The sequence below is a fragment of the Hemiscyllium ocellatum genome, chromosome 33, assembly GCF_020745735.1.
Source record: "Hemiscyllium ocellatum isolate sHemOce1 chromosome 33, sHemOce1.pat.X.cur, whole genome shotgun sequence".
NCBI lineage: Eukaryota > Metazoa > Chordata > Chondrichthyes > Orectolobiformes > Hemiscylliidae > Hemiscyllium > Hemiscyllium ocellatum.
Genome location: NC_083433.1, coordinates 32,685,545 through 32,757,633, shown reverse-complemented (window position 1 = coordinate 32,757,633; position 72,089 = coordinate 32,685,545). Strand labels below are relative to the sequence as shown.

General features: G+C 43.9%; 1 protein-coding gene across 1 annotated transcript; it reads right to left on the bottom strand.

The window, feature by feature from the left end:
* Window positions 1-13,377: 13,377 nt before the first annotated feature.
* LOC132831448 (NACHT, LRR and PYD domains-containing protein 3-like) lies at window positions 13,378-59,255 on the bottom strand (the record flags this gene model as incomplete). Its single annotated transcript, XM_060849606.1, has 10 exons — window positions 59,135-59,255; window positions 57,149-57,232; window positions 51,072-51,238; window positions 49,625-49,796; window positions 49,459-49,524; window positions 41,494-43,231; window positions 38,543-38,629; window positions 22,087-22,254; window positions 19,132-19,218; window positions 13,378-13,465 (listed from the first exon to the last, which is right to left on the bottom strand). Coding segments are annotated over exons 1-10 (2,778 nt in total), but the record flags the coding sequence as incomplete, so codon positions are not given.
* Window positions 59,256-72,089: the final 12,834 nt, after the last annotated feature.

Genomic DNA, 72,089 nt, shown 5'->3' with positions numbered 1-72,089 from the left:
GCTTTCTTCCAGACGGCTGAGACCATACTGTTCCAGGTGGCATCCTTAGACCAGGCTCACAGAGTCTGGTGTTGTGGCCTACTCTGTCAGTTCTGGCAGAAGAAAAGGGCCCTGTTCTGCACAACCCCTTTCAATAGGGCCTCCAGTCATCTATCTGTAAGGCAGAGTGCCAAGTTCCTCTTATCTACCAAGTTTGGGCAAAATGTGAGTCTCCACAAAGGGCAGTTCTGAACTGGCACTGCTTGTCTGGGTGTGCAATTACCTTTCAAAGATACAGCAGGGATGTCAACCTAATCTATGATATGTGGGCAGTGACGGGTGGTGAAATCAGGTTAGCAACAGACAAGAGGGGCGTTGCAGGGGAGGCTAGGTAGTTAACGAAGCAAGATTGGGATGACAGCAGAAGAAAACTCAAGGTCTCAGAAACAGCAACCCTCGATGATACATGATAAAATTGACACTGAGCCAAAAGGAAGTAAAAATTTTAAAAAGTTAGCTCTTACAGATAGAAAAGCCATAAAATAATTCAATTCACCTTTCCCTTATCGACAACTATTATTTGATGCAAATAGAATATTACAGCATCAGATTTCAATATTAGGTGTTCCTATACCCACCAGTAATTTATCTTTTTTGCATTTTGTTTCATGTTCATTTTCATGCTTGATATTAATACTATTACAAATACCCATATTACAAAATATGACAGATAACATTATTCCTGATGACAATGATAATAAACAATGTCAGACATCCGGTGATTGTAAACAGTGTCTCCATCTGGTACTTACCCTAGTCTCTCTATTTTACAGTCTGGATTCTTCAGAGCCGCACTAAGTAATTTCACTCCAGAATCTCCCAATTTATTAACATAAAATCTGAACATAGAGAGAGAGTGAAAAATGCATTAATAGAACATAGCATGGTACAGCACAAGACAGGCTCTTCAGCCTTCAATGCTGTGCCTATCTTTTATTCTACTCTAAGATCAGGCTAACCTACATGTCCTTCATTGTACAATCTTCCATGTGTCCATGCAAGAATTGCTTAAATGTCCCTAAAGTATCTGATTCTACTACCACTGCTGGCAGTGTATTCCACACACCCACCTCTGTGTAAAGAAACTACCTCTGACATCTCCCCGAAACCTTCCTCCACTCACCCTAAAATTATGCATCCTCGTGATAGTTATTTCTGCCCTGGGCAAAAAGTCTTTGGCTATCTACTCTATCCATGCCTCTCATCATCTTATACATTCTAGCAAGTTACCTCTCATCCTGCTTTGCTCCAGTGAGAAACGCCTCAGCTCCCTCAGCCTTTCTTCATAAGACATGCCCTCCAGTCCAGGCAGCATCCTGGGAAATTTCCTCTGCCCCCTCTCTAAAGAGTTGAACTTTTTCAGGTTGAACTCCATCTGACACTTATCAGCCCAGTTCTGCATCCTGTCAATGTCCCGTTGCAACCTACAACAGCCCTCCACACTATCTACCACTCCATCAATGCTCACATCATCAGCAAACTTACTAATCCACCCTTCCACTTCCTCACCCAGGTCATTTATAAAAATCACAAAGAGCTGAGGTCCCAGAACTGATTCCTGTGTAACGCCACCAGTCATCAAGCTCCAGGCTGAATACCTTCCACCTACCACCACCCTCTGTCTTCAATGGGCCAGCCAATTCTGTACCCAGACAGCTGAGTTTCTCTGTATCCCATGCTTCCTGACTTTCTGAATGAATCTCCCATGAAGAAGCTTATCAAACACCTTGCTAAAATCCATGCCCACCACATCCACTACTCTACATTCATCAATGTGTTTCGTCACATTCTCAAGGAGTTCAATAAGATTTATGAGGCATGACCAAGCCCTCACAAAGCTATGCTGACTATCTCTATTCAAGCTAATGCTTTCCAATAAATCATTAATCCTGTCTCTCCAGTACTTCATCCACCACAGACATGAGACTGACTGGTCTGTAATTCTGAGGATCACCCTATTCCCTTTCTTGAACAAGGGAATAACATTTGCCACCCTGAAATCATCTAGCACTACTTCAGTGGACAGTGAGGATGCAAAGATCATCGCCAAAGGCACAGTAATCTCTTCCTTCACTTCTGTAGAAACCTTGGGTATATCCCATGTGGCCCAGGGGATTTATCTATCATGACTTTCAAAATTTTCAGCACATCCTCCTTCTTAACATCAACCTGTTCGAGCATATTAGTCTGTGTCACGCTGTCCTCAGAAACATCAAGGTCTCTCTCAGTAGTGAATACTGACACCAAGTATTCATTAATGACTTCCCGAACCTCCACCAATTCCAGGCACAAATACCCTCCACTAGCCCTGATCAGCCCTACCCTCACTCTGGGAATCCTCCTGTTCCTCACACAAGCGTAGAATGCTTTAGGGTTTTCCTTCATCATGTCTGCAAAAGCTTTTTCATGCCCCCTTCTCGCTCTCCTAAGTCCATTCTTCAGTTCCTTCCTGGCTAGGAAAAAGTGAGGACGGCAGACACTGGAGATCAGAGTCGAAAGATGTGGTGCTGGGAAAGCACAGCCAATCAAGCAGTATCCAAGGAACAGGGGAATCGACATTTTGAGCATGAGCTCTTCATCAGGAATTAAGGGAATGGAGGTTGGGAATGTGATAGGTAGATAAAGGTGGTGGTGATGGTGGGAAGGAAGATGGACAGGGAGTACACTTCAAGAGTGTCGTGCCGAGTTGGAAGGTTTGAGCTGGGATAATTTGGAGGGTGGGGAAATTAGGAAACTGTGAAGTCCACATTGATTGAGTGTGATTGGATAGCCCCAAGGCAGAAGATGAGGCATTTTTCCTCCAGGCATCAAGTGGCTAGAATTTGGCAGTGGAGGCCAGTAGAATATTCTCTGGGACATTCTACACCGGGGGGACAGGATGCCAACTTGTCGATTTCACAGTTTCCTCATTTGCCCTCCCCCCACCTTATCCCAGATCCAACATTCCAACTCAGCATTGCCCTCTTGAACTGTCCTACCTGTTCATTTTCTTTCCCACCTATCCGCTCCACCCTCTTCACCAACCTACCTATCACTATTGCAGTTACCTTGCCACCAGCCACACACCCCCTCATCCCCATTTATCTGTCAGCCCCCTTGAGCCACCCCCTCATTCCTGATGAAGAGCTCATGCTCAAAACCTTGGATACTGCCTGACCGGCTGTATTTTTCCAGCACCACACTTTTTAAGTTCCTTCCTGGCTACCTAGTAACCCTCTGGAGCCCTGTCTGATCCTTGCCTCTTAAACCTTAAGTAAGCTTTCTTCATCCTCTTGATTAATGGGCAGCACAGTGGCACAGTGGTTAGCGCTGCTGCCTCACAGCGCCAGACACCCAGGTTCAATTCCCGCCTCAGGCGGCTGACACATTCTCCCAGTGTCTGCGTGGGTTTCCTCCGGGTGCTCCGGTTTCCTCCCACAGTCCAAAAATGTGCAGGTCAGGTGAATTGGCCATGCTACATTGCCTGGAGTGTTAGGTGAAGGGATAATTGTAGGGAAATGGGTCTTGGTGGGTTCTACTTTGGCTGGTCGGTGTGGACTTGTTGGGCCGAAGGGCCTGTTTCCACACTGTAAGTAATCTAATCTTAACAAAAAAGATATCCCACATCTCTTATCACACAAGGTTCTTTCAACCTACCATTCCTTCCTTGCCTCAGTGGGATAAACCTGTCCAGCACTGTCAGCAAGTGTTTCCTAAACAATGTCCACATTTCTGTCATGCATTTCTGTGGGAAGGTCTATTCTCAATTTAGGCCCCAGTTCCTGCCTAATGGCATCATAAAGCCCCTCCCTCCCCAATTAAATATTTTCCCACACCATCTGTTCCTATTCTTCTCTGTGAGTATAGTAAAGGTCAGGATGTTGTGATCACTTTCACCAAAATGCTCTTCCACTGAGATCTGACACCTGGCATGGCTCATTGCCAAGCACCAAATCCAAAATGGCTTCCCCTCTAGTTCGGCCTATGTATCGAGTCTGGAACACTTCGCAACACACCTGACAAAAACTGCTTAGTTCAAATAGTTTGGATGGAGAAGTTTCCAATCAATATTGGGCAGTTAAAGTCACTCATGACAGCATCCTGTTACTTCTGCAACTTTCCAAAATCTGCCTCTCAATCTGCTCCTCAATGTCTCTGTTGCTATTTGGAAGTGGGGTCTGCAGAAAACTGCTAATAAAGTGACTGCTCTTTTCCTGTTTCTGACTTCCACCCACAGTGACTCTGTAGATAAAGGCTCTTCAATGACCTCCCTTTCTGTAGCTATGATACTATCCCTGATTAGCAATGCCATTCCTGCACCTCTTTTATCTGTCCCCCCTATTCCTTTTGAAACATCTAAACCTTGGAACATTCAACAACCATTCCTGCCCCTGAGATATCCAAGTTTCTGTAATGGTCACGTCATCATAGTTCCAAGGACTGACTCTTGCTCTAAGTTTATCACCCTTATTCCTGGTACTTCTTGCATTAAAATAAACACACTTCAACCCACCACACTGACTGCACTTTTACCCTATCAAGAGCCTCTCCCTCATCACAGACTCTTTGCATGTTATATCTGGCTGTTCACTATCTACTCCATCATCTGACTCATAGCTCCGGTTCCCACCACCCTGGCAATCTAGTTTACACTCTCCAGAAGATCTTTACCCAACCTCCCCCCCCAGGCTATTGGTGCCCTTCAGTTCAGGTGCAACCAGTCCTTCTTGTACAGCTCCCACCTCCCCCAGAAGACAGCCCAATGATCTACACATCTGAAGCCTTCCCTCCTACACCAGCCTTGCAGCCATGTGTTCAACTGCACTCATTCTCTGTTCCTAACCTCACTAGCATGTGACACGGGCAGCAATCCGGAGATTACTACTCTGCTCTTCCTGCCTTCTACCTTATAACTGAACTGCCATATATTCACTTTTTAGGTGCTCCTCCATTTCCCTACCTATGTCATTAATTAGAACATCGAATGTAGAAAAATACAGCACAGAACAGGCCCTTCGACCCACAATGTAATGTCAATGATTAACCCTAATCTAAAATAAAATAACCTAACCTGCACAGCCCTCAATTCACTGCTGTCCATGTGCATGCCCAGCAGTCACTTGAATGTCCCTAATGACTCTGTTTCCACCATCACTGCTCTGGCAATGCATTCCATGCGCTCACAACTCTCTGCATAAAGAACCAAAATCTGACGGAAAAGACTCTGGCTATCGACTTTATCCATGCTTCTCATTACCTTGTACATCTTCTCGATCAGGTCAGCTCTCTTCCTCCTTCTCTCCAGAGAGAAAAGTCCAAGCTTAGTCAACGTGGGGTCTTCCAAAAGGGCTGTGTGGGGTCTTCCAAAAGGGCAGCACGGTGGCACAGTGGTTAGCACTGCTGCCTCACAGCGCCAGACACCTGGGTTCAATTCCCGCCTCAGGCAACTGACCGTGTGGAGTTTGCACATTCTCCCTGTGCCTGCGTGGGTTTCCTCCGGGTGCTCCAGTTTCCTCCCACTGTCCAAAGATGTGCAGGTCAGGTGAATTGGCCATGCTAAATTGCCCATAGTGTTAGGTAAGGGTAGGGGTATGGGTGGGTTTCGCTTCGGCGGGTCGGTGTGGACTTGTTGGGCCGAAAGGCCTGTTTCCACACTGTAAGTAATCTAATCTAAACGTTTCTTCATAAGGCAAGCCCTCCAGTCCAGGCAGCATCCTGGGAAACCTTCTTTGCATCCTCTCCAAAGCCTCTGTATCTTTCCTATAGTAGGATGACCAGAACTGGACACAATATTCCAAATGTGGTCTCACAGGGTTTTGTAAATTTGCAGGAAAACCTCGTGGCTCTTAAACATGATCCCCCTGTTAATGAAAGTCAAAACACCATATGCTTTCTTAACTCTATCCACTGAGTTGGCAACTTTGAGGGATCTATGTATTTGAACCTGCTGTTCCTCCACACTGCCAAGAATCCTGTCTTTAATCCTATATTCAGTATTCAAGTTCTACGTTTCAAAATGCATCACTTCACATTTAGCCAGGTTGAACCCCATCTGCCATTTCTCAGCCCAGCTCTACATCCTGCCTATGTCACGCTGCAGCCTGCAATAGCCTTCTATACTATCGACAGCACCTCCAGCCTTTGTGTCATCTGCAAATTTACTAACCCACACCTCAACCTCCTCATCCAAGTCATTTATAAAAACTACAAAGAGCAAAGGCCCAAGAACACAGCCCTATGGGACGCCACCCAACACTGATCTCCAGGCAGAATACTTTCCATTTACAACCAATCTCTGCCTTCTGTCAGCCAACCAATTCTGACTCCAGAGAGTCAGATCTCCCTGTATCCCATACGTCCTGATTTTATTAATGAGCCTATCATGGGGAACCTTATCAAATGACTTGAAGTCCATATACACCACATCCACTGCCCAACCTTCGTCGACCTGTCTCATCACCTCCTCAAAGATCTCAGTAAGGTTTGTGAGGCATGACCTGCCCCTCACAAAGCCATGCTGACTGCTTTTAATCAGGCTATGCTTTTCCAAGTAGTCGTAAGTCCATTCCTCAGAATTCTTTCCAAAGCCTTGCTGACCACAGATGTATGACTGACTGGTCTGTAATTGCCAGGGACTTCCCCTATTACCCTTCTAGAAAAGAGGAACAATATTCACCTCCCTCCAATCCTCTGGTACAATTCCGGTGGAGAGTGCGGAAGCAAAGATCTTTGCCGGCAGCTTAGCAACTTCCTTTATCGCTTCCCGGAGCAACTGAGGACAAATCTGGTCTGGCTCAGGAGACTTATTAATCTTAATGTTTGCCAAAATTTCCAGCCCATCAACTTCCTTAATCTCGATCTGTTCAAGCCTGTTTCCCGGGTCCTCAAAGTTGTCATTCACACAAAGGTCCCTTTCCTTTGTGAAAACCGAAGCAAAAAACTCATTTAGGGCATCCTCTATCTGCTCAGACTCCACGCACAAGTTCCCTACGCTATCCCTGATCAGCCCTACCCACTCCCTGATCATTCTCTTATTCCTCACGTATGAGTAAAATGCCTTTGGGATCTCCTTAATCCTTTTTGCCAAGACTTTATCGTGCTCCCTCCTGGCTCACCTCAGTCCATTTTTCAGCTCCTTTCTAGCAAGTCTGTAATCCTCTAAAGCTGTGCTTGATCCTTGCTGCCTCCACCTTACGTAAGCTGCCTTCTTCTTTTTGAGGAGAACTCCTCTGTTCTCATTATCTAAGACTCCTTAATCTTACCCCTGCTTGCCTGTCTCAGAGAAACAAATTTATGCATCACTCATAATAACTGCTCCTTAACCAGTTTCCGCATGTCTGTTGTGCCCTTTCTGTGGAACAATTGCTCCCAGTCTGTACTTCCCAACTCATGTCTGATAGCATCATAATTTCCTTTTTCCCACTTAAATATCTTCCCTTGGTAACTGCTCCTTTCCCTCTCTAAGGCTATGTTAAATGTGAGGCAGTTGTGATCACTTTCACCAAAGTGTTCACCCACCATGAGATCTGACACTTGTCCTGGCTCATGGCCGAGCACCTAATCCAAAATGGCCTCTCCCCTCGTCGGTCTGTCTACACACTGAGTAAGGAAACCCTCCTGAACACACCTGACAAAAACGGCTCCATCCAAACCATTTGCACCAAAGAAGTTCCAGTCAATATTGGGAAAGTTGGAGTCACCCATAACAACAACTCTGCTACATCTGCATTTTTCCAAAACCTGCCAGCCGGAGTTCTTCGATCTTCTTACTGCCATTAGGGAGTCTGCAGAAAACTACCAACGATGTGGGCTGCTCCCTTACTGTTCCTAACTTTCACCCATACTCAGTAGACAAACCTTCCTCAACAAACTTCATTTCTGTAGCTGTGATGTACTCTGATTAGCAATACTACACCCCTTCCTCTCTTCCCCCCCCCAGCCCCCTTCCCTTTTTGAATGTTCTAAACCTTGGAATCTAGCAACCATTCCTGCCCCTGTGAAATCCACATCTCCGTTATGAGTACAACATCATAGTTACAAGTACTGATCCATGTTCTAAGTTTGTCACACTTATTTCTGACACTCCTTACATTAAAGCAGACATACTTTAATCAATCCCTTTGTTTCATCACGTGAAAAACCTCCCTGATAGATTCACTAAATCCTGTCTCTGCCCCACCTAAAGTACCCTTCTATCAGATATGTATTTCTGGTTCACACCCCTCCCTCACCAAACTAGTTTAAACCCTCCCATTAATATGGACTGAACTTTCACCAGGAGGCTGAGAAACAGGAGATAGTTTTGGTTTTGGGTTAGTATAAAAGCTCTATTTTTCACTGAGCTGAAATAGGAAAACAACAGTGTGAAATACAAGAATTGTGGAAGGTATTGCACCACTGTAAAGTAAGTTACCAAACGCTCATCATAAGTGACAATTACACTGCTGCTTTGTTCAATGAGCGAGAATGACTGGCTGTAGGCAGGCTGGTACCACAGGGTGTGTACAAAATGACATTTAGAGCTGAAAATGTGTTGCTGGTTAAAGCACAGCAGGTTAGGCAGCATCCAAGGAACAGGAGATTGGACGTTTCGGGCATAAGCCCTTCATCAGGCCTTCATGCCTGATGAAGGGCTTATGCCCGAAACGTCGAATCTCCTGTTCCTTGGATGTTGCCTAACCTGCTGTGCTTTAACCAGCAACACATTTTCAGCTCTGATCTCCAGCATCTGCAGACCTCATTTTTTACCCACAAAATGACATTTAGCCTGCCACAAGTAGTTCATTGGTTTGTGGCTGTGATCAGCAAATGAGAGATTGGCTCCTGGGGAGCTGAACAGCTTGTGGATGTGAACGACACTGTCAGAAGCCTTCAGATCTCTTGAAGAGGAGGTGGTATTTCTCACTGCAGTAGGAAATATTTGAAGCTTGAGGAAAGACAGCTTATTTATCGTCTACATTTGCTGAAAGGTGTTGCATTTAGTTAATAAGTCAGAGTCTGACTTACAAATCATAAACTCTGTGCCTCCTGCAAGACAGTGAACCTACAGAACAGCGATTGAAGAACAGCAAGTCCTGACAAGTAAAAATATCATTCCCAGTATGTCATAACTGCACATTTTAATCTTCATACTATTTCAGAGTGAGTAATATGAAATCAAATTAACTGCTGCTATAAAATCTATTCAAATGACTTTTATGCAAAGAAGAGATCTAGTTCTCTGTCATTAAACTGTTGAAGTATCACTGTTCTCTTGGTTTGGAAGGAAGGCAGTTCACCAGTCAACAGGCTACACATTTACTGGAGGTGGGTGGAGCTATTGTTAAATTTGAAGAGCATTTTCAGGAGTGCCCAACTCCTGGCAGATGCTCACATATGGGATTGTCTGTTAAAAAATCCAGTTGTTTAACATTGAGGACAATGAACGATTTGGGGTTATACAGATGTACAGCGTGGAAACAAACCCTTCAATCCAACTTGTCCATGCCAACCAGATATCCGAAATTAATCTGGTCCCATTTGCCAGCAATTGGCCAATATCCCTCTAAACCTTTTCTATTCATATAACCATCCAGATGTCTTTAAAATGCTGTAATTGTACCAACCAACACAGCTGGCAGTTCATTCCATACAAGTACTACACTCTGCGTGAAAAAGTTGCCCTTAGGTTCTGTACAATCCCTAAACAGGCCATTTGGCCCAACAAGTCTGCACCGACCCTCTGAAAAGTCCCACCCAGACCCATCCCCCATCCTATTACTTTTCCATTTTCCCCTGACTAATTTGCCTAAAAGACACATCCCTGAACACAATGGGCAATTTAGCATGGCCAATTCAACCCACATGCACATTTTTGGACTGTGGGAGGAGACTAGAGCACCTGGAGGAAACCCATGCAGACAGGGAGACAATGTACAAACTCCACACAGTCGCCCGAGGCTGGAATCGAACGCAGGTCCCTGACACTGTGAGGCAGTGCTAACCACTGAGCCACCAAGTCCCCCTTTAAATCTTGCCCCCTCGCTGTAAACCTTTGTCCTCTAGTTTTAGACTCCCCCACACCTGGGAAAAGATCTTGTCTATTTACCCAATCAATACCACTCATGATTTTATAAAGATCTATAAAAGGTCACCCCTCAGCTGCCAGGGAGAACAGCCCCAGCTTATTCAGCCACCCCCTATAACTCAAACCCTCCCACCCTGGCAACATCCTTGTAAACTTTTTCTGAAACCTTTCAAGTTTCATAACATTCTTCCGATAACAGGGAGACCAGAACTGCATGCAGTACTCCAAAAGTGGCCAAACCAATGCCCTGTACAGCTGCAACATGGTCTTTCAATTCCTATTCTCAGCGCAATAACCAATAAAGGCAAGCATACTAAATGCCTTTGTCACAATCCTATCTACTTGCTACTCCATAGTCAAGGAACTATGAACCTACACTCCAAGTTTCTTTGTTTAGTAATACTCCCCAGAACCTTAACATTAAGTGTGTAAGTCCTACCCTGACTTGCCTTACCAAAATGCAACACCTCACATTTATCTAAATTAAAGTCTTTTGCCACTCCTCAGCCCATTGGCCCATCTGATCAAGATCCCATTGTACCCTGGAGGTAAACCTCATCACTGTCCACTACACCTCCAATTTCAATGTGATCTGAAACTCACTGGTATGTTCACATCCAAAGTGCTTATATAAAACAATGAAAAAGTATGGATCTTACACTGATCCTTGTGGCACACCACTGGTGACAGGCCTCCAGTCTGAAAAGCAACCCTGCGCCACTTCTATCTTCCATCTTTGAGCCAGTTCTGTATCCAAATGGCTAGTTCTCTCCGTATTACGTGATCTAATCTTACTAACCAGGCTACCATGAGGAACATTGTCAAACACTTTGTTGATGTCCATATAGATCACATCCACTGCTCTGACCTCATCAATCCCTTTTGTTACTTCTTCAAAAAACTCAATCAAGTTTGTGAGACATGATTTCCCATGCACAAGCCGTGCTGACTATCCTTAATCAACCCTTGCCTTTCCAAATACATGCAAACCCTATCCCTCAGGATTTCCTCCAATAACTCGCCCAACAACATCAGGCTCACCGGTCTAAAGTTTCCTGGCTCTTCCTTATCACCTTTCTAAATAGTGGCATCATGATAGCCAACCTCCAGGTATTCTGGTACCTCACCTGTGGCTATCGATGACACAAATATCTCAGCAAGGGGCCTAGCAATCACTTCCATGGTTTCCCACAAAGTTCTCAGATACACCTGATCAGGTCCCAGTGATTTATCTGCATTTATGTATTTCAAGCTGTCCAGCACCCCCTTCTGTAATATGGACATTTTTCAAGATATCGTCATTTAATCCCCCACTTCTATATCTTGCATATCCTTTGCCACAGTAAATACTGATGCAGAATTCTCGTTTAGCATCTCCCACCATCTTCTGTGGTTCCACACGTAGGCTGCCTCGCTGACCTTTGAGTGGCCCTATTCGCTGCCTAGTTATCCTTTTATCACTATTGTATTCTAGAATCCCTTCGGATTTTCTTAACGATATTTGCCAAAGCTATCTCATGTCCCCCTTTTTGCCCTCCTAATTGCCCTCTTAAATATACTCCTATTGCGGTCATCCATTAAGGATTCATTCAATCTCTGCAGTCTCAACCTGACATATGCTTCCTTCTTTTTCTTGACCAAAACATCCACTTCTCTCATCATCCAGCATTCCCTACACCCACTAGCCTTGCCCTTCAGCCCAACAGGAACATGCTGTCTCTGGACTTCATTTTCTCATTCTCATTTCTGAAGACTTCCTATTTCCCAGCTGTCCTTTAGCTGCATACATCTACCCCAATCAACTTTTGGAAGTTCTTGCCAAATACCACCTCAATTGGCCTTTCTCCAATTTAGAACATTAACATTTTGATCTGGTCTATCCTTTTCCATCACTAACGCAAAACTAATAGAACCACGTTCACTGGCTAAGGTTTGCATGTTCCACATATTAGAACATAGAATGTTACAGCGCAGTACAGGCCCTTCGGCCCTCGATGTTGCTCCAACCTATGAAATTAATATGATGCCCATCTAACCTACACGGTTCAATTATTATTATATGTATGCCCAATGTCCATTTAAATTACTTTAATGTCGGCAAGTCTACTACTGCTGCAGGCAGGCAGTTACACACCCCTACTACTTTGAGTAAAGAAACTACCCCTGATATCTGCCTTAAATCTGTCAACCCTCAATTTAAAGCTATGTCCCCTCATGTTAGCCTTCACTATCCGAGAAAAAAGGCTCTCACTATTCACCCGATCTAACCATCTGATTATATGCCTCAATTAAGTCACATCTCAACCTTCTTCTCTCCAATGAAAACAGCTACAGTTTCCTCAGCCTTTCCTCATAAAACCTTCCTTTCATACCAGGCAACATCCTCGTCAATCTCCTTTGAATCCTTTCCAAAGCTTCCACATCCTTCCTCTAATGCGGTGACCAGAACTGTACACAATACTCCAGGTGTGGCCTTATCAGTGTCTTATACAGCTGAAGCATGACCGCATGGCTCCGGAACTCAGCTTCCCCCCCATCCATCAACACACCATATGCCTTCTTCACAACCATATCAACCTGGGTTGCAGCTCTCAGGGATATATCCACCTAGACACAGATCTCTCTGTTCGTCTACACTGTCAAGAACTTTACCATGAGCCCAGTACTCTGCTTTCCTGTTACTTCTTCTGAAGTGAGCTACCTCACACTTTTCTGCATTAAACTCCATTTGCCACTTCTCAGCCCAGCTCTACATCTTGTCTATGTCCCTTTGTAGCCCACATCATCCTTGGGCACTATCCACAACTGTGCCTACCTGAGTGTCACCTGCAAATTTACTAACCTGTCCTTCTATGTTCACATCCAGATAATTTATAAAAATAGCGAACAGCACTGGCTCCAAATTGAATCAGAAAATTTTCTTGTAATACTTAAATTCCTCTCCCCTTAACACGATGGCAGTCCCAGTCTATGCTTGGAAAGTTAAAATCCCCTACCACAACACCCTATTATTCTTGCTGAAAACTGAGATTTCCTTACAAATTTGTTTCTCATTGCCCCACTGACTATGGAGAGTCCATAGTACAACTCCAATAGGGTGATCATCATTTTCTTATTTCTCAGTTCCAACCAAATAATAAGCATTAAGCCTTAAATTCAATGAATCCAATTCATAATTTTTAATATAGCCAATGAAGTATTGTAACTACTCACTGAATATCCTGTAGACTCTTGCAGGTCTGTATGAGGTGGCAGAGAAAAGGAGCGGATTGTTCTGTGAAGGAGTTTGCCTCCAGATCCAAATGTGTCAACGACTGCTTTGAACTGAGAGCAGAGGCAAGATCCTCAGCACAAGAATCTGAGAGATCATTATCAGCCAGTCTAGGAATCAGAGAGAGTAAAATGAGAAATGAGGATAAATCCAATGTTCCCGATGACAATAATAATGTGAAGTGTGAAGTCGAAAATGTGTTGCTGGAAAAGCGCATCAAGTCAGGCAGCATCCAAAGAACAGGAGATTCGACGTTTCAGGGATAAGCCCTTCTTCAGGAATGAGGGAAGTGTGTCCAGCAGGCTAAGATAAAAGGTAGGGAGGAGGGACTTGGGGGAGTGGCATTGGTGATGCGATAGTTGGAAGGAGGTCAAGGTGAGGTGATAGGCTGGAGTGGGGTGGGGGCGGAGAGGTCAGGAAGAAGATTGCAGGTTAGGAAGGCGGTGCTGAGTTCGAGGGATTTGACTGAGACAAGATGGGGGGAGGAGAAATGAGGAAATTGGAGAAATCTGAGTTCATCCCTTGTGGTTGGAAGGTTCCTAGGCAGAAGATGAGGCGCTCTTCCTCCAACCGTCGTGTTGTTATGGTCTGGCGATGGAGGAGTCCTTGGTGGAGTGGGAGGGGGAGTTGAAGTGTTGAGCCAAGGGGTGGTTGGGTTGGTTGGTCCGGTTGTCCCAGAGGTGTTCTCTGAAACGTTCCGCAAGTTGCCGGCCTGTCTCCCCAATATAGAGGAGGCCACATTGGGTGCAGCAGATGCAATAGATGATACGTGTGGAGGTGCAGGTGAATTTGTGGCGGATATGGAAGGATCCCTTGGGGCCTTGGAGAGAAGTAAGGGAGGAGGTATGGGCGCAAGTTTTGCATTTCTTGCGGTTGCAGGGGAAGGTGCCGGGAGTGGAGGTTGGGTTGGTGGGGGGTGTGGACCTGACGAGGGAGTCACGGAGGGAATGGTCTTTTCGGAACCACTGATGGGGGAGGGGAGGGAAATATATCCCTGGTGGTGGGGTCCGTTTGGAGGTGGCGGAAATGTCGGCGGATGATACGCTGTATATGGAGGTTGGTGGGGTGGTAGGTGAGAACCAGTGGGGTTCTGTTGTGGTTGCGGTTGGAGGGGCTCAAGGGCGGAGGAGCGGGAAGTAGAGGAGATGCGGTGGAGGGCATCGTCGATCACGTCTGGGGGGAAATTGCTGTCTTTGAAAAAGGAGGCCATCTGGGTTGTACGGTATTGGAACTGGTCCTCCTGGGAGCAGATGCGACGGAGATGAAGGAATTGGGAATATGGAATGGCGTTTTTACAGGGGGTAGGGTGGGAGGAGGTGTAGTCTAGGTAGCTGTGGGAGTCAGTAAATGTCCGTGTTGATTCGGTCACCCGAGATAGAAATGGAAAGGTCTAGGAAGGGGAGGGAGGAGTCTGAGACGGTCCAGGTGAATTTGAGGTCGGGGTAGAAGGTGTTGGTAAAGTGGATGAACTGTTCAACCTCCTTGTGGGAGCACGAGGCAGCGCTGATACAGTCATCGATGTAGCAGAGGAAAAGTTGGGGGGTAGTGCCAGTGTAGTTGCGGAATATGGACCGTTCCACATATCCTACAAAGAGGCAGGCGTAGCTGGGGCCCAAGCGGGTGCCCATGGCTACTCCTTTAGTTTGGAGGAAGTGGGAGGATTGGAAAGAGAAGTTGTTCAGGGTGAGGACCAGTTCAGTCAGTCGAAGGAGGGTTTCAATGGAAGAGTACTGGTTGGTGCGGCGAGAAAGGAAGAAGTGGAGGGCTTTGAGTCCTTCGTGATGGGGGATGGAGGTGTACAGGGACTGGATGTCCATGGTGAAGTCCTCAAGATTTGATTGAGAACTTGCACTGATCCTGCAAAATTATCAGAGTCCCATCTGCTTTCATCAGAACTGGAAAAAGAACCAACTGAAAAGGATTTAGTGACATAGAAAGAGGGGGGGAAACAGAGGGGAAAAAAAGAACAGAACAGAAGTGCACTAGTGATTAAATGAGAAGAGAATAAGGGTGCAAAATAACCTCTGCATCCTTACGTTCTTGCTCAGAGATGCTCGGAAGGATAATGGGATAGGTCAGTGGAGCAGAAAAGGAGTTGGCGCTGGTGTCGAAGATAAGGGCCATGATATCACTGGAAACTATGAAATACTGTTAACAGGATTGAAGTCAGGAGTTGTGGCGGTGTGGGCAAGGTTTGCACTAAAAACCCTTCAATTTTGCACACCAGGGGATCTTCAAGAGTCTAGTGGCTCCTGCAAACACGGAGATGAGAAAGAAAGTGCCAAATGATATCAAAGTATTTCCAATTACTATGTTTCATATAATGAGGGGGATCCAAGAGATAGTAAAGAACATTCAAAGAACAGCACCAGGGCTAACAAAGGTAGAAAAGTCTATAAAGGAGTCAGAGACATACAGCAGGGAAACAGACTCTTCAGTCCAACTCGTCCATGCCGACCAGATATCCCAAGCCAATCTAATCCCACTTGCCAGTACCTGGCCAGTATCAGTATCGCCTCAAACCCTTCCTATTCAATATACCCATCCAGATGCCTTTTAAATGTTGCAATTGTACCAGCCTCCACCACTTCCTCTGGCAGCTCATTCCATACACTTACCACCCTCTGCATGAAAAAGTTGACCCTTAGGTCTCTTTTATATCATTCCCCTTTCACCCTAAACCTATGCCCTCTAGTTCTGGACTCCCCCATCCCAGGAAAAAAAACTTTTTCTGTTTATCCAATCCATACCCTTCATGATTTTATAAACTTCCATAAGGTCACCCCACAGCCTCCCACGCTCCAGGAAAACAGCCCTAGCCTATTCAACCTCTCCGTATAGCTCAAATCTTCCAACCCTGGAAACATCCTTGTACATCTTTTCTGAACCCTTTCAAGTTTCACAACATCTTTCCAATAGGAAGGAGATCAAAATTGCACACAATATCCCAACAGTGGCCTAACCAATGCAGTCGCAACAGGACCTCCCAACTCTTGTACTCAATACCCTGACCAATAAATTACATTGAATGGATGAGACAGTCATCCTGAGTTGACATTCACCTGCATTACTGAATCCAGAGCCTCACTTGCACACATTGGAGACTGCCTTGTGTGGTGCCTTAAGCTGTTCATATTATGTAGTCTCTGCTTAACATGAACTCCAGCTCTTGACTGTTCAAAGCAGCATAGAACTCAGGGCTTTTTTCATTGTTCAAAAAATTCTCCCACTGTAGCTCCAAGTTACGCAGAACCCAACACACCAGTGAGTGGTGCGTGTATGGAATGAGCTGCCAGAGGAAGTGGTGGAGGCTGGTACAATTGCAACTTTTAAAAGGCATCGGAATGGGTATATGAATAAGAGGGGTTTGGAAGGATATGGGCTGGGTGCTGGCAAGTGGGCTTAGATTAGGTTGGGATATCTGGTCGGCATGGATGGGTTGGACCGAAGCATCTGTTTCCCTTCTGTAAATTTCTATGATGATGACGACTTTATGACTGAACTGGTGCCAAAGCTCTTGAATTGGCTGGTGTTCTTAAAGAAAACACTAATGCCACGAAGAATTAACCTGAGGTACATAAATTCAGTGCCACAGTGACTGATAATACCAATGTCATGAGGCATTTGCCACTTCCCATAGGGCTCTGTTTATCCTCCATCTCATCACGCTGTTCAATGATGGCTTCTCTTGAGAGGCACCGACTGCAGCAACAAAGCTGCCCTAATACAAGCAGGAAGCCTCTGATGGTAAAACTGTTTAGCAGGTAATGCAGTCTATGCACAAAAAGGGTCACAGTGTTCCTTACTCTAGTTTTCTGTGCTCCTTTCCCACCTAAAGGGCTTGCAGTAGTTCATGGTTAAATTATCAATCATATCGTCAGCACTCGTCAAAGCAAATAGGAACCACACAGGTACAAAGTCAAGTGTGGTGTCTGGGAGCTGCACTGTAAACAGGATAACACATGACTTGGCAAAATATAGACAATGTCTGTGTAAACAGAGGGAAAACATTTGATCAAATAAAACACATGGATGATGAAACATGAGAACTACAATGTGTAATATTGTTAATATTTGTATGAGACTTGTAAATGCCTATAATCCCGTGGAATTGGTTTTATCTTTCAGGTGATAAAATTAACTTTTCTTGCGCATGCATGAAAATAAATGATTGATATGAACCTCTGGAAACAGACAATGTCAAGCTGAGACAACAGATTTTGATGCAGTCAGCAGGTTCTCATGCCACATCTCCTAAACTATCACTGTATTGAGGCAAGTATGTATTCATTTGCCATCAGTGATTAGGCAGAGAGCTTCACCAGGCAGATATGGACAGGATCGAAAGAATCTCAATGAGGTGTCAGGACTGGACTGGTGAGGACGGAACCATGCAGGTGGGTGCAAGAGCTCAGGTCAGAAGGAGAAGGTAGATCAGGAAACTAAGACTGCATAGGCAAGTGAAATGATGGCTGCCTGAAAAAGAAATTGGAAAATGTATTTTCCAACAAAGCCAAAGGTGAATTGATGCTAATAGGGAAACTAAACCCTCATTGGTGGGCGGGTGAATGTTTGAAGCAAGACATTGCCCCTTGTTCTCCATTCCCAGAATGCAGCCTGGATTCCCAGAATGAAATTGGGATAGACAATAGAAAGAACAAAAGGTGAACACAAATTGTTTCCACGAAAACAATATTTTTAAATATAGAATGAATTAAAGAGCATCCATTATTTATTTGAATTTGGATAGATTGTGAAATGTGAAATGCCGACAAAAATTAAATGTTGCTTTTGAAAACTCAAAATGGTGAGGTGTCAAATAGGAACATTGAAGTGATGTAAGTATCTGGAATCAATTCAAAACATTTGATTTCTGTTTTAAGAATATTTTATTGAATTGTGAAAGCTCCTGAAAGCTCATGAATAAGACAGAATGGCAGTCATGAAATGCCTCAACTAGAAGACATGACATAAGCAACAAATATGCTTTGAGAACAAGGATTATTAGAGTGAAATTTAATTGAGGATATGATTTGGAATTTAAACAAGTTAGAGCAAAGGCAAGTGCAGATAGAAGGGATAAAATTCGGATTGGAATGATTAATCGTTTGGGAACTATAATAATAGTAAGCAAGATCAACAAGTCAGATACAGTTTACAGGGAACGTCCCAGAACCAGGGACCGGGGCTGGTAAATTTCCCATTTTATCTATTTTGTAGATAAATATTCATTCCTCAAAAACAATACTTCATGTACAAGTCTAATTTCAGATTTAAAAACGGTCTTCAAAATTAACCTATATACAAATATACATGGTAGTTAATGAGGCAAGATTGAGATGATTTGTATGGTTTCAGAGACAGAAACCTTAGACAAAACATAACGAAATTGACACTGAGCCAAAAGAAAGTAAGATTCAGCCTGTGAACTCTCTTCACAATTGGTCATGAATCAAAAATTCAAGATTTTGCTCTTATAGACAGAAAGGCTATATTCAATTCATCTTTCCCTTGTCTACAACTATAATTTGATGCAGATGCAATACATTATAGGATTAAATCTCAATGTCAGGAGTCCCAAAAACCACAAACAAATGCAATTTTGTCTTTCTTTGCATTCTACCCCACCACATCCATTTTATTTACTGTTATTTGACATTAATGCTATTATAGATACCAATAATATAACATGACATATAACATTATTCCTGATGACGATGATAATAAATAATGTCAGACATCCGGTGATTGTAAACAGTCTCTCTCTGGTACTTACCCCAGCCTCTCAATTTTACACTCTGGATTCTTCAGAGCTGCAGACAGTAATCTCACTCCAGAATCTCCCAATTTATTTTCACTCAGTCTAAACAGCAGGAAAAATGTATTAATATAGATTAAATTTACACTGGTAGGCTGAAAAACAGAAGCTAGTTTTGGCTTTGTATTAGTATAAAAGCATTATTAGTACAAAAGCAATTTTGCTGTATTTTTGATTGTGGATTTATGGACCAGGCCAGACCCCCTTAAAACATTTCAAGAAGGTTGCCTGTCCATAAATTTGCTAGTTGTTTTAAGCGGATGTAATGTGGATATTCCAAGAGTGATGCAGCTGGCCCAACTATTCACTTTTAAACAAAACAGAATTTATTTACAGACTACTGAATAAAACAAGCAAAAGAAAACACAAGTTAGAATAACAGCTATTTGAAAACTCGGCCACACGATATCCCCCACAACTTAACAAAGAGCTGTCCTGGTTTTCTACAATATCCTCATAAAAACACCCTTGGGCAAAAAAGGTCAATTCAAACCCAGGTTCTTATAGGAAAGATGTTAGAGAGAGGGAATCAGCGTGGGAACTGCCAAATCAGGGAGCCTTTTACCCTAGCAGCTGCAAACAGTCTGCTTGCTAAAACCAAACCAAACGAGGATAAAACCTCGTTTTATGGCAGAACTGGCCACTCCCCTTTCATTCGTACAAGTGTTTTCACAGCTCATTTCACTGACTGCTGCCTTAGGCAGTATCTGTTAGCCAAAACCAAAGTGGCTTAATCCAAAACATAGCAGAGCCTCTGCATTTTAGAACCCCTTTTGAAAAAAACAAGGACAACGTAACATTGTTAAAAGAGCAGCATCATCACAGATTGAAATAGAAAAAGGATGGCGTTAAAACTGAAAAGTTTGAAGCAATTGCAGCACTAGAAAGCAGTGACATTGCAAGTGGCACTTACACTGCTGCTTTGTCAGGAAGGATGACTGACTGGTACCACAGAGTGCGTACACAATGAGACTTAGTCTGCAGCAAGTGGCTGATTGGTTTGTGGAATTATGACCAGCTGTGGATGACAAAGGCCACAGTCTGCTAACAAATGTGAGACTGGTTCCTGGAGAGCTGAACAGCTTGTGGATGTGAACGACACTGCCAGAAGTCTTCAGATCTCTTGAAGAGGTGTGTCTCACTGCAGTAGGAAATGCTTGAAGCTCGAGGAAAGTCAGTTTATTTCTCATTACCATTTGTTGTGAGATTCTTTTTAATTAATAAGTTAGAAACTGACTGTTTCACAAATCATAAACTCTGTGCCTCCTTCAATGAGAGAAAGGTGACCCAAGAACAGCAAGTCCTGGCAAGTAAAAACATCTCAGTGAACTCAATGGAGAGTGGCTATTGCTTTATCTTCATGTTTCTTTTTGCCCTCCATCCGTAACACCATTTCCTTTATTCTACCTGTGTTTGTCTGTACGTTTGTGTGTATACGGGGAGTTCAGTAACAGTGTTAGAGTTGAAATTAGCAAAATTATACAGCAACACCAATTTCTCAAAAGTTTTAGTTCTGATATCCCTCAAATCATCTGCAAAGTAAACTAATAACCCACAAAATAATTTTATTGCTGCATCTTCAACTGTAATTCATTAGGTAACTGCAAACATTCCTTTGACATCCAATTACTGGACTCAAATACATATTAAAAGAAATAAGATGTCAGCATTGATTAAAGTAATACATATTCTTAAATCTGTTTCCTCCTTTTCTCTTTCTGCTTCCTTGTATCTTGTTTGCAAGTGTACTTGCTTGCATATGCATTTGTTCTCATTTATGCTCCTATCATCTGTTTCTAAATCAAGCTTTTTGTTTCCATCAATGCGATTTTGGCAGTTGCTTAAAAATTTCACTTCACAAACATGGATTTTTGAGGGAGATAGCATGGCCTAATTCTAGAAGGAAAATAAACTGAAACCGTTTTTGTTACAAACAGAAGTCAATGGTAAAAATAATTCAACCTTTTCTGTTCACATTAGTATCAGTCCATAATAATCAGATTTAATCTACAGAAGCTCAGTAACTGGCCCTGCCAAGTTAAATTAAACTTCTCTCATTTCGGATGTTTCTAAGTCTGGAAATTTATGACAATGACACAATTTTCCACGAATTAAATGACAAAGTAGTGAGTTAAAATCAACATCATTTTAATCTTCATCCTATTTTAGGGAGAATAATATCATTAAATTATACTAACTGCTGCTATAAAATCTATTCTGCAAATTTCATGCAAGGAAGAAATTTTATTCTGTCATTACATTGTTGAAATATCAGTTCTTTTGGTTTGTCGGGAAGCGGAGTTTGTCACTTTGTTCAGCACTCAACACACTGCATGTTTATTGCCAATGGTTGCAGTTCTTGTGAGCTTTCAAGGGAATTTCTAGGAGACCCCAACACTCCACAATGTTCATGTATGGGAGGGGACTGTCAAAAAATCCTGTTGTTTAACACTGAGAATTTTAATCAGAGACTGTCCCCCATGGGCAAGATCCTATGTCGTGGTTAATGGACGATTTTGAGCTATTTTAAAAAACAGCAAGTTCTTTTTACTGAACTGAGATGCATTGGAAGAACTAGACTTAAAAGTCATCTTACGAATTTCACAACCTAAAGCACTTTCCATTTTTGGTCAGGAACCAATGTATTATTTCTAATGACACATCAGTTGTATTCCCTCATGATCAATGCAGCTTCAGATCAAATCTTCTAAATTAGTTGTATTGTTTTTAGAATTTGTTATTCACAGAGTTGGTGTTTAAAATACTGCGTATATTTAGTGTTATAAATATGACACTTTCCCACTTCATTTCACTGGAGTTTATATTTTCATAATACTGATCTAAGTTTTAAGCTTAATATTTAATGAATCCTAGTCAGGCTTCATTATATTAAAAATTAACATCAATACTCACACAATCTCCTGGAGACTCTTGCAGGTCTGTATAAGGTGGAAGAGAAAGGGGGCAGATTCATCTGTGAAGGAGTTTGACATCAGATCCAAATGTGTCAATGACTGCTTTGTGCTGAGAGCAGAGGCATGATCCTTGGCACAAGAATCTGTGAGGCCATTATGACTCAGTCTGGGGATCAGAGAGTATAAAATGAGAACTGAAGGTAAATCCACTCTTGATGAACTTGAAGCCTTTAGATTTCACATGATTACATTCTTATTAGATGTCACCTTGCTGTATAGACATTTTAAAATTAATTGAGAGAACACATGACAAAAATTCCCTTCACTTTTGCACACCACTGTCTTCAAGAGTTCACTGGCTCCTGCAAACAGTGAGAAAAAGAAAGAAAGTGCCAAATGACAAAACGTTTCTAGTTACTGTATTCCATATTGTCGTGGGTCCACAAGATAGTAAAGACATTCAAACAACAGCACTAAGGCTAACAAAGGAAGAAAATCTTTTTCTACATTTAATGGATGCAAGGGTCAGCCTCAGTTGAAATACACCTGCACGACAGAATCTTGAGCCTCACTTGCACACATCTGACATTGCCTTGTCTGTGATCCCTGAGGCTCCTAATTATGTTGTGTCTGGTTAATATGGACTCTCACTCCTGATTGTTCAGAAGGGAAAGAACTCAGGGTTTTCCTCACTGATCAAAACTTCTCCCCACTGTGGTTCCAAGTTACACATACCACAGCACACAGGACTTGTGCTAGGTGTATCACCCCTCTGCATGTGTTCCACACAGGTACACCATGGCTCAAGTACTCTTCGCAGGAGTATATCTTGCTTTTGCTTATTCTTTTATGCATCTCTGGCATTTGTTGCCCAGCCTAATTGTCCTTGAGTATGTATTTGTGAGCAAACTTGGCTTGCTGCTGCCCATCTGGTGTACATACATCCACAATGCTGTTCATAAGGAATTTTTGATCCAGTGACAGCAAGGGAGCAGTGATATGGGTCCATGCCAGGATGGTGTGTAGCTTGGAGGGAACTTGCAGATCATGCTGCCTTCATCTGTTTGCATTTAATCTTCCAGGGTGTAAAGGATTTGCGAGATATCAATGTCCCAACTGGACGAAATGCTGATGAATTACAGCATGCATCTTCCATACAGTTCACAAAGCTAGCAGTGTGCTATGGTGATGGAGTGAGTGGATTCCTTTGTTCCCTGGAAGAGGTTGAGCTGTAAGTGTTGTTAGACCAACACAGATCCAGACAAGTGAGCAGCAATCCATCATCCTCCTGTCTGGAGCCTCGTGGACATGCTTTGGGCTAGTTCAGTGACATTTCTATTAAACTACCAACTCCTGTCATCCAGTACTAAGGCTTAATGGCGAAGAGCGATGCTGAAAAAAGTCAAGCATCAAGAATTGCCACAATTTGTAGGTATTGTGGAGGTTTGCACAGTCAAGAAGGATTTGTTGATGGTGGTCACAGATGAGTTCTAATTTGAGACTGAAAATAATTCCTACTAAAGGAGGCTGCTGTATGCTCTATGAAAGCTGTCGGATGGATACATGCATGCAGTCAATAGTAAACAGCAAAAGCTATGGGTCCTTACAGCATGCCGACAATAATTCTGAAGAGGTGTACTCCAGAACTTGTTGTATGCCTCGCCAATCTATTCCAATATAGTTACAACGTTGGAACCTAACCCAGCTCAAGGAAAATTGCCCAAGTATAACCTTGTATGTATAAAGCAGGAGAAACCCTCATCACTCCAACCTACTAGTAATAGCACTATTGATGACATCACTAGTACAAGCCCTGATCAGCTCTCAGTGACACCCAGTTTGGGTTCTGCCAGGGCCACTCAGCTCATGATCTCATTACAGCCTTGGCTCAAACATGGACAAAACAGCCCAATTCCAGAGGTGAAGTGAAAGTGACAGCCCTCAGTATTAAGATCGCATTTGACTGAATGGAGCACCATTGAGCCTGAACACAGCTAGAATGATTGGGAATCTCCGCTAGTAGCAGTACCATCTGGCGCACAGGAAAATGGTATGGTTACTGAAGGTCAGTCATCCAGCTCCAGCTTATCTCTGCAGGAGTTCCTCAGAGAGGTGCCCTTGGCCCAACTCTCTTTAGCTGCTTCATCAATGACCTCCCTTGCGTCGCAAGGTCAGAAACGGGGACATTCGCCGATGACGTCACAATGTTCAGCACCATTCGCAACTCTTCATATACTGAAACAGTCCATGTTCAACTGCACAATATCCAGGATAGGGCTAACAAGTGGCAAGTAATTCACGCAGAATTCACCAGGCAATGTCCATCTCCAACAAAAGACCATATAAACACTGGCCCTTGACATTCAATGGTGTCACTCTCTATCAACATCCCAGGTTGTTGCCCTTGTCCAGAAATTCAATAAGGTTAACCATGTAAATACAGTGGCTACAAGGGCAGGTCACAGGCTAGGAAAAGTACAGCAATCAACACCCAACTCCCCAAAGCCTTTCCACTATCTCTAAGGGCACAAGTCAGGAGTGTGATGGAATACACCCGACTTGCCTGGATGGGTGCAGCTCCAACAACACAAGAAACTCAACACCATCCAGGACAAAGCAACCCATTTGAATAGCACCACCTGCACAAATGTGTACTCCCTCCCCCATCAACCAGAAGGACAAGATCTGAAGTCACACTACACAAGATTATAGTCCAAGAGGTTTATTTGAAATCACAAGCTCTTGGAATGTTGCTCCTTCATCAGATGAAGTGACAAAGAAGCAGCGCTTTGAAAGCTTGTGATTTCAAATAAGCCTGTTGGACTATAACCTGATGTCGTGTGACCTCTAACACTTTATAGCATCAGTTTATATTACTGATAAGATACATGGCAGAAATTTGCAAGATACGTGGACGGCACCTTCCACATCTATGATCACTTCCATCTAGAAGGACAAGGGCAGCAGATACTTGGGAACCCCCCCCCCCCCATTACCTGCAAGTACCCCTCCAAGACATTCACCATCCTGATATGGAAATATATTACCATTCTCACAGTGTCACTGGGTCAAACTCCTGGCATTCCCTCCATAATAGCATTGTGGATCTACCTATAGGGCATGATAGAAGGTCAAGGCAGAAGCTCATCACACCCTTCTCAAGGGCAACTGGTGCTGGTCCAGCCAGCAACATCTCCATCCCTGTATCTGTGGTAATCCAATGAAGCCCCTGAGCCCTACAGCCTAACTGACTGAACTGTTGTTGAATTACTTGTATTACTATAATTACTTGTCGAATTACTAGTGCGCTTAAAGAAAACACTGATGTCATGAAGATCCACAGATTGAGAATTACAACAAACATCTGCACAAGATCTTTGGAATTAATATGAGCTCTGGAAATTCAGTACCACAGTGACTGGTAATATCAATTGGCATGAGGCATTCGCCACTTCCCAGAAGGCTCCATTTATCCTCCATCATATCTCGCTGTTCAATAATGGCTTTTCTGGAGAGGCACTGCCTCCAGCAACAAAGCTGCCCGAATACAGGCAGGAAGCCTGATGGTAAACATATTTAATGATTAATGTAGTCTATGCACAAAAGGGTGCTTTCCTGTGTCGCCTTTTCTGTGCTCCTTTCCCATCCAAAGGAATTATGGCTAGTTAAGAGCTACTTTTCAATCATATTGTCAGTAATAGTCAAAGCAAATGGTAGCCACAGAGGTAAAAAGACAAGCATGGTGTGCAGACGTTGCACTGTCAGCAGGATAGCATATGCCTTGGGCAAAATATAGACAGTGACTATGTAAATGGGGGCAGGAGATTACATAATACACATGGATGATGAAAATGAGAACAACAATATGTAAGATTGTAATATTAAAATGAAGCGCGTCTGTGTCTATAATACTGGTTTTACACCTCAACAATAAGACTAGCTCTCCTTGTGAATGTATGAAAATAAAATGACCATGTATCTGTCACCTGAGTTTCCTACCAATTTGCTGAGTTGATTCTGGTGGAGCCAGGACGATCTCAGGCCACATCACCAGAACCATCACTGCACTGAGACAAGTATGTTTTCATTCACCACCAGTGGTCATGGTAGAAAGCTGCAGCAAAGAGTTAGGGACGAGGCCCAAAGAATGTCATGTAAATTCAGGATAGGCCAGGTCAGGATGGAACCAAGTAAGTAACCGAGTGGGACAGACAAAAATCCAAAGATAGAGGGCAGATCCTTCAGGAGTTGCAAGCAGATGAGTGAGGCCAAAATAGGTTAGGAATCTTGCAAAGACACCTGCCTTGAAGAAGTTTTCCTCCTCTCTCTACAAGAATCTCGGAGTCCCTCTCCCACTGCAACTCCCAGGTCATTTCCTCACCTATTGTACTCTATGCTACTTTCTCCCCACCCCCACCCTCCTCTCATTTATCTCTCCACCCTTCAGGTTCTCTGCCTGTATTTCTGATGAAGGGCTTTTGCCAGAAACGTCGATTTTCCTGCACCTCGGATGCTGCCTGAACTGCTGTGCTTTTCCAGCACCATTCTAATCTAGACTCTGGTTTCCAGCATCTGCAGTGATTGTTTTTCCCTAGGAAACTAAGACCGCACAGGCAGGTGAAATAATTGCCGCCTGGAGAGAAATTGGAAGGTGAATTTTAAAACATGAAACAGATTTGTTGGTGCTAAAAAGGAAGCTATGACCTCATTGGTGGACTGGCTACTGTTTGAAGCAAGACACTTTCCCATGCTCTCCATTCCCACAATGCAGTCTGGGATGGAGAATATAAAGAAAAACAGACGAATCTCTGAAAACAATTTTATTTAAAAAGAAATTGAATTTAGAAACATTTTGAAATATGAAATGCTTACAGAAATTAATAAGTTTCTTTTGGAAAACCCAAATGTAAAGAAGGAACATTCAAGTAATGTTTATGCCTGGAATCAAATAGAAATGTTTGATTGGTGTTTTACAATCCAAAGAAGTATTCTTACAATATTCTTGAAGGCTCCCTAAGACTCATGAATAAGACAGATCGGCAGTCTTAATGCCAGGAATTAAGAATTCGAAACAGTTTCTGTTTGAGAGTGAAGTGATTTGGTGTTGCTGCTACCAGCGAGACAGAGACAATAATCATCACATCTTCAAGTGTGGTGGACAGAAGAAATAACACAGTGCAATGACCTGTACCCTACATTTTGATTTTGTTTTCAATATGCTACAACACTCATCAGATACTAACAGACAGTCAGTGTGCTCTTGGGTAGTTACATGATGGTAAGGTAACATGGAGTTGGGGGGAGGTGGGTAGGTACATCTAGAACTTGAGACTGTAATTAAGGAATTAGAAGAATCTGCCAGAGGACCATGAGAGGCTAGAGCCATAATGATTAAAGCACAAACAGAAGGGAGCAGACTCTGTTCAGTTAGGGAACTGATCGGCAAATGTGGCACAAAGCAAGAGCCTCAAAAGGTCCCAAGCAACAAATGACAGCAGCAGAATCAAATTTGATCAAGTGCAAACAGTCGATTTTAAGAAGGGATATGGAAGAGGAGGAAAGAAAAAAAATTGGGAAAAGCAAGGAACAGCAAGAAGGCACTGAAGATTCATGGAAGACAGGCACATTGAGGAGGAAGGGCATATACTTGTGGTGGCAAAGATTGGGAAAACACAGTGCTTTGCTGTCAGTGCGTGGTGTGTGCTCAGTATTGTTATGAAGTTGAAGGTATGCGCTGTAAGAGAGAGTGAAAGCTGTTTTGCACGGAGCTTCCAGGTACCTGTCATGTGACTGACTAGCAGTCCCAGTGAATTTTAATACAGGGTTTTATGGGAAGAGTATAATGTTATAGAATGGGAAGCAGATAAACATTTAAGGGAAAGGAGGCTTAGAGTTGTAGACAATTGTTTTTTAGAGTTCACTTGTGCAGTTAAAGAATAAATTGTTTTTTTTAAAAGATAGTAGACTTTGGGAGTGTTTCTGTCACTTATACTTTAACAGATTAGGAGGCAAGGTGAGCTTTTCTGGGTGTTCACTTTAATTAGCAGGAGCACACCGCTGTGTCGTCACAGTTTGGGAACTCGGGTCCAAGATTTTGACAGGTTTAGATAGATCCAGTCTGAGATTTGGACAAATTTAAACGGATTTGGGGTACGAAAGATCCTAGCAGATTTAAACACTTGCCGATTAGTGTCCTAGATCTTTTAGAAAAACATAGGTGAGACAATTTATATAATTTTGGTAACTTGTGGTTGGTTAAATTAAAAGTGGCTCTTAAGATTGCTAAAGAGGTTCTGGGGTCTGAAGATGATTCCCAAATTTGCTAAGAATCTTTCGAAGGATCGAAAAAGATCATTCCTTTAGAATTAGCAAAGAGGTTAGAATTGGGTTTAACCAAGACAAAAGTAAAGCAAAAATAGTAAAGGAGTTGGTCAATCACTTAGGTGTGTCAGAGAAACAGACAAATGCAGTAGAGTTCAAAAAACCTAACTTACAATTACTAGTGTGGAAACAGGCCCTTCGGTCCAACAAGACCCTCTGAAGAGTAACCCACCCAGACCCACTTCCCTCTGACTAATGCATCTCTCACTATGGGCAATTTACCACCCCCAATTCCCCTAACCTGCACATCTTTGGACTGTGGGGGGGAAAATTGGAGCACCCGGAGGAAAACCACGCAGACAAGGGGAGAATGTGCAAACTCCACACAGACAGTCGTCTGAGACTGGAATTGAACCTGGGACCCTGGTGCTGTGAGGCATCAGTGTTAACCACTTAGCCACCATGAGTTAGAAGATAAATAAAGAGAGAGAGGAAAAATAAAGAGATAGAAGGCTCTTAGCTAGGCAAGGAGAAAGAGAGATAGAGAGAAATGAAAGAGAAAAGGAGAGAGAATTTGAACCTCAGACCTTACGACTTAGTCAGGAAAGTCAAGTTAACAGGACGGAGATGAAGACAGAAGATAGCGATATATACAAAAATGTTACAACACTGCCACAATTTGATCAGAAAGATGAAGAAACCTTCTTTATTTCATTTGAAGAATTGGCTAGGCAGATGGAGTGGTCAGAGGACTTGTGAGTAATGCTAGTTCAGACTAAGCCGGTGGGCTGAACTAGTGAGGTATAGGCAGTGCTGTCATCTGAGGAGTCAAGCAATTATGAAGGTATCAAACAGGCTATTTTGAGTACATATGAATTGGTACCAGAAGCATATAGACAGCGGTTCAGAAACATAAAGAAGGAACCAAGTTGAGTTGAAAGACTTAAACATAGCAATTTTGTTAGATGGATGCGGGACTAAAAAAGACCGGAGGCATGACGAGAGATTCTTCTGCTGAAGCAGTTTAAAAACTCACTTCCAGGGATGATAAGAATTCATGGGGAAGAACAGAAAGTTTAAGAAGTGGGAACAACAGCAGAGGTGGCACATGAATATACATTGGTACATACGGCAAAATTTAGCTTCCGGCAAGAACTTCATCCTGTGAGGGATAGATATTGGGAGAGGGGGAGATCCTACGTGCCAAACAAAGAGTAGAGTAGAGTACACTGGTAACAGTTTACCACAGGTGAAAAAAGAACCCCAAGAGTGTGGACAGGAGTTAAAAGACTTGGGTGTCTTCACTGTAATAGAGTGGGACACAAAACATTTCAGTGCTGGTGGTTTAAGGTGGGTACTAGGAAAAGGTGCTTTCACTGCCAAAAGGTGGGACATGTAAAGACACAGTGCTGGCTGTTGAAGAAAGGCACTGTGGGAAAAGACGTGGCAGGAGCAGCTAAGCCAGTGGCATTAGCGAAAGTAATAAAGGAGACCCAAAAAAAGTCGAGGAGCTGCAGGAGAGTGCACAGCCTCAGCAGGGACTGGCTATGGAGTTAGTGCCGGATCTCGATAAAGAATGCGCCTCTGTGAGTAAAGAGAAGGGAAAGCATTTAGAGAGACAGAATCTAATCAATCTCCAAAAGCAAGACATGAGCGTATTGGCCAAGGAGCTACACCAAACACTAAACACTGACAAGATGACTCACGCCACTCCATCCACTCCACCTAAGAATTCCTGAAGACCAAAGGCTCCAAGATAGAAAAGGGTGAAATAATGGTCTCCTTTGATGTAACAGCCCTGTTCACATTGATCAACATCAACCTGGCCAAGGAACACTGACTATGCTATTAGTAGAACCAAAGACACATGCACCAAACACCACTTCATCACGAAAAGGACAATAGATCACCTTCAACATTAAAACCTACAGACAAACCAACAGAACACCCATGGGATCTCCAATATCAGAGTTCTTAGCAAAGACAGTATTGCAAAGACTCAAACAAACAGCTCTGCCAACCATCCAACCCCAACTTTGGGTTCGCTATGTGGATGAATCCTTTGTCATCATTAAACAAAACAAATTAGAGGAAACCTTCAAGAACATCAAGTATAATACCCTTACTGGCATAACATTCACTAAAGAAGAGGAAAACAACTACAAACTGCCATTCCTAGATATCACCGTAGAGCAAAAAGCCAATGAGGAGCTTCAAACCAGCATCTACAGGAAAACATCACATAAGGACCAAATACTGAATTACGGAAGCAATCATCCCAACACCCACAAATGGAGCTGTATTAAAACATTATTTCAACAACACACTGCAGCACAGAAGAACTATGCAGAGCAAAGAAAAATCACCAATACAGTGTTCAAAAAGAACGGGTACCAATGAACACAGTCCACTGATTTCTCAGCAACAAACCCCAACAAGCAGACAAAACACGTCCAGAAACTCTTGCCACTCTTCCCTACATCAAAGACCTCTTGGCATCATTGTAGCCCACTAAAACAACAGCTAATGAACTTGAGAGACTAGATACAGACACTTAATACTAATGTTATTTACAAAATACCATGCAAGAACTGTAACAAATACTACATTGGACAAACAGGCAGAAAACTAGCCATCAGTATTCATGAACATCAACTAGACATGAACCCACTCCCCCCCCACCCTCCCCACCCCCAACCACCTCCACCCCACCCCCACCTCTCATTAGTATCCTTACACATGGATGAGGAAGGACACCCTTCGCCTGGGACAACACATCCATCCGAGGACAAGCCAAAGAGAGAGAGAGACACACACGAGAATTCCTAGGAGCATTGCATTCCAACCAGAATGCTACCAACAAACACATTGACTTGGATCCCATTTACCACCTCCTGAGAAAAAGAACACGGAATGATGTTACCACAAGAAATGATATTACCAACCCAAGGAAACCTAAACACAAATAGAAATCAGGCCATACCACCAGTGCTTCATCTGGAGGCTCACTGACGATGTTACCTAGTATGGTGACGAAACATCTGAAAACAAACATTTCAGCTCACCGAGCAAATCTACATCCAGAACCTCAACCTGACCGACAAATCTTCTCAAAACCCAATGAACGTATTTGCACCCTTGCTGCCGTGTTAGCTGAGAGAGTGTAATTTGTGGGATAGATGGACAGAAATACAGCATTCCCCTGCCTAAGATCAGGAGTGCCAACCCAAGACTGGGGAAGTATCCATAGGAGTAATTGACAAGAGTGTCAGTTCCAGGAATTCAGTTCTTGGGAATGATTTCGCAGCATCCAAGGTAGAAACAGCACCCCTTGTTGCAGAAAAGCCCAAGGAAGACATGGGAACTGAGGAGTTTTAAAAAACCCAGATATTTTCCCAGATAGTAACCAGATCCCACTATCAAAGTCACAGCATAAGACAAAAGCTAAAGAGACAGATGAAGGAGTTGAGGTTCAGTTAGTGGACCCCCTGTTTAATGTAATGGTGCAGGAAAAACCTATACAGTCAGAGGGTCAGACAGAAGTGTTTCGTCCTGAAAAGCTAAGGGACTTGCAACAGACAAGAAAATAAAAGATAAACATGTTGATGCATACTCAGAAAAGGAGGCAGAGGATACTCCTGAGGGTTATTATCTTAAAGATAGAATCCGAAGACAAAAATGGAGACCACGGCAGATAAGTGCAGAGGAGAAATGGGCAGAAGTGCACCAGATTGTTTGCCAGTAGCATAAAGACAGGAAGTGTTCTGGGTCGCACATGAACTACCTGTAGAACATCATCTTGGTATACGGAAACTCAGGCTAAGGTACAAAAGCTTTTCTAATGGCCTGGACTGCACAAGGATGTAGTGCTCCAGAGATCATCATAGAATAGTGCAGGGCAATAGGCCCTTCGGTCCTCAATGTTGTGTCAAACGGTGGAACCAATCTGAAACCTATCTATCCCATTTTCATCCATATGTTTATCCAATGATCATTTAAATGCCCGTAAAGTTGGCAAGTCTACTACTGTTGCAGGCAGAGCATTCCACGCCTCTACTACACTCTGAGTAAAGGAACTACCTCTGACATCTGTCCTTTATCTATCACTCCTTAATTTAAAGCTACGTCCCCTCATGCTAGCCATCACAATCCCAGGAAAAATGGCTATCACTGTCCACCCTATCTAACCCTCTGATTATCTAAAATGTCTTAATTAAGTTACCTCTCAGCCTTCTTCTCTCTAATGAAAACAGCCTCATATTCCTCAGCCTTTCTTCACAAGACCTTCCCTCCATACCAAGCAACATCCGAGTAGATCACCTCTGAACCCTTTCCAAAGCTTCCATATCCTTCCATAATATGGTGACTAGAACTGTACGCAATACTACAAGTGTGACTGCACCAAAGTTTTGTACAGCTGCAATGTGACCTCATGGCCCTGAAACTCAATCCCTCTCTCAATAAAAGCAAACACACCGTATGACTTCTTAACAACCCTATCAACCTAGGAGGCAACTTTCAGGGATCTATGCACATGGACACCGAGATCCCTATGCTCATCTACACTACCAATAATCTTACCATTAGCCCAATACTCTTTGTTCCTTTTGCTCCTTCCAAAGTGAATCACCTGACACTTTTCCACATTAAACTTCATTTGCCACCTCTCAGCCCAGCATTATGTCTCCCTGTAACCTGCAACATCTTTCCACACTGTCCAGAACTCCACTGATCTCAGTGTCATCCACAAATTTACTAACCCATTCCCATCAACCACAACCCTCTGTCTTCTTTCAGCTCACCAATTTCTGATCCAAACCGCAAAATCACCCTCAATCCCATGCCTCTGTATTTTGTGCAATAGCCTACCGTGGTGAATCTTTTCAAATGCCTTACTGAAATCCATACATATCACATTAACTGCTTTATCCTCATCCACCTTGTTGGTTACCATCTCAACGAACTCAATAAGGTATGTAAGGCACAACCTAACCTTCACAAAATCGTGACCTAATCAACTTATTCCTCTCTAGATGATTATAAACTCTACCTCTTATAGCATTTTCCAACACTTTACCCAAAACTAAAGTAAGGCTCATTGGTTTATAATTACCAGGGTTGTCACTACTCCCCTTCTGAACAAGGGGACAGCATTTGCTATCCTCCAGTCTCCTGGCACTATTACTGTAGACAATGATGACAAAGATCAAAGCCAAAGGCTCTGCAATCTCCTCCCTGGTCTCCCAGAGAATCCCAAGCTAAATGCCATATGGCCCAGGGGACTTCTCTATTTTCATATTTCCCAGAATTGCTAAAACCTCCTTGTGAACCTCAATCCCATCTAGTCTAGTAGCTTGTACCTCAGTATTCTCCTCAACAATATTGCCTTTTCCAGTATGAAAACCAACAAAAAATATTCATTTAGTTCTCCTATCTCCTCGGACTCCATGTACAACTTCCCATTACTGTCCTTGATTGGCCCTAATCTTACTCTCGTCATTCTTTTATTCTGAATATACCTAGAGAAAGCTTTACGGGTTTCCTTGATCCTATCAGCCAACAACTTCTCATGTCTCCTCCTGGCTCTTCTTAGTTCTCTCTTTAGGTCTTTCCTGGTAAGCTTGTAACTGTCAAGCGCCCTAACTGAGCCTTCACGTCTCATCCTAACATAAGCGTTCCTCCTCCTCTTGATAACAGATTCAACTTATTTAGTAAATGATGGCTCCTTCACTTGACCACTTCCTCCCTGCCTGACAGGTACATAATTATCAAGGATTTACAGTAGCTGGTACTTGAATAAGCTCCACATTTCAACCCGCCCATTCCCCACACTTTCCTTCCCCATTCTAAACGTCCTAAATCTTGCCTAATCACATCATAATTGCCTTTCCCTCCCTGTTAAAACTCTTGTGATATTACCTATCCCTTTCCATCACTAAAGTAAACATAACTTAATTGTGGTCACTAACACCAAAGTGTTCATCTACCTCCAAGTCTGACACCTGGCCAGGTTCATTCCCCAGTACCAAATCCAATGTGGCCTCACCCTTTGTTGGCCTATCTTCATACTGAGTCAGAGAACCCTCCTTCACACATTGGACAAAAACTGACTCATGTGAACTACTCAAGCTATAGTATTTCCTGCCAATATTTGGAAAATTAAATATCCCATAATGACTACCCTGTTACTCTCACTCCTATCCAGAATCATCTTTGATTTCCTTTCCTCTACATCTTGAACTATTCAGAGGCCAATAGAAAACTCCCAACAAGGTGACCTCTTCTTTCCTGGTTCAAACCTCAGCCCATACCACCTCAGTAGATGAGTCCTCAAACATCCTTTCTGCAACCCTAATACTGTCCTTGTCTAACAATGCCACACCTCCCCATCTTTTACCATCTTCTTTGTTCTAAACCCCAGAATCTGCAACAGCCATTCCTGTCTCTGTTCTATCCACATCTCCAAAATTGCACAACATCGAAGCCCCAGGTACCAAGCCATGCTGCAAGTTCACCCATCTTATTCTGGATGCTCCTGGCGTTGAAATAGACACACTGCAAACCACCTTCCTGCTTGCTGGTGCAAACTTGCGACCTTAAACCATATTTGTGACCACACTACTCTCAACCTCCTGGACATTGGAGCGACAATTTAAGTTCCCATCCCACGGCTGAATTAGCTTAAACCTTCTCAAAGGGCATTAGCAAATTTCCACAAAGGATATTGGTATCCCTCTGATTCAGGTGTAGACCATCCTGTTTGTAGAGGTTCCAGCTATCCCAGAATGAGCCCCAATTATCCAGGTATCCAAAATACACTCTCCTGCACCATCCCTGTAGCCGTGTTCAACTCTTCTTTCTCCCTATTCCTCGCCTTGCTGGCACATGGCATGGGCAACAAACCAGAAATAACAACTCTTTGTTTTAGCTCTAAGCTTCCACCCTCGCTCCATGAATTTCTGCCTTAAATGCCCATCACTTTTCCTACCTATGTAGACCACGACTTGGGGATGGTCCCCCTCCCCCTGGGACATGGGAGGCAACCCACCAACTGTGAGTCTCTCTGATTCCCACAGGTATCTGTCCCCCTAACTATGGAGTCCCCAGTGACTAATGCTCTGCTCCTCTTCCACCTTCCCGTCTGAGCAACAGGGACAGACTTCGTGCTAGAGACCTGTATCCCATGGCTTACCCCGGTAAGTCATCCTCCCCAACAATATCCGACTTGTTATTGAAGGGAATGGCTACAGGAGTTCCCTACACTGTCTGCCAGTTCCCTTTCTGTCTCCTGACAGTAACCCATCTGCCTTTTTCTTGTACCTGAGGTGTGACTACCTCCCAACCTCTTTTAATAACCCCCTCCGCCTCCCGAATGATCCAAAACTCATCCAGCTTCAGTTCCCTAATGTAGTTTGTGCGGAGCTAGAGCTGGGTGCACTTCCAATGGACCAAGTCAGAACTGCATTACAATGCTACTGTAAAGACATTTGTGCTCAGTGACAGAGACCAAGCTGATGGATCAGACCGGATTAACTCTTGGGCTCAGTGACTGCGTGCTGTCCAGATGCTCACAGCATCTTTGCTTTGCCTTGCCTTTAAGCACTTTTTCCCCTTTAAGCAAAGATACCAAGCCTAGAGTACTACTGACTGCCCTGTTGTTTAGAGCAGAAGTAAAGCAAGGAAATGTGTGTGCCAACTGTACACAGTCATAGGAGAATCCAGGGCAGCCTCTGATATCAGTCCAGAAGCTGGGACACTGTCAGACAGCCGCTTGGGGTGGTCAGTCAGGATCCTCTCCTCATAAGGGAGAAAGAGCTGAATATTGGGCAGTCCACCACCTGTCTTGACTCTCTCTGCCTTATTGTGGGCAATCTTCTGCTGAAATAAGGAAAAGGGATAGATTAAGGGAAATGGTAGTGGGTGACACGGCTGTCACAGCTAACGATGGTGGGAAAAATGTGGTGTGGCCTTCTGAGTAGGCAGCACAGAGGCCATGCAGGGTTAAGGATGTGGGTGGGTGGATGGGGGGGTAAACTGGGTGAGTAAGGGAAGATGGAACAGTATGTACCAGGATGGGTGTGAGGTACATGCAGCAGCAGAGACAGTGTGAGTATGAGGTAGCAGAAGTAGATTCTGTAATTTACTGTGGTGGATTCGAGAAAATCATTGTCCTTCCCCCTAGAGTGCAGGGCTTTCTTCCAGGCGGCTGAGACCATACTGCTCCAGGTAGCATCCTCAGACCAGGCTCACAGGGTCTGGTGTTGTGGCCTATTCTGTTAGTTCTAGAAGAAGAGGAGGGCCCCCTTCAGGATAACATGATTCAGTAGGACCTCCAGTCGCCTAAGTGTAGAGCAGGATGCCGAATTTCCCCATTTCAGCTATGTCAGTGATAAATATCAGGCTCCATGAAGGGTAGTTCTGGACTGATACCGTTTGTCTGGATGCACAATTACTTTTTTTTTAAAAATGCACCAGGGATTCTGGACTATTCTAGGATATGTGAGCAGTAGTGGGTGAGGAATAGATGAGAGGGGCACTGGAGGAGCAGGTTAGGTAGTAAATAAAGATGATAACACAAGAAAACAAGATCTCAGGGATAGAAACCAATTACTGAAACATGATAAAATTGACAGTGAGCCAGAGTAAAAAATGAGGTCTGCAGATGCTGGAGATCACAGCTGCAAATGTGTTGCTGGTCAAAGCACAGCAGGTTAGGCAGCATCTCAGGAATAGAGAATTCGACGTTTCGAGCATAAGCCCTTCATCAGGAATAAGAGAGAGAGAGCCAAGCCGGCTGAGATAAAAGGTAGGGAGGAGGGACTAGGGGGAGGGGCGATGGAGGTGGGATAGGTGGAAGGAGGTCAAGGTGAGGGTGATAGGCCGGAGTGGGGTGGGGGCGGAGAGGTCAGGAAGAGGATTGCAGGTTAGGAGGGCGGTGCTGAGTTGAGGGAACCGACTGAGACAAGGTGGGGGGAGGGGAAATGAGGAAGCTGGAGAAATCTGAATTCATACCTTGTGGTTGGAGGGTTCCCAGGCGGAAGATGAGGCGCTCCTCCTCCAGCCGTCGTGTAGTTGTGTTCTGCCGGTGGAGGAGTCCAAGGACCTGCATGTCCTCGGTGGAGTGGGAGGGGGAGTTAAAGTGTTGAGCCACGGGGTGATAGGGTTGGTTGGTTCGGGCGGCCCAGAGGTGTTCTCTGAAGCGTTCCGCAAGTAAGCGGCCTGTCTCACCAATATAGAGGAGGCCACATCGGGTGCAGCGGATGCAATAGATGATGTGTGTGGAGGTACAGGTGAACTTGTGGCGGATATGGAAGGATCCCTTGGGGCCTTGGAGGGAAGTGAGTGTGGAGGTGTGGGCGCAAGTTTTACATTTCCTGCGGTTGCAGGGGAAGGTGCCGGGGGTGGAGGTTGGGTTGGTGGGGGGTGTGGATCTGACAAGGGAGTCACGAAGGGAGTGGTCCTTGCGGAACGCTGATAGGGGGGGGGAGGGAAATATATCCTTGGTGGTGGGGTCCGTTTGGAGGTGGCGGAAATGGCGGCGGATAATACGTTGTATGCGCAGGTTGGTGGGGTGGTAGGTGAGAACCAGTGGAGTTCTGTCTTGGTGGCGGTTGGAGGAGCGGGGCTCAAGGGCGGAGGAGCGGGAAGTGGAGGAGATGCGGTGGAGGGCATCGTCGATCACGTCTGGGGGGAATCTGCGGTCCTTGAAGAAGGAGGCCATCTGGGTTGTGCGGTGTTGGAATTGGTCCTCCTGGGAGCAGATGCGGCGGAGACGAAGGAATTGGGAATATGGGATGGCGTTTTTACAGGGGGCAGGGTGGGAGGAGGTGTAGTCCAGGTAGCTGTGGGAGTCAGTCGGTTTATAATAGATGTCTGTGTTTCACCTCTGCAACTGATTTTGATGCAAATATAACAACAGTGTGGTCTATTCTGGAATATCATGTGTTCCTATAACCACCAAAAAATGCAATGTTCTCTTTTTTTTACATTCTTCCCCATGTCCATTTTCACTACCTGATATCACTGTCTCTACCCATAATGTATATTACAGCTAGCAGTATTCCTGATGATGACAATAATACACAATGTCAGACATCCAGTTTTTGTAAATAGTCTCTCACTCAGGTACTTACTCCAGTCTCTCTATTTCACAGTCTGGATTCTTCAGAGCCGTACACACGATTCTCACTCTGGAATCTTCCAGATCATTACCACGCAGTCTAAACAGAGAGAAATGTGCATTAATATGGACTGAGTTTTTATCAGGAGGCTGAGAAACAGGAAGTAGTTTTTGATTGTGGACTGAAATAGGAAAAGGACAATGTTAAAATTGAAAGTTTTGGAACGTATTGCACCACACTAAAGTAAGTTGCCAACACTCAGTCTAAGTGGCATTTAAAGTGTTGCTTTGTTCAATCAATGAGGATTAGTTTAGATTAGATTCCCTACAGTGTGGAAACAGGCCCTTCTGTCCAACAAGTCCACACTGAATTGGCCATGTTAAATTGCCCCTAATGTTAGGGGTAAATGTAGGGGAATGGGTCTGGGTGGGTGCGCTTCGGCGGGTCGGTGTGGACTTGTTGGGCCGAAGGGCCTGTTTCCACGCTGTAAGTAATCTAATCTAAAAAATCTAAAAATAATACATGTAACACTATGGGCAATTTGGAATGGCCAATACACTGACCAGGACATCTTTTGAATGCGGGACGAAATCAGAGCACCCGGAAGAAACCCACACAGACACGGGGAGAATGTGCTAACTCCACACAGACAGTCATCCAAGGCTGGAATTGAACCTGGGTCACTGCTGCTCGGAGACAACAGATCTTAATCACTTAACCACCATGCCACCTCATGACTGGCTGCAGACAGGGTGATACCACCGTGTGTACACAAAATCAGATTTAGTCTGCAAAAATTGCTGATTGGTTTGTGGAGATGTGACCAGCTGTGGATGACAACGGCCAGCTGTCTGCCAACAAATGTGTGATTGGGTTTTGGGCAGCTGAACAGCTCGTGAATGTGAACAATACTGCCACAAGTCTTCTGATCTATTGAAGGGGAAGCGATATGTCTCATTGCAGTAGGAAATACTTGAAGCTGGAGGAAAGTCAGTTTATTCATCATCACTATTCCCTGGAAGGTGTTGCTTTTAACCAATAAGTTAGAGAACTTCATAATTTCTGGTCACTCAGTGCTTCCTGCAAGGAAGTGAACCTAGAGAAGATCAGCATGTACTGGCAAATAAAAAAATTTCAGTGACCTCAGTGGAGAAGGGCTATTATATTCGCTCGATAATATTTTCTTCTTTCATCCAACAACAGTTTCTTTTTTAAGTGTGTCCCTGGAAGTTTTAGAACAGTCTTTTACTTACTTTAATAGAGTTTTCCTTAGTAAACTTATACATGAGAAACTGAGAAAAGTTATTCAGGTTTTATTTCTGGTTAGAATCCTGCAAAGTAAACGAATACCCCACATAAAATAACATTATTGCTGTAATCCCAACTGTAATCCACCAGCAGAGCTGCTACAAGCTAACTACAAACATTCATTCTATTGGAGTCAAATTCACATTACTTAAGCTAATACCTTTCCTTTGCTGGAAATAAAGAGTAATTCACACTTTTAAACTCTCTTTCCTGCTTCCTTGGGTCTGTACGTGTGCCCACTTGCCAATGCATTGGCTGTGATTTAATCCCCAGTAGCCTGCGTGGATTAAACCAGTTTTTTGGTCTTAATCCCCAAGAGTCGTTGACAGTCACTTAAAAACTGAACTTCACAAACATGGATTTTGAGATTAAACAGCATGGCCTAATTCCAAAAGGAAAATAGATAAGAAAATAAACTAAAATCACCCTGATTACAGACAGAAGAGAACAGTAAACAATAATTCAACTCTTTCCTTTCATATTGGTTTCATTCCTCAATAATCAGATTTGAATCTCCAGAAGCTCAGTGGCTGGCCCTGCCAAGTTCTGGAAAATTTCTCTCATTTTGGATCCTTCGAAATCTGGGAATTTGAGGGAATGGCACAATTTTCCATGAATTAAATCAGAAACCAGCAATTCCTTGTACTTGATAACTGCACATCATTTTAATCTTTATACTATTTTGGGGTGGATGAAGAAGGGCTTATGCCCAAGACATAGACTCTCTGCTCCTCAGATGCTGCCTGACCAGCTGTGCTTTTCTAGCACCACACTATTCGACTATTTCATGGCGACTAATACTATGAAACTACATTAGCTGTTGCTATAAAATCCAGTCCACTGAATTTTATGTAAGGAAGAAATTTTATTCTCTGTCATTATATTGTTGAAATATCACAGTTGTCTTGGTTTATAGGAAGGGGAGTTTCTTACTGCATTCGTCATTCAATACAAGACATATTTACAGCAGGTGCAGCTTTTCTTGACATTTCAAGGGAATTTCTCGGAGTCAACTCCAGGCATAAACTCAATGGGAATGAACTGTTAAAAACCTCTGTTATTTATCATTGCAATTTTTTTCAGAGACTGTACCCTACATGCAAGATCTGATCAATGTATGGACGTTTTGTGATTTGGAGTCTTTAAAACAGCAGGTTCCTTCTTTGACTGAACTGTGATCCACATAAATAATTAGACTTTAAAAAGTCATTTAAAGTAATTATCTCAATTTCAAATACGTCCCATTCCTTTTAAGGAACCAGAGTATTATTTCCGATGACACTTCAGTTGTCTTCCTTCGTGATTTGTGCAGCTTAAAACAGATGTTTTAAATTGTTAGCATTGTTTTAAAAATTATTTTTTCACACCACTGGTGTTTAAAATACTGAGAGGACCTATGTTCTAGACTAGTGAATAAATACCACATTTTTCCTTTTCATCTCACTTCCATGGTCAGGCTCTACAAGAATCCACTAAGCAGACCAACAACTGGTCAGCAAAAGCATCATTCTTATTTTATTACTCAGCATTTCACACTCGTCTTATCTTCCGAAGTTTTTCTGACTCTGCCTCCTTTGTTTGAGCTGAAAAAGTTGTTTATTTTGGCAACATAGCAAGTGGTTTATCATCAATCAAAGTAGTGAACAAGTAGGTACCTCAAGATGTGGCATTTGTGCAGAACGGATGCCAGCCGCTGGAGTCCTTCACAATGAATATAGCATTCACGTAGTCTGAGCTCTTTTATTGAATCACAAAACCCAATGACATTAGAGAGGGCCACACAGTCAATAGGGGTGAGTTGCAATCCATCAAAGTTAAGTATTTTCACAGATCCCACTGTGGCCTGAGCCAGTGCTTTATTCTGAGATTCAAACAGACAGTGCATCATCATCAGGAGGCTTCTTTTCCCACTGTTATCCATTGCACTTCCAGCAAAGTTGATAAGGGTTTTCTTTACCCATTCAATAACTTGACAGGTTGTTTGATGAAGAAATGGACCGAGAAACTTCACCAGGGGCTGTGCGGCCTGTGGGGAAGAGAGACCAGCTACAAAACGGAGAAATACTTCAAACGTCCCATCCTCCTTACTGTGGGCTTCACCAAGGAGATTCTGGATGTTTTTGGGATGTGCGATCAGGAATTGTGCGAGTGCAGCTACAAACTCTTGGATGGTGAGATGTGGAAACGTGTAAAACACACTGTGGACAGAATCATCTCGCTCCAACAGTTCCATCAGGAACCCAGACAGGAACTGGGAGGGTTGCAGATTGTACTGGATCAAATCTCCATTCCGAAACACAATTTTCTTCTCAGAGACGCCTGCGAAGGCCATCTCACCAAGTTTCAGTAACACATCACGGGGATCTTCAATCTCTCGGCTATGGTTTTTCAGAATGTTGTAAATATAGTAGGAATAGAGTTGGGTGATGGTCTTGGGCACTTGCTGCCGTTTCATGTCTTTTTCTGTGAAAAAGGGACCCAGTGACAGACCGAGGATCCAGCAGTACGAAGGGTTGTAGCACATGGTGTAAAGCATCTCATTCTCCTCCACATGTTTGAAAACAGCTGCTGCCACTGTCTGATCCTCAAAAAACCTGTTGAAATATTCCTTCCTGTCATCACCAACAAATCCCAGGATTTCAGCCCAGACACTGATCTCAGCCTTTTCCAATAAATGCAATGCAATGGGACGGCTGGTCACTAGCACTGAACATCCTGGGAGCAGCTTGCGCTGGATTAAACCATACACAATATCAGACACTTCACACCAGCAATCAGGATCCATACACATCAGCGGAGGCTCTGCATTTCTCCGGCTGTCAGAAAAATCAATACTGTCCTTGAATTCATCCAAACCATCAAATATAAACAGCAAACTTTCTGGGTTCTTCCAGAGCTCTCCAAGAACATTCCCAAAGTAAGGATATAGATCTAGTATCAGACTCTTCAGATTTATTCTGCAGTTGATAGCATTTAAATCCCGGAATTTAAAACTGAAAACAAATTGAAATTCTGGGTATATTTTCCCAATGGCCCAATCATAAACAATTTTTTGTACCATTGTTGTTTTTCCAATTCCTGGGACTCCACTCACTGCTGCTGAACCCCCAGAGTTAAATTTTCTCCGAGAAAAGCTGCTATAGAACAATTGATCAGCTCTGATTTTTTCCAGTTCACGACGGAGATGCTTTTCTCTCCACTCTTCATGGTCTCGGCCTCTTGCCAGTAGTTCATGTTCTACAAGCGTCCGATCTCGAACAGTAGAAATGACCGTTAGCTCAGCATATCGATCAATCAGCTGGAAAACCTTCACCTTCTCCTTTATTAGGATAGTATTCACTCTCAATGTTTCAGTTTGTACCCGGAGAGTTTCCTTGTGTTTCTGCTGAACATCTTCAATTAAAATAGACAGAAAGTTATATTAACATGGAAGAAAAATAAAAAGTCTCAATTTGTTTTAACTGGACAGTAAAATGTTGCATTTAGTGCACAGATTCAGTCTAGGATTGTGTAGAAATTAAACTTCAGTTCATGAAAACGTCACTTGAAGTGAAGGATGGTTGAGAAAAAAATTCAATTTGTTTTAGTTTTGGTGATTACTGAACGTGAAAATTTCGACAAAGTGATCATTTCCCTCTAATGGTTAATATATTAGACTGAATAAGAATTACACATCACAGAAATGTTCTCGTTTCCATATAATAAATATGAAAGCAATATGGCTCAAAACATTCAAACAGGAGTGGAAGGTTATCCTTATCAAGAAAGGCTGAACAGATAAGGAATCTACTCACTCCAAGGGAGTGAAGGGCAAGGTTCACATGTTAATGGTATTTCTTATCATGAATACGATTGATTGACAGAGTAGATGGATAGTGGAACATTATTTTTAGAGCAGTAGAACAATACAGTGCAGTACAGGCCCTTCAGCCCTCGATGTTGCGCTGACCTGTCATACCAATCTGAAGACCAGCTAACCTACACTATTCCATGTACGTCCATATGCTTGTCCAATGACGACTTAAATGTACTTAAAGTTGGCGAATCTACTACTGTTGCAAGCAAAGCATTCCATACCCTTACTACTGAGTAAAGAAAATACCTCTGACATCTGTCCTATATCTATCACCCCTCAATATAAAGCTGTGCCCCTTTGTGCTCGCTGTCATCATACTTGGAAAAAGGCTCTCCCTGTCCACCCTATCTAACCCTCTGATTATCCTATATGTCTCAATTAAGTCACCTCTCAACCTTCTTCTTTCCAACGAAAACAGCCTTAAGTCCCTCAGCCTTTCTTCGTAAGACCTTCCCTCCATACCAGGCAACATCCTAGTAAATCTCCTCTGCATCCTTTCCAAAGCTTCCACATCCTTCTTACAGTGTGGTGACCAGAACTGTACATAATACTCCAAGTGCGGCCACACCAGAGTTTTGTACAGCTGTAGCATAACCTCATGGTTCCGGAATTTGATCCCTCTGTTAATTAAAGCTAAAACACCTTTTTAAACAATCGTGTCAACCTGGGTGGCAACTTTCAAGGATCTGTGTACCTGGACACCAAGATCTCTCTGCTCATTTATACTACCAAGAATCTTACCATTAGCCCAGTACTTTACATTCCGGTTACTCGAACCAAAGTGACTCACCTCACACTTGTCAGCATTAAACTCCATTTGCCACCTCTCAGCCCAGCTCTGCAGCTCTTATGCCTCTCTGTAACCTACAACATCCTTCGTCACTATGCACAACTCCACCGACTTTAGTGTCGTCTGAAAATTTACTAACCCACCCTTCTGTGCCCTCATCCAGGTCGTTTATAAAAATGACGACAGCAGTGGACCCAACACCGACCCTTGCAGTACACCACTAATAACTGGACTTCAGGATGAACATTTCCCATCAACCACCACCCTCTGTCTTCTTTCAGCAAGCCAATTACTGATCCAAACTGCTATATCTTTCACAATCCCATTCCTCTGCATTTTGTACAATAGCCTACTGTGGGGAACCTTATCGAACGCCTTGCTGAATTCCATACAGACCACATCAACCGGTTTACTCTCATCTACCTGTTTGGTCACCTTTTCAAAGAACTCAATAAGGTTTGTGAGGCACGACCTACCCTTCACAAAACTGTGCTGACTATCCTTAATCAAATTACTCTTTTCTACATGATTATAAATCCTGTCTCTTATAACCTTTTTCAACACTTCACCAACAACTGAAGTAAGGCTCACTGGTCTATAATTACTAGGGTTGTCTCTACTCCCCTTCTTGAACAGGGGAACCACATTTGCGATCCCCCAGTCTTCTGGCACTATTCCTGTAGACAATGACAATTTAAAGATCAATGCCAAAGGCTTGGCAATCTCCTCCCTGGCTCTCCAGAAGATCCTAAGATAAATACCATCCGGGGAGAAAGTGAGGTCCACAGATGTTAGAGATCAGAGCTGAAAATGTGTTGCTGGAAAAGCGCAGGTCAGGCAGCATCCAAGAAACAGGAGATTCGACATTTCGGGCATAAGAAGAGCTTATGCCCAAAACGTCGAATCTCCTGTTCCTTGGATGCTGCCTGACCTGCTGCGCTTTTCCAGCAAAACATTTTCAGCTCTAAATACCATCCGGCCCAGGGAACTTCTCTATTTTCACACTCTGCAGGATTTCTAATATCTCTTCCTTGTGAACCTCAATCCTACCTAGTCTAGTAGCCTGTATCTCAGTATTCTCCTCGACAACATTGTCATTTTCTAGAGTGAATACTGTTGAAAAATATTCATTTAGTGCTTTCCCTATCTCCTCTGACTCCACACACAACTTCCCACTACTATCCTTGATTGGCCCTAATCTTACTCTCATCATTCTTTTATTCCTTAAATACCTATAGAAAGCCTTAAGGGTTTACCCTGATCCTATCTGCCAACGACTTCTCATGTCTCCTCCTGGCTCTTCTGAGCTCTCGCTTTCGGTCTTTCCTGGCTACCTTGTAATTCTCAAGCACCCTAACTGAGTCTTCACATCTCATCCTAATATAATTTGGAGATGCCGGTGTTGGACTGGGGTGTACAAAGTTAAAAATCACACAGCACCAGGTTATAGTCTAACAGGTTTAATTGGAAGCACACTAGCTTTCGAAGTGATGCTCCGAAAGTACACAATCAACTGATGAAGGAGCGTCGCTCCAAAATCTAGTGTGCTTCCAATTAAACCTGTTGGACTATAATCTGGTGTTGTGTAATTTTTAACTTTATACATCCTAACATAAGCCTTCTTCTTCCTCTTGACCACTTCCTTCGTAAACCATGGTTCCCGCGCTCTACAGCTTCCTCCCTGCCTGACAGGTACATACTTATCAAGGACACACAGGAGTTTTTCCTTGAATAAGCTCCACATTTCTAATGAGCCCATCCCCTGCAGCTTCCTCCCCCATCCTATGCTTCCTAATTCTTGCCTAATCACATCGTGATTGTCTTTCCCCCAGCTGTAACTCTTGCCCAGTGATATACACCTATCACCAAAGTGCTCACATACTTCCAAGTCTAACACCTGGCCGGGCTCATTACCCAGTACCAAATCTAATGTCGCTTCACCCCTTGTTGGCCTGTCTACATACTGTGTCAGGAAGCCCTCCTGCACACATTGGACAAAAACTGACCCATCTATAGTACTCATACTATAGTGTTCCCAGTCAATATTTAGAAAGTTGAAGTCCCCCATGACAATTACCCTGTCTCTCTCACTCCTATTGAGAATCATCTATGCTATCCTTTCCTCTACATCTCTGGAACTATTCGGAGGCCTATAGAAAACTCCCAACAGGGTGACCTCTCCTTTTCTGTTTCTAACCTCAGCCCATACTACCTCAGTTGACGGGTCCCCAAACATCCTTTCTGCAACTGTAAGACTGTCCTTGACCAACAATGCCACACCTCCCCCTCTTTTGCCATCTTCTCTGTTCTTACTGAAACATCTAAATCCTGGAACCTGCAACAACCATTCCTGTCCCTGCTCTATCCATATCTCCGAAATGGCCACAACATTGAAGTCCCAGGTACCAACCCATGCTGCAAGTTCACACATCTTATTCTGGATGTTCCTGACGTTGAAGTACTTCAGACCAATGTCTTGTTTGCCGGTGCCATCTTGCGTCCGTGAAACTTGATTCTGGACCTCCCTACTCTCAACCTTTTCTATACTCTAACTACAATTTTGGTTCCAATCCTCCTGCTGGATTAGTTTAAACCCATCCCAACAGCCATAGCGAATATCCACCTCCCCCCCCCCCCCCCCAGGACATTGGTACCCCTCTGGTTCAGATGAAGACCATCCTGCTTGTAGAGGTCCCACCTACTCCAGAAAGAGCCCCAATTATCCAAGAATCCAAAACCCTCCCTCCTCCACCATCCCTGTAATCATGTGTTTAACTCCTCTCCCTCCCTATTCCTCGCCTCACTAGCACGTGGCACGGGCAACAAACCAGAGACAACAACTCTGTTTGTCCTAGTTCTAACCTTCCATCTTAGCTCCCTGAATTTCTGACTTAAATCCCCATCTCTCTTCCTACCTATGCCATTGATGCCTATGTGGACCATGACTTCGGGCTACTCCCCCTCCCCCTTAAGGATCCCAAAAACATGAACCCTGGCACCTGGAAGGCAACACACTAACCGTGAGTCTCTCTCATCCCCACAGAACCTCTTATCTGTCCCCCTAACTATGGAGTCCCCAATGACTACTGTTCTGCTCTTCTTCCCCCTTCCCTTCTAAGCAGCAGGGACAGACTCTGTGCCAGAGCCCTGTGCCCCACTGCTTTCCCCTGGTAAGTCGTCCCCCTCAACAGTATCCAAAACAGTATACTTATTGTTGAGGGGAATGGCCACAGGGGATCCCTGCACTGCCTGCCGGTTTCCTTTCCGTTCCTTTACTGTAACCCATCTGCCTTTTTCTTGTACCTGAGGAGTGACTACCTTCCTGTAAATCCTCTCGCTAACCCCCTCTGCCTCTCGAATGATCCGATGTTTATTCAGCTCCAGTTCCAGTTCCCTATCGCAGTTTGAGGAGCTGGAGTTGGGTGCACTTCCCACAGACGTAGTCAGCAGGGACACTAGTGGTGACCCTTACCTCCCACATTCTTCAGGAGGAACATTCAACTGCCATAACCTCCATTCCCACTATTCTAAATTCCCAAAGAATTCCCTGTTGAAAAATAAGGAATAAAAAATAAACTCGTTACCTTACCAATCTGGCACACAGAATCTTTTTATTTGGTTAGAGGATGATGGGTGGGAATCACTACCAGAGTAGTGTTAGATAAGGGGTAAATGTAGGGGCACGGGTGGGTTGCGCTTTGGCGGGTCGGTGTGAACTGGTTAGGCTGAAGGGCCTGCTTCCACACTGTAAGTAATCTAATCTAAAGTAATCTAGTGTTTCGGGTAAAGCAACCACACAAATATATGACTTCCCAGAAGTCCTTCGCTCCTCCCTGGCACCTCTGGGCAAATGGAGGCCCGACTCCCGAGGTAAGTCCCTTTTAATGCGGGAACACTCACCCTTCCTGGCAGTCCCCCCCGCTTCACCACTCCCTCTCTCCTTGCCACTCCGAATGGAGTGGAGACATTCGTTTGAAAATGAAGGTGGTCACCAATCATCCCAGAAGGTGACACGGGTGAAACATCATTACCACAGATAGACTTAGAATGTGAACCTCACTACAAAATGAACTAGTCAGATGAATAAGCAACCAGAAGATTTACGAACACTTCAGTTGAACTGCCAACTTCCATGGTATAGACGTAATGTCAATTCAGGGAGGCAATGACCTAGTGGTATTATTGCTAGACTATTAAACCAAAACCCCAGCTAATGTTTTGAGGAGGTGGGTTCAAATCCCACCATGGCAAATGGTGGAATTTGAATTCATTAAAGAACCTGAAATTAAGAGACTAATGACGACCATGAATCCATTGTTGATTGCAAAAAAAACCTCACTTGGTTCACTAATATCCTTAAGGGAAAGAAGTCAGTCATCCTTACCTTATCTGGTCTATATGTGACTGCAGACCAACAGCAATGTGGTTGACTCTTAACTACCCTCTGGGCAAACAGGGATGGGCAATAAATGACCTGGCTACATACAGAGAGCCATATCGCATGAAGAAATAAAAACAAAGTGTTTCAATTCACTTATTTTCACCTCTCTGTCCCTCTATCGGAAAGGCATATCCAAATATATCAAACTAAAAATGCTATTATTTTCAAATGCCAAGTGCATAGGGATAGACGTTAAAGTATATTGGGATCCTGTCAGGTGTGTACAGGGTTGCACATGGTATTGGGATTCTCTGTCTAAAAGTCGTACACAACAGGTACCAGCAGTTTCATTTGATGAAATAATTCAATTCTCACACATCTACAGCATACAGGAGAAATGGGATCAATCCTAAGTTGAAACTATGTAAAACAGTTGATATTTGAAGGATGCTCCAATTACTTAGATTTGTGTTTCCCAGCTTCTGAACTTTAGATTATTAGACTATGAAACTCCACATAAATGGCTAAGCTCAGACAATCTGTTTTTCAGAATTGAAAATAAATTGGTTTAAGATTTCCATGTTGTTAATTACCTTTCAGGTGACTGGGTATTTCAGACAAACTTCGGACATTATCCATATAATGAATTGGATCAGAACCTGTTCAGATTTAGATTTCATTAATTTAGATTGGTGTAATACTTCAGCAAAATATGAAATGCTCCAATCCGAAATTAAATAATGTGAGACTTTACTGTACCATGTTCCTCTATCGTTTTCAGTAATTTATCCAACTTTGGTAAACCATGGCGCATTTTTACAAAGGATTCCCATATCACCCTTTGGGCCTGAGAGCCTTTCTCCATCACCAGGTTTAGGAGAAGTTTGGAACTATCCGCTCGGTTTCTCTTCTTCGCGAGCTCAGTGATTTCCTGTAAAGAATAATCATTAATAGATTGAGCAATGAAGTGAAAGACAGATACTGTGAATGAGAAGGAAAGGATCTCCTCAGTAGTGCGATCCCTCTTGTTCTGAGCCTGGAAAGCAGTCACTGCATCATATCCATATTCATGGGGGATTAGGATGAGTATATTTTAAACATTCTCTGGAAAGATGCAATCTGAAATAGGCTGTTGCACCACCAAGCATGATCTGTCCATCAACCGTACTACCTCACAATAGTTTTTAGGACAGCAAGTAGTTACTGGTCAGGAGCGATTTACAGATCTATTCTGATCAGGAGCGAAACAGTGAAGAACTGAAATGGGCCATTCAGCCCCTTGAGCCTAACCTGTTCATCATTCAAAATTATGGTTCAGGTCAATAACCTTTTTTCTGGAAAACACTTCACTTGTTGGCCTCATATCTTGTGCAAAGGCACACAATTGTTGTTCAGCTCCAGACATCACTAAGTTACTCCGCATTGTGTCCTGGGACCAACTGCTTTCAACAATGTACAGCAAGCCCTGAATGACAGCCAGGATTGATTTTCATTTGGCAAGTAATGCTCATGGCAGGGAGTTGTAACTGATCATTTTCCGCAATTACCTACAACATGAGCATTTTCATTCAATGGCATCACCATCTCCGATTTCTCATGGTATATGATTTTAAAATTGCTACGAAAATGTCTATCCGAATCTGTGCTCTGGTCTGAAGAGCTCAGTGCCATTCTCCCATGTTATCTGACTCATGATGAAAGCGCAGGTTTTTTTGCTGGTCCCATCTTGACATGTGAACATCATATTTCTTTAAATTCATTCACAGGATAAAGGCAGCACTGGCTGTGCCAGCAGTTATTGCCCATTCTTATTTTGCCCAGAGAGCAGCTAAGAGTCAACATTTAAAAATTAAACCAAAAAAGATTGGTTTAGGCAGAAAAATTAGATATAAGCAAAGAATGGAGGAAGACCCGTTCTGATTTTTGCTGTAAAATGTTGAAGATTTTGTTAAAATTGAAAGCTAAACTTTTCCTGATGACACATGTAACAGACTTAAGAGACACAAGTGACTTATCTGTAGTTCCGAGTTTCAGAACTGCAGGCGTTTTTCTTATTTCATGTCTGGGTTTTCTTGTAGATGAACTGATGCCTGGTGATCCATTATTACACTCCAATATTAATACAGCATGAGGCTGTGAGCATTTCCTTTTCTGTAACTGTTATGATTTAGATATTTGGAACCCATTCTGTGCCTCTCCCACTTACCAAATGTTCCTTTCCACTGAAAATCCTCTTATATGTTAACAATGAGCTGACACCGTCTACCCTTTCTTCAATCGCCTGTTCAAGTCTGTCCTGGTAAAACTTTGTCAACCAGAATAAATGGTAAGTCTTACATTCTGTCAAGAATGCAATGATTGTGGAGTCTGGATCTGTGAGGACAAATTAATAAAACAAATTATTACCTTTCTAATCAGTTGGATATAATTCCTCTTATACTGGATAATTAAATATATGTATGAACCACAATATCAAGCACGGTCTTCAAACCTGTACAATCTGCCTGTCCGGTGTTCTTCAAAATTGACCATCTCTGTCAAACATCCTACCTGTGACAGCCTCCTCTGATCACACAGTACATCATTAAGTTTCATTATTTTGACCTTGAAATATGAAATCCAGAGTTCCATACAAAGTATATTCCTTGTCTAACTTAGTCACTCTTGAATAGCTTTTACAACCTATCTAGAAATGTATTGATTCTTTATGTCTTGGCCACACAAATCTTTTTTATTTAAAACCTCTACTTTCCATTCATTCAGAAGTTCTGACTTTACTTTTAAAATGTCTGCTACAGATCGCTAGATTTACAACTTGGTCACAAGTCCCAACAGCACCAACTCCACCAGCAAGGACAGCATCCTCACACCTGTGCCTCACAATCCACTTCACTTCAACAAGACCTACAAACAAACCACGGGACGCCTATGGGATCTCAATGTCAGGATTCTTAGCAGAAGCAGTAATGTAGAGATTAGAACAATCAACCCTTCCCACGATTCAGCCCAAACTTTGGGTCCGCTGTGCGGATGACACCTTTGTCATCACAAAACGGAACTAATTAGAAGAAAACATAAACAACATCCTTACTGGTATAATGTTCACCAAAGAGGAAGACAACAACAACAGACTCCCCTTCCTAGACTTCACAGTAAAACGCAAAGCCAAAGGAGAGCTGCAGACCAGCATTTCCAGGAAAGCCACACACACTGATCAGATACTGAACTACAGGAGCAATCACCCCAACACCCACAAACGGGGCAGCATCAGGACATTATTTATATGAGCCACAACACGCTGCAGCACCCAGGAACTAAGAGAAGTTGAGGATAAACTCCTGTACAACGCATTCACAAACAACGGGTACCCAATAAGCACAGTCTACTGATTCCTACAACAGGCCGAAATGAGAAGACACAACATGCCCAGAAACTCGAGCCACCCTGCCATACATTAAAGACGTCTCTGAGATGGCGACCAGACTATTCCGGCCATCAGCAACATGGTAGTCCACAAACCTACCACCACACAAACAGCTCCTGATGAAATTGAAGGACCCTGTACCATCAACCAGCAGAACAAACGTCATAAACAAAATACTCTGCAAAGACTACAACAAACACTATATCAGACAGATGGGCAGAAACCCAGATACCAGGATACATGAGCAACTATCACTATATCCATGCACACAGATGAAACTGGGACAATACATCCATCCTGGGACAGGCTAAACAAAGACACACGTGGGGATTCCTAGAGGCCTGCCATTCAAACTGGAACTCCATCAACAAACATATTGATTTGGACCCCATTTACCGCACCCTCAGAAAAAGAACTAGAAGTGATATCACCCACCACAGCAGACCAACACAGATAAATAGCAAGCAGGACAGAACACCAGTGCTTCACTGGAGGCTCACTGATGATGTTGCCTAGCATGTGATGAAACATCTGAGAACAAGTCCACCAGCTCAGTGAGCAAACTTACAACCTAACTTGCACATCTTTGAACTGTGACGGGGAATTGGCGCACCTGATGGAAACCCACGGAGACAGGGAGAACATGCAAACTCTACACGGACAATCGCCCAAGGTTGGAATCGAATCCAGGTCCATCGCACTGTGAGGCAACAGAGTTAACCACTGAGCCAACAGGCTTCTCTGACACATTTAAACACATATTGTCCTTCCTGCCTCACAGCGTCAAAGTCATGGCACTTCCAAACAGTTTAATCCCCAATAGCTTTACGAACTGCCTAAGACCTGGATACTTCAGAAGCTCCATCACATCAGGTAACACTCAGCCCACTCATTCAAGGTCCAGTCAGTGGTGTGATTGGTAATGTCACTGGGCTGAAGCTAAATGCTGGGACACAGCAGCTACTGGAAGTTAACTTCAATTCATTAGTCAGAGCTGGAATAACTGAACAGGCCTGGATATGACTCCACACAGACAGTAATGTGGTCAAATTGGAAATGCCGACTGAACTCGCCAAGCAAATCATTCAGTTCAAGGACAATTCGAGATGGGCAATAAATGCCAATGATGCCAACACTCCAATAAAGAATTTTAAAAATCACAGCTGTTCTTTCCCTTCTCTCTGAACTTACTTCAATTACCCAAGAACATGAACACTTCCCACCTACTTAAGGCCTTAACTACACTTTGACCTGCCTCACATTCCTCTCCTCAAGCAGACAAGTGCAAAATAACCCCGAAATCACCAACCCCAAAACTTTGTCTATTAAGTCTTATGCTTTACTTAAATATTCTTTCTATAAACACAATGTTTTTTTTCTCTTTAGGGAGGTGACTTACCCTTCCTGATCAGGTCACAGATCAGGTCTTTCTACGAGTCCTTCTAATCTCCTGACAATAGAATCTCCAACTTTTTCCGATACCTTGATCCACTTTCCTCTCATTGATGGCACACTCAGGGTGGCCACCTTGGTGTCTCACTGTTGTTCAGGAAGACTCTGCTCTGAATCACTACATTTATGTACCTTCCAGTCCCAATACCAATTACAAATTGGACAGTTTCAGCATTCAGGAGCTCCCTCCATCTGTGACTGTAACAACTTTCAATATAGAGTCAGAGTCATACAGCGCAGAAAAGGTACTTGGGTCCATTGAGTCTACACTGACATAACTATCACTAAAAATGCATTAATTCTAATTTCTTGGACTGATCCCATATCCTTGAATATTATGATATTTCAAATGTTCATCCAAATATTTTTTAAAGGTTGTAAGGTTTCCAGCCTCTACTACATTTCAAATGCTCATAACACTCTCAGTGAAAAAGATTTTTCCCAAATTCCCTCTGAATCTCCTGTCCCTTATCCTAAAACTATGCCCTCTTGTGATTAACCCCTCAACCAAGTGGAACAGCTGGTCTCTAATCACCCTGTCTATACCCCTTCAATCTTATCATTAAGGATGAGGTTTCTAAATTCTTGGAAGAGCAGAGTCTGATTAGAACAAGTCAACATGGATTTAGTAAGGGGAGGTCATGTCTGACAAACCTGTTGGAATTCTTTGAAGAGGTGACAAGTAGGTTAGATCAGGGAAACCCAGTGGATGTGGTCTATCTAGACTTTCAAAAAGGCCTTTGATAAGGTGCCACACGGGAGGCTGCTGAGCAAGGTCAGGGCCCATGGTGTTCGAGGTGAGCTGCTGGGATGGATTGAGGATTGGCTGTCTAACAGAAGGCAGAGAGTTGGGATAAAGGTTCTTTTTCAGAATGGCAGCCAGTGACTAGCAGTGTCCCGCAGGGTTCAGTGTTGGGGCCACAGCTATTCGCATTATATATTTGGATGAGGGGACTGGGGGCATTCCAGCGAAGTTTGCCAATGATACGAAGTTAGGTGGACAGGCAGGTAGTACTGAGGAAGTGGGGAGGCTACAGAAGGATCTAGACAGGTTGGGAGAGTGATCCAGGAAATGGCTGATGGAATTTAACGTGAGCAAGTGCGAGGTCTTGCACTTTGGCAAAAAGAATAAAAGCATAGACTACTTTCTAAATGGTGAGAAAATTAGTAAAGCCAAAGTACAAAGGGATCTGGGAGTGCTAGTCGAGGATTCTCTCAAGTAAACATGCAGGTTGAGTCCATGATTAAGAAAGCGAATGCAATGTTGTCACTTATCTCAAGAGGGTTGGAATATAAAAGCAGAGATGTGCTACTGAGACTTTATAAAGCTCTGGTTAGGCCCCATTTGGAGTACTGTGTCCAGTTTTGGTCCCCACACCTCAGGAAGGACATACTGGCACTGGAACGTGTCCAGCGGAGATTCACACGGATGATCCCTGGAATGACAGGTCTAACATATGAGGAACGGCTGAGGATCCTGGGATTGTATTCATTGGAGTTTAGAAGATTAAGGGGAGACTTAATAGAGACGTACAAGATAATACATGGCTTGGGAAGGGTGGACGCTAGGAAATTGTTTCCGTTAGGCGAGGAGACTAGGACCCGTAGACACAGCCTTAGAATTAGAGGGGGTCAATTCAGAACAGAAATGCGGAGACATTTCTTCAGCCAGAGTGTGGTGGGCCTGTGGAATTCATTGCCACGGAGTGCAGTGGAGGCCGGGACACTAGATGTCTTCAAGGCCGAGACTGATAGATTCTTGTTGTCTCGAGGAATTAAGGGCTACGGGGAGAACGCTGGTAAGTGGAGTTGAAATGCCCATCAGCCATGATTGAATGGCGGAGTGGACTCGGTGGGCCGAATGGCCTTACTTCCACTCCGATGTCTTATGGTCTTGTGGTCTTATCCACCTCAAATCACGTCCCCGCTTCAGTCTTTTCTGCTCGAAAGAAAACAATCCAAACCGATCGAGTGTCTCCTTATATCTCAATTGCTCCAGTCCAGACAATATCCTGGTGAACCTCCTCTGTACTCCCTCCAGTGCTAATACATTCTTCTTGCAGTGAGGTGACCGGGACTGCACACAGTGTTCCAGCTGTGGCCTAACTGATACCCTGTACGACTCCAACATTACCTCCTTGCTTTTATACTCTCAGCCACGACTAATGAAAGCAAGTGTCCCATCTGCCTTCTTAAATATCTTACTCACATGCTCTGTCGACTGAACGAGTCTGTGAATAATTACCCCAAGATAATCCTCTTAGACTCCCAGTGTCCCAGTACTAATCCTTGATTAGGTAAACCGCCAGACACTGGGCTCCAGTCACTCAAACAGCCTTCTGCTACTACCCTTTGTGTCCTGTTATAAAGCCAGTTTTTGATCCATCTCACCAAGTTTCCCTCAATTCAATGTCCTTTAACCTTCTCAGTTTCCCATAATGGACCCAGCCAAATGCTTTGCTGAAATCTATAAAAACTACATCACTTTATTGGTCAGAGTTTTGAGTACAGGAGGTCATGTTGCGGCTGTACAGGACATTGGTTGGAATATTGTGTGCAATTCTGGTCTCCTTCCTATTGGAAAGATGTTGTGAAACTTGAAAGGGTTCAGAAAAGATGGAGGATCTGATCTATAGGGAGAGGCTGAACAGGCTGGGGCTGTTTTCCCTGGAGCGTCGGAGGCTGATGGGTGACCTTAAATAGGTTTACAAAATTATGAGGGGCATGGATAGGGTAAATAGGCAAAGTCTTTTCCCTGGGGTCAGGGAGTCCAGAACTAGAGGGCACAGGTTTAGGGTGAGTGGGGAAAGATATAAAAGAGACCTAAGGCGCAACTTTTTCACACAGAGGGTGGTATGCGTATGGAATGAGCTACCAGAGGAAGTGGTGGAGGCTGGTACAATTGCAACACGGAAAAGGCATCTGGATGGGTATATGAATAGGAAGGGTTTGGAGGGATATGGTGCTGGCAGGTGGGACTAGATTGGGTTGGGATATCTGATCGGCATGGACAGGTTGGTCCGAAGGTTCTGTTTCCATGCTGTACAGCTCTATGATTCTATGACCTGAACTTTCTTCATCCACACACAGAGTTCCTGCAATTTCCTACTTCAACTCCCACAGCTAACTGGGATGCAATTCATCCAGGCCAGGGGATTTGTCCATTTTTAAGCCAGTTAGAGTTTCCATTAACTCCCTGGCTCTTATATCAAACTGTGCAAGTTTCTCATAGTCCCTTTTCCTGAAGTCCATATCTTTTCCAGAGTGAAGAACAAAGGTGATTACTCACTTCCCTCTTTCGACACACCCCATCTTGTACCCTCTTCCAGTCCGAGCTGCAGGTTATTGCAGGGGTTCAGGAGCCCAGTTCAAGAAGAAAAATGATATGTCATAACTTGCCAACATACCTGCATCCATTCTAACACTGAGAAATGTGGGATGTTCTTCCCTGTTTAGTCCTTCAGCAATGCAGTGACAGGTATTCTCAGATTCTGTAATAGATCCATAACAATAGCTGAGATAAAGAATACTGCAGTGAGGAGAACATTTCCTTGTTAAACAGATCAACCGATCATCGAAATTTATAAACTCTCCACATCAGATTTATTTTTGTTATTCGTTCATGGGGGTGGGAGTGAGGCAGGCACAGTGGTTAGCACTGGTGCCCAAAGCACCAGGGACTTGGGTTCAATTCAGCCTTGGGCCACCATCTGTGTAAATAATCTGCACATTCTGCTCACGTCTGCGTGGGTTTCCTCACACAGTCCATGTCAGATCAGGTGAATTGGCCATGCTAAATTGCCCATAGTGTTCAATCCATTAGTCAGGTGTAAGAGAATACGATAGGGGAATGGGTCTGGGAGGGTAACTCTTCAGAGAGTCGGTGGAGACTTGTTGGGCCAAATGGCGTGATTCCACACCGTAGGGAATTCTAATCTAAACAGGAATTGACATCACTAATTAAACCAGTACTCATTGCCCATCCCCAACTACCCAGACAACAGAGAAGGGTCAACAATCTTGCTGTGAGTTTGGTGTCGTGAGTAGACTAGACGAGAATAGCCGTACCTTTCCTTATGGCTCCATCCTCCCGGTATCACACACTGTCTGACCTCTACTGGGACCTCCATCCTCCCCGGGAGGTCACAGACTGTCTGACGTCACTGGGGCCTCCTTACTCCCGGGGTCACACACTGTCTGACCTCACTGGGGACGCCATCCTCCCCGGGGTCACACACTGTCTGACCTCACTGGGGACGCCATCCTCCCCGGGGTCAAACACTGTCTGACCTCACTGGGACCTCCATCCGCCCAGGGTCACACACCGTCTGACCTCTCTGGAACCTCCATCCTTCCCATGGACACACACTGTCTGACCTCACTGGGATCTCCATCCTCCCCAGGGACACACACTGTCTGACCTCACTGGGACCTCCATCATCCTTGGGGTCATATACTGTCTGACCTCACTGGGACCTCCATCATCCCCGGGGAGGAGTCACACATGGTCTGACCTCACTGGGACCTCTATCCTCCCAGGGTCACACACTGTCTGACGTCACTGGGACCTCCCTCCTCCCCGGGGTCACACACCGTCTGACCTCTCTGGGACCTCCATCCTCCCCAGGACACACACTGTCTGACCTCACTGGGACCTCCATCATCCCCGGGGGAGGGGGTGTCACACACTGTCTGACCTCACTGGGACCTCTATCCTCCCAGGGTCACACACTGTCTGACCTCACTGGGATCTCCATCCTCCCCGGGGTCACACACTATCTGACCTCTCTGGGATCTCCATCCTCCCTGGGGTCACACACTGTCTGACCTCTTCTGGGAACTCCATCCTCCCCGGGGACACACACTGTCTGACCTCACTGGGACCTCCATCCTCCCAGGGTCACACACTGTCTGACCTCACTGGGATCTCCATCCTCCCCGGGGTCACACACTATCTGACCTCTCTGGGATCTCCATCCTCCCCGGGGTCACACACTGTCTGACCTCTTCTGGGAACTCCATCCTCCCCGGGGACACACATTGTCTGACCTCTCTGGGAACTCTATCATCCCCGGGCGAGGAGTCACACACTGTCTGACCTCTCTGGGATCTCCATCCTTTCCGGGGTCACACACCGTCTGACCTCTTCTGGGATCTCCATCCTCCCCGGGGTCACACACTGTCTGACCTTACTGGGACCTCCATCCTTCCCGGGGGACACACACTGTCTGACCACATTGGAGCCTCCATCCTCCTGAAAAGGGAAAGTCGGTACTTTTTACTCCAAACCACAGTTAGATTCCCGGACCAGTCTGTGTTTATAATAACGTTACAGTATGACCACGTATCCTCACGATAACCTTCCCAGAAAGAACATTAATCCTATTTCTCACCGTCTGCACAAGACACCCGGAAATCGCCCGCTGACTGTAGAAAACACCAGCTTCCGGGTCCGTGCACGAGCCGACAGTACATGGGCGGGGCTTCAGTCCCTGGCTTTTCCGATTCGCCCATCAAGCTGCCAATCCACCCTTTCAGTAACCAATAGGAGGCCAAGGCGGACCTTTGTCGTCACTGCGTGGGAGTTCTAATTACCTGAATGGTGATCCTTGAAAGGAGTGGGGTGGGCATTGGTATCAAATTGGAATGAGGGAGAGTGGGTAAGGTTAATGGAAATTCTGAAGCCGGGTCACTGATCTGTAACGTTTAGTCTGATTTTCCCCCACAGATGCTGCCAGATCTGCTGACATTTTCCAGCCATTTCAGACTTCTCTGTCCAGCATCTACAGTATTTTTTAGAAGATTAGATTCCCAACAGCATGAAAACAGGCACTTCAACCCAACAAGTCCACACTGGCCCTCCAATGAGTAACCCACCCAGACACATTTCCCTCTGACTAATGCACCAAAGGCAAGGTAATTTAGAAATGGCCAATTCACACAGTGGCACAGTGGTTAGCACTGCTGCCTCACAGTGCCAGAGTCCCGGGTTCCTGCCTCAGGCAACTGTCTGTGTGGAGTTTGCACGTTCTCCCGTTCTCCCCGTGTCTGCGTGGATTTCCTCCGGGTTCTCCAATTTCCTCCCAAAGTCCAAAAATGTGCAGGTTAGGTTAATTGGCCATGCTAAATAGCCTGTAGTGTTACGTGAAGGAGTAAATGTAGGGAATGGGTCTGGGTGGGTTGCTCTTCAGAGGGTCAGTGTGGACTTGTTGGGCTGAAGGGCCTGTTTCCACACTGTAAGTAATCTAATCTTTAGACTGTGGAAGGAAGCTGAAGCACCTGGAGGAAACCCACGCAGACAGTTGCCCAAGACTGGAATTGAACCTGGGTTCCTGGTGCTGTGACGCAGTAGTGCTAACCACTGAGCCATCGTGCCACACCATTCTTTGGTTCTTTTTGTTGAGGTTCAGTGGAGACCAGAGAACGAGGGAGGGAAGTAGAGAAAGAGAGAGAAGGAGAAAGAGATTGGTTTTGAAATTGGAATGTGGGAGGTGATGTCATTGATATTTTTTACAGCACAGAAATGCTACCTTCAACTCATCCCATCTTTGCCAGTCATCAAACATTTAGCTACTTCTAATTCCATTTTCCAGGACTTGACCTTTAGCTTTCTATGCTGTGGTGCTACATTATGTTCCAAATGTTTCTTAAATGGTTGTCATGGTTCACACCTCTACCACCCTTTGAGGCAATGATTTCTGGATGCCCATCACTGTCTGGGTGAAAAACTTTTCTTTTAAATCTCCTGGCCCTTATTTTAAGTCTCTTCTCATTCCTCCAACCTCCCCACCGCCCCCCCCCCCCCCCTTAGCCTTCAAGGAAAAAGTTTCCTCCTATCAACCCTCATGAATTTGTTGGCCACAATCCAGATCTCTCACTGCCTTCTCTGCTCTGAGGAAAACAATCCCAGCCTATTTAGTCTCTCTTCAAAGCTGAATGTGGAGGAGCCAGAGTTGGACTTGGTCGGACAATGTTAAAAGAGGTTCTGGGATGGACAAAGTTAAAAGAAGTTCTGGGATTTACATATTAATGAAGCGAAGCCTGCAACCCACTCTAAAGATGAAAGAGTTAACAATCCAGGTTTGTTCAATGTATCATTTCAGTTGCATGACACTAATCTTTCGCTACAAATTCTGTGTCCTGTGATCACAACTACCCAATGAAGGGCTCCAAAGTTAGTGCTTCCAAATAAACCCTGTTGGACTATAACCTGGTGTTGTGTGATTTTTAACTTCAAAACTGAAACAACTCCAGCTCAGACAACATCCTAGTGAAGCCCCTTTGTACTGTCTCTCGTACAATCAAATCCTTTCTATTGTGTCACAACCAGTACTGCACACAGTACTCCAGCTGTGGACTAACCATTGTCTTATGCAGGTCCCTAATCTCCTTGCTCTTGTATAAGCCTATCCTGATAAAGCTCTATATCCCATATAGCTTTTTAATCACCTTATTTACCGGCCCTGCTGCCTTCAAGGATCTATAGACATGCATACCAACATACTTCTGCACTTCCTGAGGTCTTACCATTCATTGTGCACTCACTTCCCTTGTTTTTCCTCACAAAATGCAGGCCCTCACATGTTTCAGGATGATATTCAATTGCAACTGCTCTGTAGTGGAAGGCTTTTGTTCCCATATTTACTATTCTAATTTTCATATAACCTACAAAGTTATTATTCAAACCTACATTTGTATTGAAATCATTAATATATGCAAAAAACAGCAAGGAATTGGGGTTGTGCAAACAACTGGATTTAGAGGAACACTGGCATTTTGGAACGTACAAAAAACTGAAATCTTTGGAGAAACTCTGCAAGTCTGGCAGCATCTGTAAAGAGATCAGAGAGTTAACATTTCTAGTCCAGTGTAACTGGACTTTTAAGACAAGGATCTTTTCATCACAGGAATCAGTCGAGTGATTCTTCTCTGAACTGTATCCAATGCAAGTATTATGCAAAATTAAGGATTGGAATCCAGAGCAAACTTTGTTAAAGATTGTTTCCTAAATCGCCAATACAGCCGGTCTCGATCTCCACTGGGACTGGGTGATGTTCAATCGTACTTTTATTTTGATTGGTTCAGATTTGGATGTTGGTAAGCAATTGAACTGTTCCAACCCAATTGGAGGTGGACTTTCCGGGTGTGCACTGCCCTGGATACCAGCCTATGATTGTCTTATTCAATTCAGGCCGAATGGGACTCTTTTGCTGCCTCCAGTCAGCATACCGGCAGCAACTACAATGTCTGCCAGCCCATATCCTCGAAATGTTTTCAATCATTTGGCTGAGGTTTGATGTTGTTTTGAAGATGTGCAGAGGCTGATCCAGGGTCTGTCTATTCAGGATATGTCCTGAGTAAGGCTCTGATATTATCTTCATTCAAGTGGTCAAAGTGTGTTGTGTTGGAAAAGCACAGCTGGTCAGGCAGCATCCGAGGAGCAGGAGAAATGACATTTCGGGTGTAAGTCCTTCATCAGGAATGGTTTCATCCCTGATTCTCCTGCTCTCTGGATGCTGCCTGACCTACTGTCTTTTCCAACACCACACTCTTTGACTCTGATCTCCAGCATCTGCGTTCACCTTCTTCATTCAAGTCATGTTTCACTAGGCTCAGTTGGCGTGGGACAGTGTCCACTTCCATCGGAATAGCCTCTAACTCTAAGCTCCACTTGGCGCATTTTCCAATGACAAAGCCAGATATATATAGTGGCAGTGACTTGCAGTACCTGTTTGAAGTCCATTTGGGCTTCAGCTAGTAGATGCTTTTGCATGATCACATCATTAATTCCAGAAACCAAACAGTCTCTCAATTTTTCACATGCCACTGCCAGTCATTTAAACCTCGTCAAAAATCCCAATATATATTCCTCTGGTTTCAAATTGTCGAGTAAAACTGACAGCATCTCAAAATGAAAGGATCATAATATTTCTTAACTAAATCCATCAACTCTTGAAAGGTTTTAGTATGTGGTGCCTCATGGAAAGTCAGCCTGTGGATCCACAAGTTGTCAGGAGAATTAGCCAATGCTTTTTATCTGCTCCAATGTCATTGGCTTGAAAAAGAAATCATTTCCACATACTGGGCCCAGGTTTTGATGGCAATATCGAATGAGTCAAGCTTCCCAAATAGTGGCATGATGCCAAAATGCTTACCTCAAGTCAAAGACAACTGTTGCGAGCGAATGTCTTCAGGAGTGTGTTTTTCTCTCAACGCTACCGAAATACCTCCACTAATGCCAGTATCCTGTCGCCAATTCACCTTTTATTTAGCCATAGAAAATCATTGACATTGATCCAGCTTCATCAGCACCAGCTCCAAGAGGGAGCAGAACCTCTGACAATCCTATTTGTTTTCTTTTCCTTTCCCACACTCCCAATGCCCCCAAACGGGACTGAGCAGTAGTTGCCTATATTTTCCTCAAAAGGTCCATGGCTGTGTGTTCATGTATAGTGACACAGTAAAAAAACACCACTGTCTGAAGACTTTATTCTGCCTTTTCTACCAACAGGAGAAATATCCATGTGGTCAGTTAAACTTGGACAAGCCTGATAAGTTGCTTGCGTCAATAAGTGAAGGAGAAGGAGTAGGGAGAGAAGGAGGGGATTAAATCAAAAGGGAGTTGGTGGGAAAATGAAGCTCTTTATCCCTAAAGTCACTGCGAGCATTGGTGGACACCGCATCCTCCCTCTCCAAGGGCTTGAGTGTAACTGCAGAACAGGGACAGGCAGTGCGCAGGGATACTCCATAGCCTACTGCCTGGACCAGTTAATAACCAGCCTGACCAGTCCCAGGAGCAGGCCCACAAGAAACTCGTTCGAACTGTCCACACCCCTCCTCATCAGATGCCCAAAGATCAGATTGTGAGGCTGAAATGCAGCTAAAAACATAACAAAAGGCTTTTCAAGTAATTAGAAACAGAATGCAAACATCCACCACCAATATACACTTGGTACATGGACTCCATAGTGCCTCAAAATAAGCAGTTGGGCTGGGAGTCTGTGAACTACCACAATCTGTGCTTATGAGGAACTGCAGTGTGCAACACCCTCCACCTCAGATCCTCCAGGGAAAGAGGGATGACTCTGACTGGGAATCCTCACTGCCCAGTGGTAATCAGGAACACCAAGGCGTACCCAGTTGGTAGTTGAAAGAGTAGAGCTGAATGATGTGCAGCAGCAGCCTTTACAGAGCTTGCCTTTTTGCCTTCCTGAAAGACATACAACACATATGGCTGAGGCAGCTCAGGCTGTAGGACACAGGCTCCCAAGAGGGGTACCGCATTTTGGTAGCTATGTGAATTTCTGTCCAAACAGTGGTACACGTAGAGGGGATCCCACTGCACACATGAGCATCTTCCAACTGGAGCATGATATGTTGGATGTGATTTCCTTGAATTCCAGGAGCAGCAATCCCTGTTTTATATGCTGTTGCATTGTTTTGGAACTTTGAAAAAAAAAGTCAAAACAAAAACAGTTTTAAAAGGGAGAAGAGTAGACAACGGAAGCACATGGTGAGGTTAGTGCAGGAGAGAAAGGGAGAAAGAAACTGACACCACAATGTATCTGCACAGTTACTGCCTTTGAAGTTTGAATTCATGTATCACTGGACATCAGCGTATGCCTGGGAAAATAAACGGAAAAATTCACAACTGATCTTGGAGGAAGTCACAGCACAGAAACAGATAAATTAATCTGTTTTAAGTGTGTCTCACAGAAAGTCTGCTGAAGTAAGTAGAGTGGGTTCGTTCTTGATAATGATTTTTGAGATACGTCTCTTAGAGTCATAGACTCATAGAGATGTACAGCATGGAAACAGACCCTTCGGTCCAACCCATCCATGCCGACCAGATATCCCAATCCAATCTAGTCCCACTTGCCAGCACACTGCCCATATCTCTCCAAACCCTTCGTATTCATATACCCATCCAAATGCCTCTTAAATGTTTCAATTGTACCAGCCTCCACCACATTCTCTCGCAGCTCATTCCACACACGTACCACCCTTGCATGAAAAAGTTGCCCCTTAGGTCTCTTTTATATCTTTCCCCTCTCACCCTAAACCTATGCCCTTTAGTTCTGGCCTCCCTGACCCCAGGGAAAAGACTTTGCCTATTCATCCTATCCATGCCCCTCATAATTTTGTAAACCTCTATAAGGTCACCCCTCCGCCTCCGATGCTCTAGGGAAAACAGCCCCAGCCTCTCCCTATATCTCAGATCCTCCAACCCGGGCAACATTATTGTAAATCTTTTCTGAACCCATTCAAGTTTCACAACATCTTTCTGATCGGAAGGAGACCAGAATTGCACGCAATATTCCGACAGTGGCCTAACCAATGTCCTGTACAGCTCGCAACATGACCTCCCAACTCCTGTACTCAATATCCTGACCAATAAAGGAACGCATACCAATCGCCTTCTTCACTATCCTATCTATCTGTGGCTCCGCTTTCAACGAGCTGTGAACCTGCATGCCAAGGTCTCTGTGTTCAGCAACACTCCCTAGGACATTACCATTAATTTATAAGTCCTGCTAAGATTTACTTTCCCAAAATACAGCACTTCACATTTATCTGAATTAAACTCCATCTGCCGCTTCTCAGCCCATTGGCCCATCTGGTCAAGATCCTGTTGTAATCTGAGGTAACCCTCTTCGCTGTCCAATACACCTCCAATTTTGGTGTCATCTGCAAACTTACAACTGTACCTCTTATACTCGCATCCAAATCATTTATGTAAATGACAAAAAATAGAGGACCCAGCACCGATCCTTGTGGCACTCCACTGGTCACAGGTCTCCAGTATGAAAAACAACCCTCTCCCACCACCTTCTGCCAGTTCTGTCTCCAAATGGCTAGTTCTCCCTGTATTCTGTGAGGGCATGAGAGAGGAACTGACAAAAATAGACTGGAAGCAGAGCCTAGTGGGAAAGACAGTAGAGGAAAAATGGCAGGAGTTTGTGGGTGTAATTGAGGACACTGTACAGAGGTTCATCCCCAAGAAAAGAAAGATTATCCGGGGAGGGATTAAACAGCCATGGCTGACAAAGGAAGTCAGGAAATGTATTAAAGAAAAAGAGAGATCCTATACAGTGGCCAAGAGCAGTGGGAAATCAGAAGATTGGGAAGGCTACAAAAACAAACAGAGGATAACAAAGAGAGAAATAAAGAAGGAGAGGGTCAAATATGAAGGTAGGCTAGCCAGTAATATTAGAAATGATAGTAAAGGTTTCTTTCAATACATAAGAAACAAACAACAGGCGAAAGTAGACATTGGGCCACTTCAAACTGATGCTGGAAGCCGAGTGATGGGACATAAGGAAAAAGCAGGAGAACTTAATGAGTACTTTGCGTCAGTCTTCACAGTGGAAGACATGAGTAATATCCCAACAATTAAAGGGAGTCGGGGGCTGAGTTGAGTATGGTTGCCATTACAAAAGAGAAAGTGTTAGAAAAGCTAAAAGGTCTTGAAATTGATAAAGCTCCTGCCACCGATGGGATACATTTTAGATTAGATTAGATTACTTACAGTGTGGAAACAGGCCCTTCGGCCCAACAAGTCCACACCCATCCGCTGAAGCGCAACCCACCCACACCCCTACATTTACCCCTTACCTAACACTATGGGCAATTTTGCATGGCCAATTCACCTGACCTGCACATCTTTGGACTGTGGGAGGAAACCGGAGCACCCGGAGGAAACCCACGCAGACACGGGGAGAACGTGCAAACTCCACACAGTCAGTCGCCTGAGTCGGGAATTGAACCCGGGTCTCAGGCGCTGTGAGGCAGCAGTGCTAACTACTGTGCCACCATGCCACCCATCCTAGAGTTGTGAGAGAGGTGGCTGAGGAAATAGCGGAGGCATTGGTTGAGATCTTTCAGCAGTCACTGGAGTCATGGAAAGTCCCGGATGATTGGAAGATCACTGTTGTAACCCCTTTGTTCAAGAAGGGATCGAGACAAAAGATGGAAAATTATAGAGTAAAAAGTGAGGTCTGCAGATGCTGGAGATCAGAGCTGAAAATGTGTTGCTGGTTAAAGCACAGCAGGTCAGCCAGCATCCAAGGAACAGGAAATTCGACGTTTCGGGCCAGAGCCCTTCATCAGGAATGAGGAGAGTGTGCCAGGCAGGCTAAGATAAAAGGTAGGGAGGAGGGACTTGGGGGAGGGGCGATGGAGATGTGATAGGTGGAAGGAGGTCAAGGTGAGGGTGATAGGCTGGAGAACACTCCAACCACAAGGGATGAACTCAGATTTCTCCAGTTTTCTCATTTCCCCTCCCCCCACCTTGTCTCAGTTGATTCCCTCGAACTCAGCACCGCCCTCCTAACCTGCAATCTTCTTCCTAACCTCTCCGCCCCCACCCCACTCCAGCCTATCACCCTCACCTTGACCTCCTTCCAACTATCACATCTCCATCGCCCCTCCCCCAAGTCCCTCCTCCCTACCTTTTATCTAAGCCTGCCTGGCACACTCTCCTCATTCCTGATGAAGGTCTCTGGCCCGAAACGTCGAATTTCCTGTTCCTTGGATGCTGCCTGACCTGCTGTGCTTTAACCATGGAAAATTACAGGCCAATTAGCCTAACCTCAGTTGTTGGTAAAATTCTAGAATCCAGCATTAAGGATGAGGTTTCTAAATTCTTGGAAGAGCAGAATCTGATTAGAACATGTCAACATGGATTTAGTAAGGGGAGGTCGTGTCTGACAAACCTGTTGGGATTCTTTGAAGAGGTGACAAGTAGGTTAGAACAGGGAAACCCAGTGGATGTGGTCTATCTAGACTTCCAAAAGGCCTTTGATAAGGTGCCACACGGGTGCCGCTGAGCAAGGTGAGAAACCATGGTGTTTGAGGTGAGCTACTGGTATGGACTGAGGATTGGCTGTCTTACAGAAGGCAGAGAGTTGGGATAAAAGGTTCTTTTTCGGAATGGCAGCCGGTGACAAGCGGTGTCCCGCAGGGTTCAGTGTTGGGGCTGCAGCTGTTCACATTATATATTAATGATCTGGATGAAGGGACTGGGGGCATTCTAGTGAAGTTTGCCAATGAAACGAAGTTAGGTGGACAGGCAGGAAGTACTGAGGAAGTGGGGAGGCTGCAGAAGGATCTAGACAGTTTGGGAGAGTGGTCCAGGAAATGGCTGATGGAATTCAATGTGAGCAAATGCACTTTGGAAAAAAGAATAAAAGCATAGACTACTTTCTAAATGGTGAGAAAATTCGTAAAGCCAAAGTAGAAAGGGATCAGGGAGTGTTAGTCGAGGATTCTCTAAAGGTAAACGTGCAGGTTGAGTCCGTGATTAAGAAAGCGAATGCAATGTTGTTTCTTATCTCAAGAGGGTTGGAATATAAAAGCAGAGATGTGCTACTGAGACTTTATAAAGCTCTGGTTAGGCCCCATTTGGAGTACTGTGTCCAGTTTTGGTCCCCACACCTCAGGAAGGACATACTGGCACTGGAGCGTGTCCAGTGGCGATTCACACGGATGATCCCTGGAATGGTTGGTCTAACATATGAGGAACGGCTGAGGATCCTGGGATTGTATTCATTGGAGTTTAGAAGATTAAGGGGCGATTTAATAGAAACTTACAAGATAATACATGGCTTGGAAAGGGTGGACGCTAGGAAATTGTTTCCATTAGGCGAGGAGACTAGGACCCGTGGACACAGCCTTAGAATTAGAGGGGGTCAATTCAGAACAGAAATGCAGAGACATTTCTTCAGCCAGAGAGTGGTGGGCTTGTGGAATTCATTGCCACAGAGTGGAGCGGAGGTCGGGACGCTAATTGTCTTCAAGGCAGAGATTGATAAATTCTTCATGTCACAAGGAATTAAGGGCTACGGGGAGAATGCGGGTAAGTGGAGTTGAAGTGCCCATCAGCCATGATTGAATGGTGGAGTGGAGTGGATTGGATGGCCTTACTTCCACTCCTATGTCTTATGTCTTATTGTCTTATGGTCTTATCTAACCTTGCTAATCAGTCTCCCGTGGGGAATCTTGTTGAACGCCTTACTGAAGATCATTGGATCACATTTACTGCTCTGCCCTTATCAATCTTCTTTGTTACTTCTTCAAAAAACTCAATCAAGTTGGTGAGACATGATTTCCCACGCACAAAACCATGTTGACTATCCCAAATCAGTCCTTTCCAAATACATGTACATCCTGTCCCTCAGGATTCCCTCCAACAATTTGCCCACCACTGAGGTCAGGCTCACTGGTCTATAGTTCCCTGACTTGTCCTTACCACCCTTCTTAAACAGAGGCACTCCTTGATTAAACTTAAAATATAAGCCATAACTATTAATTTAAACTGGGGCAGCGATTTGTAGGCAAACAAAACGTTGTTATTTCCTGGGTCTGTAGACTATGGAGGAGCAAAAATGGTCTTCAGTAGAGTGATTTGCACTTCTTGTCAGATATGGGAGTTTAAAGAGAGTTTAAGGGTTACTGTGGATTATATATACAATAAATGCTGTTGGTTGTGAATCCTATCAGATCGAATGGATCGATTGGAGAGACAGTTAGAAGCAATGAGGAATTTGGAACAGCAATAGTATGTGATGTATGGGAGTTATAGGAAGGGGGGAAGTCCTAGATACAGTCACACAGATGGGTTAACTCCAGATAAGGTAAGCGAGGTAGGCACCTAGTGCAGGAGACTTCTGTGGCTATCCTCATTTCAAACAAGTATACTGTTTTGGAAAATGTAGGGGGCAACAGCCAAGTTTCTGGTATTAAGAAGGGATCTAATGCAATGAAGGGTATGTCGAGTTCCAAGAGATCAATTGTGTGAGGGGATTCTGTAGTCAGAAGTACAGACAGACATTTTTGTGGCCAGCAACAAAAATCAGCATGGTATATTGTCTCCCTGATGCCAGGATCAAGAATGTCTCAGAGAGGGTGCATAATGTTCTCAAGGGGGAGAGGGGCCAGCAAGAGGTCATTGTCCACATTGGAACCAATGATATAGGAAGGAAAAAGGTTGAAATTCTGAAGGGAGATTACAGAGAGTTAGGCAGGAATTTAAAAAGGAGGTCACCGAGAGTCGCAATGTCTGGATTACTCCTAGTGCTATGAGCTAATGAGGGCAGGAATAGGAGGATAAAGCAGATGAATGCATGGCTGAGGAGCTGGTGTATGGGAGAAGGATTCACATTTTTAGATCATTGGAATCTCTTTTGGGGTAGAAGTAACCTGTACAAGAAGGACAGATTGCACCTGAATTGTAAGGGGACTAATATACTGGCAGGGAGATTCGCTAGAGCTGCTTGTGAGGATTTAAACTGGTGAGGTGGGGGGAGGAACTCAAGGAGATAGTGAGGAAAGAGATCAATCTGAAACTGGTACAGTTGAGAACAGAGGTGAGTCAAACAGTCAGGGCAGCAGGGACAAGGTAGGACTAATAAATTAAACTGCATTTATTTCAATGCAAGGGGCCTAACAGGGAAGGCAGATGACCTCATGACATGGTTAGGAACATGGGACTGGGATATCATAGCAATTACAGAAACATGGCTCAGGGATGGGCAGGACTGGCAGCTTAATTTTCCAGGTTCTAAATGATACAGGAAGGATAGAAAGGGAGGCAAAAGAGGAGGGAGAGTGGCATTTTTGATAGGGGATAGCATTACAGCTGTACTGAGGGAGGATATTCCTGGAAATACATCTAGGCAAGTTATTTGGGTGGAACTGAGAAATAAGAAAGGGATGATCACCTTATTGGGATTGTATTATAGACAGACGGAAATTGAGAAACAAACTTGTAAGGAGATCTCAGTTATCTGTAAGAACAATACGGTGGTTATGGTAGGGGATTTTAACTTTCCAGACATAGACTGGGACTATGTGTTAAGGGTTTAGATGAAGAGGAATTTGTTAAGTGTGTACAAGAAAATTTCCTGATTCAGCATGTGGATGTACCTATTAGAGAACTTGACCTACTCTTGGGAAATAAGGCAGGGCAGGTGACTGAGGTGTCAGTGGGGAATCACTTTGTGGCCAGCAACCGTAATTATAAAAGATTTAAAATAGGATAGACCAGATCTAAAAGTTGAAGTTCAAAATTGGAGGAAGGCCAATTTTGACGTTATTAAGCAAGAACTTTCAAAAGCTGATGGGGGCAGATGTTTGCAGGTAAAGGGACGACTGGAAAATGGGAAGCCTTCAGAAATGAGATAATGAGAATCCAGAGAAAGTATATTCCTGTTAGGGTCAAAGGAAAGGCTGGTAGGTACAGGGAATGCTGGATGACTAAAGACATTGAGGATTTGGTTAAGAAAAAGAAGGAAGCGCATGTCAGGTATAAACTGGATAGATCCAGTGAATCCTTAGAAGAGTATAAAGGCAGTAGGAGTATATTTAAGAGAGAAATCAGGAGGGCAAAAAGGGGACATGAGATAGCTTTGGCAAATAGAACTAAAGAGAATCCAAAGGGTTTTTACTAATACATTAAGGACAAAAGGGTAACTAGGGAGAGAATAGGGCCCCTCAAAGATCAGCAAGGCGGCCTTTGTGTAGAGCTACAGAAAATAGGGGAGACACTAAATGAGTATTTTGCATCAGTATTTACTGTGGAAAAGGATATGGAAGATATAGAATGTAGATATAGAAAATAGATTGAACACCTTGAACACAGAGGGAGAAGTGCTAGATGTCTTGAAACGCACAAAATTGGATAAATCCCCAGGACCTGATCAAGTGTACCTGAGAACTCTGTGGAAACCTAGAGAAATGATTGTTGGGCCTCTTGCTAAGATACTTGTATTATCAATGGTGAGGTGCCAGAAGGCTGGAGATTGGCAAATGTGATACCACTGTTTAAGAAGGGCAGTAAGGACAAGCCAGGGAACTATAGCCTGATGTCGGTGGTGGGCAAGTTGTTGGAGGGAATCCTGAGGGACAGGATGTACATGTATTTGGAAAGGCAAGGACGGTTTCAGATAGTCAACATGGCTTTGTGCATGGGAAACCATGCTTGATTGAGTTTTTTGAAGAAGTAACAAAGAGGATTGATGAAGGCAGAGCGGGTGATGTGATCTATATGGACTTCACTAAGGCGTTTGACAAGGTTCCCCATGGGAGACTGGTGAGCAAGGTTTGATCTCACGGAATACAGGGAGAACTAGCCATTTGGATACAGAACTGGCTCAAAGGTAGAAGACAGAGAGTGGTGGTGGAGGGTTGTTTTTCAGTCTGGAGGTCTATGACCAGTGGAGGGCCACAGGATCGGTGCTGGGTCCTCTATTTTTTATCATTTATATAAACGATTTGGATGCAAGCATAAGAGGTACAGTTAGTAAGTTTGTAGATTACATCAGAATTGGAGATGTAGTGGACAATGAA